General features: G+C 39.2%; 3 protein-coding genes across 3 annotated transcripts; 1 reads left to right on the top strand and 2 right to left on the bottom strand.

Moving 5' to 3' along the window:
- Window positions 1-26,815: 26,815 nt before the first annotated feature.
- Window positions 26,816-27,520, bottom strand: LOC104416456 (UPF0496 protein 1-like). Its single transcript, XM_039299738.1, has 2 exons — window positions 27,172-27,520; window positions 26,816-27,123 (listed from the first exon to the last, which is right to left on the bottom strand). The coding sequence occupies exons 1-2, from the start codon at window positions 27,518-27,520 to the stop codon at window positions 26,816-26,818; spliced, it is 657 nt and encodes a 218-aa protein (XP_039155672.1).
- A 12,212-nt stretch (window positions 27,521-39,732) lies between these two features.
- Window positions 39,733-41,596, bottom strand: LOC104416457 (UPF0496 protein 1). The gene is made up of 2 exons (XM_018860029.2): window positions 41,299-41,596; window positions 39,733-40,762 (listed from the first exon to the last, which is right to left on the bottom strand). The coding sequence occupies exon 2, from the start codon at window positions 40,682-40,684 to the stop codon at window positions 39,995-39,997; it is 690 nt and encodes a 229-aa protein (XP_018715574.2). The 5' UTR covers window positions 40,685-40,762; window positions 41,299-41,596; the 3' UTR covers window positions 39,733-39,994.
- A 27,160-nt stretch (window positions 41,597-68,756) lies between these two features.
- Window positions 68,757-69,220, top strand: LOC120287067 (protein FAM50A-like). The gene is made up of 2 exons (XM_039299737.1): window positions 68,757-68,850; window positions 68,932-69,220. Exons 1-2 carry the CDS (start codon window positions 68,804-68,806, stop codon window positions 69,218-69,220), a joined length of 336 nt encoding a protein of 111 aa, XP_039155671.1. The 5' UTR covers window positions 68,757-68,803.
- The last annotated feature ends 2,869 nt before the right edge of the window (window positions 69,221-72,089 follow it).

The following is a 72,089-nucleotide window of genomic DNA, read 5'->3' as shown; positions in this document are numbered from 1 at the left end:
CCTGGAGCTGGCCGCTCGCTGCGGCACGCGGAAGCCGCCGTGAGGGTGACCCAAGATCTTTGCTGGCGCTACAGGGACCATGCCTTCTCCTCCCCTCTCATGTCCGGCGGTCGCGAGGTGCTGGTTTTCTTCTTGGACAGCAAGCTGGAAAATGCAGCCAAAGCGGCAGCACTGCTGAAGGGTCTGCGAGTAGAAAGGTCACCAACTGTGGTTTAGGGCTAATAGGAAGCGGGTCACTTTCTCTCTTTCCTTAATCTCTTTGTACTGCTTGATTGTTGACTCTAGGCCTTCAAGCTGGCTCCTCCGCGGCTTCGAGTTCGTTCCAAAGAACCGATAGGCAAGTGAAGCGAGAGGTTCCCTTGCTCCAATTCCGCAAGGTCAAGCTTCCCATACATTTCCTCAATAGTTTCCCACATCAGTTTCCCACATCGCTTTTGCATCCTCCGTCGGAGGAAGTCCGGCGGCGACCTCGACTGTCATGCAATTCCAAATCCACGTCCATACCGAATGGTTGCATCTCCGCCAATGACATTGCATGCCGTCATCGGCCAGGAATCCCCTCGCCCAAGTCGAAGCTGAAGCGCGATCAACCTCAATTTCGGTCCGTTGGCGGTGAAGTATAAAGCAGATCGCTAGGTTCTGAACGGCTGGGTTCTGCATGTTGGATGTAGCGTTGAATTCCTTTTCGACGTGCTGATTCTGTTTCGTAGGTAATGATTTGCAGTAACGAACCAGAAAACGATCAAACGCAATTCAAAAAAAAAAAATAATTGCAGAAGGTGGATCAAGAGCAAGGCTCTGATACCATGACAAGAGATGTAAAAGGGATGAAGGGGAATTTGTATTATGTATTTCTCATTACTTCAATGTACAAGTATGTGGATGTTTTTGTAATACAATAAATGAATTAAATAGAATTTACAAAATATTATCTTTTTTTAGAGTGAATCATATCTACTGTTTGCTGAATCAATCACAAGATTGGAATCTAGATTGAGAATCAATCTTCAGACTAAATCAGATCCTTTCTCCAACATTATCCGGCCATTGTAGAATATGCTCGTTTTGCTACATAGATGGTTTCCCACAATGAATTAACTGCCAAGATATGCATCTCAGCAACTCCAATACTTCGGCATCCTCAGATTACTTGACACTTCATGAGCAGAATGTGGTACGAGACTCTGAACTTTATGGCCTCCCTCCATATATTATTACTGGCGGATGACAGAATTTTGTTTAATATGTCATATTTAGAAGGAATTGAAAACCACAATAACGCTTGAATCATTTTTTTCTCTTTCAGTGAATCAAGCAAACAAATCAGCAATCGCATTTGCTAGATTAACAGGACAAAGCCAAACAGGTAAAAGTTCTGCCGGAGACAGGCATCTGCATTTTAAAGGACACCAATGTAGAACTGCTTCATAATCTCTATAATCCCTATATTTACATGAATTGGTTGAAGCCACATTGGCCAGATCAACTTCAGCCAAAAGAAGAAAAGCGAGATAATCTTTGCAGCATAAAGTTCATCTAAGACAGTGAACTGCATTGACCGTCAACTTTCTAAGCATAAGAAAAGAACTAACGACTGGATTGTCCCATTATCCTCTTCGATATCACTCTCCTCGCTGTCTGTATCTCGCGGCTACTCTTAGTAGCTCGTATACTGAGATCTTTAATGGTTTCCACCATTTTCTTGATCTCCAATATTCCAAGCTCCACCGCTTCTTCCTGTTCTTCTCCAAGAGCAACGTCGGCATATTGCAAGATCGACGCAATCTCAGTTTTCACCCTCTTCACAAGAGACTGAATCGTCTTCGAGTCCTCGATCGAGATCCTAGTTCCCACATTCATTAGGTCTATCAAATTCTTTTTCCCTTCTCGTTCCCTTTGGTGGGTTTTCCACCAAGAATCGCACCACTTGCCAACTGTTACTATTGGACCTGACAGAGCAGCAGCTAGAGTATGAGAAAGATGAAGAACTTCAAACAAGACTTGTGAAAGATGAAGAACTTCAAACAAGATCAAGTGCACGAATCTGAAGACAATTTGTATTTCCAAATGATGATCATATCATTGTATTTCAGTACAATTGAAACAATAGAATGTGAAGAAACTTCTGTTGTTCTATTCTTCTTAGATCAAATGTACTTAACTTGCTTCGAGTTTCGGATTTGAGCTGTTCTTCATTCTCCGAAAGTTTCTTCTCTTCTGTATCAAGATTCCTTCTGCACTTATTGATGATCTCGATACATTGTTCTCTCAAATCTTGCAACCTCTCTCTCTCTCTATCTTTCTATCTGTTCTTCCCTTACTTCTTATGTAAAGCAAAGCGAGTACTTATACCAGAATATGTAACAGCACTTAGTTACAAAGGAAAACAGAATACAGTAACTACTTTAACAGAAAGAATCTATTTGACTAAGCCTTAAGACTTTGGCAATCCGAGTCATTAAGCCCTCGAGCATCTTCGTTCATTGATCATCGGCTATCCGAGTTATTAAGCCCTCGAGCATTCTCGTTCATTGATCATTGATCCAGTCATCTTCGTTTCTGGATTCAGGTCCTCTGTTTTGGTCCTCTGTTGAGCATCTTCGTTACTTTTATACTTAACATCCCCCCGCAAATTGGGAAGGGGATTGAATCCCATTCCTAATTTGGTGCGAAGAGACAGATGAGCTGAGTGAGAAAGAGACTTAGTAAATATGTCAGCTATTTGAAGATGACTTGGAACATGTTGAACAGAAATGGAACCAGATGATACTTTTTCTCGAACAAAGTGAAAATCAACTTCTATGTGCTTTGTTCGAGCATGTAAGACAGGATTGGCTGTGAGAGAAATAGCTGATTTATTGTCACAGAATAGTGATGTAGCTTTTGTGAGAGGAATTCCAATATCGCGTAGAACAAAACCAATCCAAGTTAACTCAGCTGTTGTAGATGCTAATGCTCGATATTCAGCTTACGTCATGGAGGACTTTGAAACAGTAGCTTGTTTCTTGGCTGACCATGAGATCAAGTTTGAACCTAAGAAGGTGCAAAATCCTGTAGTAGATCGGCGAGTAATAGGACACCCTGCCCAATCAGCATCTGAAAAACCATAGAGGTTTGCTAAACTATTAGAGTGAAGATAATAGCCAAGATGAATAGTTCCTTTGACATATCTTAACACTCGTTTTAATTGATGAAGATCAGCCATTGTGGGGTGTTGCATCTTCTGACAAAGGAGATTTGTTGCAAATGCTAGATCTGGTCGAGTGATAGTTAAGTATTGAAGACCTCCTACTAAGCTTCTATATTCAGTAGGATCCAGCAAAGGAACTTCAGCATTTGTCATAATATTTGGCCGTAATGGTAGAGGTGTCGAAATTGGTTTGCAGTCTATCATTCGTGCTCTTCTGAGTAGATCAACTGCATATTTTGTTTGACATAAGAACAAGGTCTGTATTGTATGTTTCACTTCAATACCTAGGAAGTAATGAATATCGCCAAGATCTTTCATCTGGAAGTGAAGACTGAGATTCTGTATTAATGCATTTAAGAATTGAGTGGAGCTTCCTGTAAGAATGATATCATCAACATAGAGAAGTAATAAGATTGTATCTGATTCGGTATGAAGCACAAACAGAGATGGGTGTTGTCTCTTTGCAGACAAAGCCAATTTCAAGAAGAAAGTTGCTGAATTTTTCAAACCATGCTCTTGGTGCTTGTCGAAGTCCATATAATGACTTGTGAAGAAGCAGACATGGCTTGATTTTGAGAATCAATGAAGCCGGTGGCTGTTCCATGTAAAATGATTTCATGTAAATCTCCATGAAGAAATGCATTCTTTACATCTAGTTGGTGTATTGTCCATTTTCTTGTGAGAGCTATAGAAAGTACTATACGTATTGTAGCATGTTTCACAACTGGACTGAATGTTTCAGTAAAATCCAGTCCTGCTTCTTGATGGAATCCTTTGGCTACCAGACGAGCCTTGAGTCTTTCTAGACTACCATCTGGTGTGAGTTTAGTCTTGAACACCCACTTACAGCCTACAACATTCATCAGTGCATTCTTGGAACTAATGTCCAAGTATGATTATTATGGAGGGCACTCATCTCTTCTTGCATAGCATTGTACCATCTGTATTAGCTAATGCGAGACTTAATGGATCTTGGTTCCATAGGAACATGATACTCACCAAGCAAGCATACCTTGGATTTGGCTTGATAATACTGATACGAGTCGGGTGCATGGGATGACTATTAACATTTCTTTGAGAAGAAGATAGATCACAAGTGTGTTGTTACGTGTCGAACTAATATTGCTATGCAGAATATCTCGAGAAAGATGAAGAGTTCGACCAGATTGAGTTTACGTGATAACATCATTTTGCCTTGATGTTAGAGGAATATCTTGGAGCTGTATTGATCTTTTGAGGAAGTCTGTTGGTGCATCTGCTGATTTTCATAATAATCCATAGTAGGATGATATTGACTTCTCCCTTCTGGCTGATGGGAAATACTTTGCTTTGCTATATCCTTGTTTGAGGATTCGAGCAATTTGACTCCTTCAATCCCTTTGTCTATACAAAGAAGTATATTGACCATATTCATTGATCACTATCTTTGTGAAAGGAAATGATGTTTCATCGAAAGCAACATGTCTACTGATATATATACGATTATCAGTAGGTACAAGGCATCTATAGCCTTTATGCGAGATCAACGTATCCTAGAAAAATACAAGGAAGTGATCTAGGATCGAACTTGTGTCTTGAATAAGACCTTAAGCATGGATAACATGCACAACCAAATACCCGTAAATGATCATCGTGGCTGAGTATTATGAATCTTTCTATATGGTGTATCCATGTTTAGCTTTGGTGTTGGAAGCCTGTTTATAAGGTAGTTTGCTGTAACAAAGGCATCAACCCAAAACTTGATGGGATCTTGGAATGATATAGCATAGCCAATCCCAATTCAACAATATGTCTATGTTTTCTTTCGAAACTCCATTCTGTTCGGGGAGTGTGAGGACAAGATAGCTGTTGTTTTATTCCACAACTTTGCAGATGGTCTTGAAACCTTCTACTTACAAACTCTCCCCCTCCATCACTTTGAAAGATTTTAATCTTGTGATTGTATTGTGTTTCGACTAATGTCTGGAATCGACTAAAGATATCAAAGAATTCAGATTTCAATTTCATTGGATATAACCAAGCTGTATCGTGAGAAATCGTCAACAAAAATCACATAGTATCTAAACTTTTGTAAGGAGTCTGCGGTGATGGTCCCAGATGTCACAAAGTGGACCTTTTCTAATGATGAAGTTGATATGGAATTCGACAGAGGAAATGATAGAGCTGTACTTTTAGCTATCGACATTTGCTGCAAATTTTTGAAGAAACTGAAGTGAAAATGCGAAGTGACATGAATTAGTTTCTGATGATGTAGATAATCCACTACTTGAGTATTCGCATGGGCCAATCTTTGGTGCCATACTTCTGCATTGACTGCTTTCTGTCTTTGAGTGAAAAAGGCTGTTGCAGTCTGTGTATTGACTTGATAAAGGCCCTTAGTCTTCTTTCCGAGCTGAATTGTTGCCTTGGTATTGTTGTCCTTTACATAAACACCAAGTTTATCAAAGATGAAAGTGCAAGGGTAGTCATCGAAGCTTAGATACGAAAGAAGATTCTTCTTTATTTCGGGTACTATAAGAACATCATTAAGAGGTAATGTGTTTATCTGTTTTCAGGTAAGTGTTACCAATGTGTGTAACAGGGTAAACAAGATCCATTTCCAACCATTCTTTGTATCGAGACCTTGATATTTAGAAGAAGTATGAAGAATACCGAATTCGAATCGATATGAGAGTGGCTCTGTGTCGGTACCATTCACTTCCTTTAGGATCTTCAATATGAATTGCTGTCGAGCTGCTGGAATCTCTTCTACTTGATAGGAATTGTCAAACCGGTACCAACGGCGGAGAGCATCATGCCGTGTCGCTTACATATTTGACATTCTAGTCTAGCGACCTCTGTGTTTTTCCCATCCTGCAAACTTTCTTTTGAGTTTAACAGAGGAGGATAAGATTTGTTGTTTTGATACCTTTGAGGTTGTGTGGCATAAGGTCGAAATCCCTGTGTTGTTGAAGGAAAGACATTCTTTGGTCGCAGATATTGATCTCCTGGTCTTTGAACTGCTGCATTTTCTCTGTAATTCTGATTTCTTTCAGTGTAACCAATCATTCTTCCTCTATTACCAGCCATTACGCCTCGGCCAAAACTACGACCACCCCTATAACTTCCTCTCGAGCTAGAAAACCAAGTAGATTGTGAAAGATATTCTTCATCGGTACTTTCTTTAGGATACATTTGAATCTTCCTTTGGCCAAAATAAGCCAGATTAGGATTGAACTGACTTCTGGAGTAAGTCTTCATTCTAGATTCAAATCTCTCTAGTTGAGCTATAACTTCATCATAGTCAGGTTGAGGCTTCAAACAATATATGGTGGTTCGAAGTTGTTCATATTCTGGACCTAGTCCTTCTAGTATACCAAAGATCTTGGTTATTTCATCTTGGTTTACCAATAGCATTCAAGCGATCACATATATTTTTGTATTCTCGAGATAAGTCGAGAGGTTTTGATCAAGTTTACGGCAAGGCGTAATTTTCCTCTAAGCTCGAACTCCTTTGCTATTGATTTTTGTGTAAATCGTTTTAGAAGAGATTGCCATACATCAAAGGATGTTTCTAAACCGATGATTAGACTTAGAATATTCTCGTGACGGCCCCACTAATCCATGATGAGATCAACTGATCTGTTCTTGTCCAATCAATGTAATCAGGATTAACAAGTTCTGAATCACATCCTTCATCATTGTTGTGCAACATTCGTGAAGGAGCTACAACATCACCATTAACAAAACCGAAGAGGTCTTGACTCTTCAGGAACCTTTGAATTTGAGCTTGCCACAACAGAAAATTGTCTTCGGCGAGCTTGATTGTAACAAAGTTCGAGATGTTTACATGTATTGGAAATGGATATTTTGGTGATCTTACTGCCATTTCTTCAAACTTTTCAGATCAAACCAAGTTATACAAACAACCTACAGCTCTGATACCATGAGAAAGATGAAGAACTTCAAACAAGACTTGTGAAAGATGAAGAACTTCAAACAAGATCAAGTGCACGAATCTGAAGACAATTTGTATTTCCAAATGATGATCATATCATTGTATTTCAGTACAATTGAAACAATAGAATGTGAAGAAACTTCTGTTGTTCTATTCTTCTTAGATCAAATGTACTTAACTTGCTTCCAGAGTTTCGGATTTGAGCTGTTCTTCATTCTCCGAAAGTTTCTTCTCTTCGTATCAAGATTCCTTCTGCACTTATTGATGATCTCGATACATTGTTCTCTCAAATCTTGCAACCTCTCTCTCTCTCTATCTTTCTATCTGTTCTTCCCTTACTTCTTATGTAAAGCAAAGCAGAGTACTTATACCAGAATATGTAACAGCACTTAGTTACAAAGGAAAACAGAATACAGTAACTACTTTAACAGAAAGAATCTATTTGACTAAGCCTTAAGACTTTGGCAATCCGAGTCATTAAGCCCTCGAGCATCTTCGTTCATTGATCATCTGGCTATCCGAGTTATTAAGCCCTCGAGCATTCTCGTTCATTGATCATTGATCCAGTCATCTTCGTTTCTGGATTCAGGTCCTCTGTTTTGGTCCTCTGTTTTTGCTTCTGCATTTGAGCATCTTCGTTACTTTTATACTTAACAGAGTAACCACAACGTGTCGCCAAGCTTTATCAACCTTAACGACTGACAGGATGAAAGTGGACACGAAGACGATCACAAATATGGCAATGGTCCCCCATCTCCAAGTTTGTGCAGATTTAACTTTCTTGTCAAGCTTTTTCTTGCAAGCCTCCAACTTCTGCAACATCTCTTCCTGCTGCTTACACATGGAGCGGAAGAGCTTCGAGAACTCTTCCGTGAATGGGTCACCTGCTTCTCTGAATCTCTGGAGCTCCTGCAATGTCCTGACATACCTCTTCCCTCCCACTTTCTCTTCTCTCTCTTCCTCATAGTGCACAAGTGCAAGGTGAACACTCGACTGGCTATCACGGGCCCGGCTCAGGCAATTCTTCAGGGAAGTGTAGATATCTAATATCTGTGGGCAATGATTGAAGTAACAATCCACTAAATGGATCAGCTCTCTGTCATTCCATATGTATTTAAGAATGATCTTAGCTGCTTCATGGTCCATCTCAAGATGGGCAGTGGCCATCTCTCCGAGAGAGTTGAATGTTAGGGACCGAGCTTCAGCACCAAGTGCTAGTGTCCTAATTACTCTATCAGCTCGGTCACGTAAAGTCTTGTTCAAATCTTGCAAGCTCGGTTCAACTTTACAGGCAGCATCATAAGAGGTCAGGTCAGACCGTTATCAAGGATTGCTGTCTTCCATTGATGAAGAGTCTACTTCCTTATTCTCACTAAATTTCCCACCCACTGTTTGGATTCAAAAATGTGAGAAATAGGGATTGCCATAAAAACTCCAAAACCAAACCCTTTTTCAAATTTTGCTAATCAAGCACAGTGCTTGAATTATAACTATAAATGGATTTGCCAGAAAAAAAATATAGCAGGACTCACAGACTACTCATAGATCAGCTAAACCGCCTCCTCTCTTTTGCACTTCTTTTTGTGAGCTTACCTCAGTTTCAGCTGGTACCGCATAGGAAAGACGATCTTGTTTCCACTTGAACTCCTCCAGAAGGACCAAACCAAGCTCAATCACTGTGCGGACACCAAGAGTGAACTGCAGAAACTGAGATCTGCTCCAAGAAAAACAAGAAAAAAGGGGACTTGGAATTATGAAAGGAACCGAGAAGTTGGGGGTGCTACAAAGGGCTGCTCTCGAGGCGGCCTGATCGGAGGATTGAAGGTTGCGTAGGGGAGTTAGGAAGAAGGAAAAGTCCAGGAGATGAGGGGCTGAGCAATGCGGTCGGCATTGAACTCAGGATCAGTCTTCCAAGCGAGGAGGTTGACTCATTCTCCCATTTTTATTTATCCTCAGTCCTTAGAGCTTAAGTATTTGTTTTCCGTGGTTTCACCGATATTCTGAGGTGCTTTTCGGATACCAGATCTTCTTTTTTCTTTTCTTTCTCGGAGTGGGATTTTATGAAAGATGAAGTGATATATTACATCTTTATTACGTATTTAAATGCGATTTTTTTTCGTTGTCATCATTTAGGGGTACTGATGATTATGTTATAATTAAAATGGAGATGGTTACCAATTTTAATGGCCTCGATGATAGTCGATCTGTTAGTGAAAAAAAAAAATGATTACATGACAGTTTTTAATGTACTGTAATAATAACAGTATATTTTGAATCACAAAAAATCAAATTGTAAATAATTATAAATTATTATGAAACCAACTTCTTCAAGAATTGTGGCTCATAATAGATATTTTCCAGTATCCTAAAAACTATTATGTTAATAAAATCCAGAGGAAAATTGGCAATGGGAATAGGTGATGCTAGCTTGGCAATACTAAAGGTACATTTGCTTCGATTGTATCAAAGAAAGTTAAAACATTAATAAATATTTTTGAAAAAGTTAAATTCTAAGGAAAGGCTTTCATTTTTTTATATATTTTGCCGTATCATACAAACAATATATGAAAGTCATTCATCGTTTGTTACATTAAAAATATGAAACACACATTTGAAAAAAAAAAAAAAAATTCTCAACAACGATCCCAAGGGTCTAGGCTTGAGCTTTGGGGTCTCAAATGTGGCCTCGAGGGACTCGAGCCCACCTACCGAGGTCCAAGCCCAACTGTCGGGATCATCGGTACATGTGCTTGAGTCCCAATCCTAGCTTAGGGGGACTTTGCCCTAGTCATTGAGGACCTAGGCTAGGCCTTGTAAGAGCAAAAGTTGAGTGTACTCAAGCATGAGGGCCACCAAGGGATCCCGGCCTAGACCGGGCTAATGGGGCTATGAAGGCCTAGGGCAAGGGCCTAGTGACCCTTGCCGGCACAATGAAAAAAAAAAAAAAGGAAAAAAGGAAAGAAATTTAAAAATAAAAAAGAATCAATTTTTTAAAAATTATAAAATTATCAACGTCGGTGTTGGCCTTGGAATGTTAGACAATTTGCATCTACGTCAGCAATTTTCGCCAAGATTGATGAAATGACTCAATTGACAAATTGTGAAAAGGTTTCGGATTAAATTAGTCAAACCAAAAGGTTTATAATTGGATTATCATAAATGTAATAGATTTATGACTTTTTCGATCATTTCTCTAGTAAACTCGATAGAAAGAAGTGATTGTATATTTGAACAATGTTGAGGAGAAAATTAGATGGTATGTTTTATTACTTTGTATAAATCAACACAAAAAATGAAAAAATGATAATGTAAACTATATGTAAGTTTCTTGTCATTCAGATCTATAGAATCATTTAATCTTGTCTGACGCTCGACTTGCCCATATAACAATTAATGTTAGGGACGTAATCCCACATTATTTGGATGTGTACAATTATCTTATAAACATGATTTTGCGGAAGGTGAATCCGTCTGCACCTCCTCTTTGAATGTGACTCCAGCATCTATATAGAAATCACATTTGTCCCCGAAGCATGTGATCGTAGTCTCACCGATTCTCTCTGTTTTGCTCCTAGTTTGCCGCATTATAATAAAAAAACGAACTAATGCTCATCCAATCAAAACGCGCCAAGTCTAAATATTAATGCAAACTGCAAAAAAGAAAATAAACCATAATTGCTCCAATGCTAACCCTAGTTCTAAACTAAGGACTCAAACCCCTTCCCGAGAGAAGTTCTCCTCGTCGTCATCCTCTTCCCTCCTTCAAAATGGAACCGTTAAGGGACTTCAAACCCCTTCCATTAAATTAAACATAAGAAAAGGCAAGAAATTTCTTGTCAAATAGATCATTATTCTTTTTAATCTAATGTCTCTACAAGCGACGAGGTGGTTGTAAACTTGTAAACTCGTAGTATAGTGGTGAGTATCCCCTTTGTCACCCGACAGATCTTGAAACGGCGCTCTTATTTTTGGCCTTTTCTTGGTTTTTTTTTTTTTTTTTTTTTTGACTTTGTTCCATTACCTTTTTGAACCTCCTAGACCTTGATATATGAGATAATTGACATTTGCATATCTTTTTGCTCTATTCTCATCTCAGCCATTATTCATATTCTAATCTGATACGGATTGTTTTCTATTGGTCATTGAAACCAAATCCCTTTTTTTCCCCGAAGGCGCAATAATACTAAGCTATTTTTTGACCTTTTTTTTTTCTAGAAAGGGGCATGTTTTGTTTAAACATATGTAGTAGAATCGGGTTGACCTAATTCGTTACACACCCTTGACTCGGCTGATGGTGCAATTAGTTGAATATGATTGTTAACTTCTTGAGTTGGACACTCTTAAGCTTCAAACTCAATTGATTTAAGTATCACACCCTGATTCACAAGAATAAGGGTATGACATGGTCGTCCTTCCATCAAAGGACGCAATCTCGATATAATCAAAATTCAACTCGAAATCAACCTATATACATCCATACACAAACACACACACACAAAACAAAGTGGGTATTTGGTTACAATATCAAAGTTTTCTATAAACCACCAAACCTACCTCTATCAAAAACTAACTCACAAACTTATTAACTATATACAACTTATACCAAAAAGTCTCCACCATAAAATGTCCTACTTGATCATGGATACCATTGAAAAATCTGAAAAACAAGTAAATGAAAGGAATAGGTTACCACGACTCATTGAGCAATACACTTCTTCTAAGCGGATTGAGAAATCACAATGCACATTTAAAATACAACCATGACTCACTTTAACATAATATATATTCATAAACACAAATATCGAAAGCACCAATAGTCCAATTCATTGATCAATTTCATAAAATAGGTATCAATAGTCTGTTCCATTGATTAATCTCATCAAATCACATGTCGATGGTCCATTCGATTGACTAAACTCAAATCATATGTCAATGTTTCACTTCGTTGACCAACTCAAGCTCAAATGTCTATCCATGATCATGCATAATGCTCGTAACAAGACGATCAAGATTCCCCCTTGGTTAGATCTCCACATATTATTAATCGGTCACTCAGCTCACAAGGATATCTTAGACTAGTATGCACATATCCACACACCTCTTATGGTTTACAGAAATATCGAGCATCAACAATCAATCATAAATATCCAGTAATCCACCATCGGAATGAGAATTTTCTCACAAATATCAAAGCGTTCTTAAAAAACCAAAAAAGTTTCAAGATTTTTTTATAAAAGGTTTCCACAAACCATTTCCAGGTAATCATTCAAACCAAAGTCAAAGGATACTTCTCTCTTACAAATAATAAAATAGCAGTAAAAACTCGATATTGTTTTACGTAACAAAAGATGTTATTATTAACTCATAGCATATATAATTCATAATTTTTCAAAACATGAATTTAAAATACAAAGAAGATATAATGTCACTCGCCTAGGAAAAACCAAAAATCAACTACCGTACTTGCTCGAGTCCACACACCTGAATTCTTAACAAGTAATCGAAAAACAATATCAAAAGATTGCTTAAAAAGATATTCTAATGAATGACTCGATTATACTACACCTATTTGTCGATAAAACGACACTTACACATTAATGAAAAGCTTGCCTCTAACGGCAACCTATTATTATCCGCTAGACACGACCCACGGGTTAAACTTCATTGCGCCATGACTTCCCCCACAAAATCTCGTTTTGAGCCATCTTGAAGTCCTTAGAAAGCTCTCTTGATGCACTACAACAACCTAACTCAGCCGCCCCAAAATCTCACTGAAAATAGCTAAAATTCAGGCTCAAATTTATTGAAGGTATTGTTCAAGAACGCGCGTCAAATTTTAAAATTCCATTTTGGGTAAACTGTAAGCTCAAATCAAGATCTATAAAATATTATAGCTTCACAACATCCTAAATTAACATTTCTACAAAAATACGTAACTCAACGACTCAAAAATAGAACTTCGCCATACAAATCTCCAAGAATTCCAAATTTCAAGCCCTAATTGCAACAATTCATTCCAATAGGTGATTAAAGGCTTCAATCACTTACCAGCATTGCGAAACAAAGTTGAGTCGCCTTGATAAGTCGTTCGAGTTGTGAGCGCGCAAAATTTTCCCATTTTTCCATTGAGCGCGCCAAAATTTTCCCCTTTTCCCCTTTCTTCTTTCTCCTTTCTCTTCTTTCTCTTCTTTCTCTCTTCTCTCTTTTTCTTTCTTTTCCCTGAGTGGGCTCTCAGTCTCCTCTCTTCCTCTCTCCCCCTTAAAAGTGGCCGAAGCTCCACTGTTATCTCTTTCTTTCTCTTGACTTTTCAACTTCTCTCCTTTCTTCTTCTTTTTGGGCCCACCAGCAACAAATCTTACATTGAATGCTCAAGTTACTTGGACTCGAAGGTTATTGAGTAGAGTTTGAACAAGGCTTGAAAAGCTTTTTGATAAGTTCGATGTTGTTCATCAATCGGACACCTATGGTCATTATTCTTGCCGGAGAAATGCTTGCATATATAGGGATCATGTTGTCACGAAAGTTGCATGTTGTGCATGGCACAAATTAAGCAGAAAATAACTATCTACTCCAATAAAACATAAATCATAAGAAAAGATCAGGAAATAAACCTAATGTCGCGACTTAAATTTCGGGTGCACCACCTAAAATTTAGGCTAATTGTTAAGTCTAGGCTTAACTCGAGCTCTCCCAAGCTCATACCAATTCGCGACTTATGTTCAAATTCTTAACATGTAGATAGATTTTATCTAGGAGTCGCCACTAATCTATTTTTTGGTGGATCGATTAAAAACCCAAGTAAAGTAACGGGAGTTTACTTTACTCCTACGAAATAGAGACTATGGATATGGGGACTTGGTTACACTAGATTTCTCTAATGTCCTTTCGGTACCATTCTTTTATTTTCAAAAATGTTTTTTTTTGCAGGTAGCTTAAATTGATTTCAAATCTATTTCCTTAACGAGTGAGGCGATCATGCGGGAGCGCAAAATACCAATTTAACACACAAATAAACAATGAATAAATTGCAAAAACTTACCTCAAAGCAACGAAAGCATCTGCAATGTTAAATTAGAGTTCACATCAACAACCCTATATATGATTTCTAATTAACACATAATTTCTTTTTCTTTTTTCACTCGATTAATGAAAATCATGCAATATGCAATGCAGTATTAACTAAATGACCTAATTTTAATGACATGCAATTTCTAATTAAATGGACCTAGTAACAATCACTAAATGGCATGCATTTCATGAATCTAATTCTAAATGACATGCAATGACATTTTTATTTTATTTTTTTAAAATGCAATCTATACTAGAGATTGAAACTAATTCATTCAAAGACATTTTTTTTGTATTTTTTAATGAAATTTCGAAATTAGAAACATGTGAAGTGATTTAACTAAATTAAGATCCTATTCAATTTATATTAGGAATTAGGTTAAGCCAAATCCTAATTTAAACTAAAATATTATCTTATCCTAAAATGCAATCTATCTAAGAAAATACCTAAACTTATAATAAATTAAGAAAGAAATATTATCTAAAATTAAACTAAGTGCAATTTAGCCATGATATGCAATGACGTACAAAATATGCCATAATTCTACATGACATATGCATGATGATTTTTTTTTTTTTTTTTTTTCGAAATTAATAATTGCCAAATAATTAAACAAGTATTCCAAATTAAAACCTAGCAACCTAAATTGATTGATTTGAATTTTTATTTTTTTTATTTTTGTTTTTTTATTTATTTTTTATTTCGAAATTTCATGCTAAATAGAATGTTTACCCTAAATATGCAAATAACCTAAAACATGCAATATTCTAACTCAAATATATTTCAAGATATATAAAGCAATCAAGACCATTCAAAATTATCAAAAAATATCACACATCATTCAGATCAAGGGATAATATTTCACTAATAAAATCGATAAAGTGATATTAAGCCTTAAAGATCAAAATATAAATTTTATTCCCGTTTGATTAATTATTTCATCTAAAACCCAGGCGCGGTTGCGAATTAGGTAATATGTTGGAATTTCCAATCATATACTAAGGATTAATCATACTAAAAAAAAGTAAAATAAAATAAAATAAATAAAATAAACTAAACTAAAAAAAACTACCTAATGTGTTTTCTTTTTTTTCATTTTTTCAAAATTGGGCTTGGCAGCCGTGGGGCCCGGCCAATGGTGGCTAATCGAAGGTCCAGCAGAGGTGTCGCGGTCGGAGCTCCGGCGAAGGGGACGACGGACAAGGGCAGAGCAGTAACGGCGAGTCGCAGGCCGGTGCGGGTCGCAGATGAGGCGGGGCGCGGCAGTGCTTGGTCTGAGGACACGGTCGTCTGAGTTCGAGGGCGTTCGGCTTCGCTGGTGCAGCCGCGGCAGAGGTGGCGCGGCGGCTGAGTGGGGCTCGGACGAAGGTACAGGCGGAGGCGAGCGACGTCTGCAGATCGGAGGCGGGGCAGAGGCGCTGTGACCGGCGCGCGGGTTGCTACGAGTGCTCGAGCAGAGGGCAGAGGTGCAGTGGCTGCGGAGGTGGCGCGGGCAGTGGTGCTCGGAGACCGGCTGAGGGTGGCTCGGAGCGGCGGTGACCGGCGATTCGGCCACCGGCGTTGGGTTGCAGTGGGGCCGCCATTGGTGCTTGCGGGTTGCAGCGGTGACGAGCTCAATGGCGTCGCGGGAGGCAATAGAGGCGCGGTGGCGGGTGGTTTGCTGACGGAGCAGCGGTGGTGGCAGGCAAGCGGAGGAGCGGCGGCTTCTGGCGTCGGGCGGAGCGGAGCGGCGATGGTGGAGCAGCGGTGAGCAGTGGAGGTCGAGCACTCCACGGAGAAGACGAAGCAACCCCTTTTTTTCTTTTTCTTTTTTTTTCTCTCTCTCTCTCTCTCTCTCTCTCTGCCGCCACGTCCCTCTCTGTCTCTGTACTCTCTCTCTCTCTGCTGTTTCCCTTCTGCAGACGTGACTTTTCCTTTTTTTTTTTTTTTTTTTTTGACTTTTTACTCTTCAAGAGAAAGCGAAGGAAAATGGGCCCTACGGAAGAAAGGAAAACAATTTTTTTCTCTTGATTTCTTCTGAATTCGCTCCTCTTGGTCATGAAAATTATGGCTCCTTTTTATAATGATGTCTAGACAGCCATTTTTATAGCAACTTTCAAGTTTCCATATTCTGTTGCATTATATCAAGGCTGTAAATCGGAGCGTAATTTTGTAATCAACTCAATTTTCCTCAGACTTCTTCTATTTTGTAAAAAGTCTTGCATTTTATTCACTTGATTTTTAAATTGCTTTTGCATTTAACAAAATGTTTTCTAGGACTCGTATCATTCTACGGTCGCCTTAACAACAAAAAATGATTTTCCAGGACCCATACCATTCTACGGTCGCCTGAATGTTGTCTAGGACCCGTACCATTCTATGGTCGCTCGCAGGCGAGGTTTTGCTTAGCTAGGACCCGAACATTTCTTTGGTTCGTCCAGTCTTGCAACAAAGATCATTTGACCAGAACCTGAACCTTTCTTCGGTTGCCTTAATCAAACTGAATCTGAAGAAAAATCTTTGGGGGATAACTCAATTGAGTGTCGGTTAAGAAGAACTTCAGGCTATGGAAGCATGCCGATTTAATAAAGGGGACTCTGGGCTACAAAAGCACACTAGGTAAGAAATTTCGGGCTATGAAAGCACACCGGTTCAATAAAAAGGACTCTAGGCTACGAAAGCACGCTAAGTCAATATAAAGGACACTAGGCTATGAAAGCACGCCTGGTCGATGAAAGGGACTCTGGTTACGAAAGCAAGCCAGGTCAATATAAAGGACACCGGGCTACGGAAGCACGCTAGGTCAATTTAAAGGACATCGGGTTACGAAAGCACGCCGAATCGATGAAAGGGACTCTGGGCTACAAAAGCACACCAGGTCAATTTAAAGGACACCGGGTTATGGAAGCACGCCAGGTCAATGAAAGGGACTCTAGGCTACGAAAGCAAGCCTAGTCAATTTAAAAGACATTTGGGTTACGGAAACACGCCGGGTCGGTGAAAGAGACTCAGGCTATGAAAGCATGCCAAGTCAATATAAAGGACACCGGGCTACGGAAGCACACCGGGTTGATGAAAGAGACTCTGGGCTACAAAAACACGCCATGTCAATTTAAAGGACACTAGGCTACGGAAGTACGTCGGGTCGATGAAAGGAACTCTGGGCTACGAAAGCACACCGGGTCAATATAAAGGACAGCTTGACCGAGTCAAGTGTCGATACACTTGAGAGAGAATACCTGCACAATGACAAGTATTTAGAGTATGGGTAGAGATATACTTACCTGGTGATATCTCTAATCCTTGGGAATATGTTTTCTGGAACTTAGATATCCTGTGAAGGCCCCTCACCTCCTGGTAGAAATAAATTTTGGAACATCAATGACGCACCTTGAATGTTCGTGATGGTTTCTCATCTCCTAATATCATGAGGCATTCTAAAAGGGAATTTGAATGTTAGGAGCTCTTGGGTCTTTGAGAAAATATTATCTGTCAGACATGATTAGAGCGAAAATTCATTCACCAAAGAAATAAACAATTAAGGCTATTATGGAATGCACACTTCAAAATCCACTGAAATTTTTATTAATTCAATCGGGGTTCATGCATAATGACCTTTACGTCACCCAAATTTCCACTAGAGGGAATTATCGTTCAAGACAATTTTCACTCATGACATGAATTTCCTAAGAATACTAAATGAGCGACTTTCAGTTAAAAATGACTTTCACTCACTCTCATTCAAAATGGTTATTTTAGGACAATCATTCTATCTCATCATATTGACAGGGGTCCGAGTATTCTCGCAAGCAGTATGATCTTACCAATCCGAGAGGTCTTTAACAGGGACTGTAATGTGGACTTGGTCAACGGCTTAACAAAAGGAACTCTTTGAGTCAAGGCTATTGAAAGAACAATTCCACAATTATCTCCGGGTTTACAAGTCAAGAATCCTGCAAAATGATAAAGAAATAATCTTGCTCGCTACTTCTTCGAGCGATACTTAAAACATGTAAACCCTACGTTAATTCAAGTGCCTTAATCAGAAAAGACTTTGCAAGGGACGTAATGTAGGCTGGGTTCTTGGGTTGAGAAATGAAAGGATTATTAGGCTCAAAGATGTGTAAAGGGTAAGAGCTGATGATCATCTTGGCATTGCCACCGGTTTTCTTTTTCATCATCGGGGATTGTCTTCATAAGGTGCCCCATTGATTGTAAAAACTCAGCATTTGAGTTCTTTGAGTATTGCTCCATTAGAAATACGACCTTTTTACAACCGATAATCCTTATCTTGACTCTTTTTTTTCATTTATGGGCACCGGCCTTGCTTTTACCAAGCACACTGCTTTTTCATGCCCTTAATTCTAATTTTTTCTTCACTTCTTTTCTCATGGGCGTTGGCATTGCTTTTACTAAGCACACTGCTTTTTCATGCCCTTTGATTTTATTTTGATTTCAATTCTTTCGCATAATGCATGCGGCAAGGAATTATACTTTAAATGACACTCGAACTTTTAAGGGTCTTCATCTGTCTCTTGCCTTGCCCCAGTGTGGGGGATGATCACCAAATGGGTTTAAAAGAAATGAAATTGCAGGCTCAAGTGGGCTATGCAAATAATATAAGTATGTAGGATAGAGAAAGAAATGCTCTTCGTCATCGTAAGGCACTTAAATTACCACATGAATTCCATGTAATAGCACGACTTGAAGATTGATGTAAATGAGAGCAAGAAAAAAATTTCTTTTCATTTTCCTCACCTCATGATGTTATTTTACCTCCAATTTGCCCTGATGTGTGGTGGTTCTTGATGAGGATAATTTGAAAAAAATCTCCACAATTATATAAGGCTCAAAGTGGTTAAGCAATGGATCACATGTTTTGTTTGGGATAGATAAATGAATTGCCTCTCATCATTTCGGTCATCGTATCTTTTGCGAGAGAACTCTTTACCTTGCAGATATATAACTTTTTACACACATCTCACAAGTGTATAAGTAGGAAACTGTGTATATGATAAGGTTTGCCTTTCATCATCCTAACTTGTCTCATTTAGTATGCTCAATCCATCCCACATCATTCATTAAATTAGTCCATCCTAATGTTCCTTAGTGGAATTGGTGAACAAAACATATAAGAGTCACCATGCAAAATCCTTTTTAAAAGAGTTCAACGGCTTTAGGCATGAAAAATTGTCAACTTCAAAACAAACAGTTTTCCACACTAAAAAAATGGTTTTAAGCATTCATTCAATGATTTCTCCACAATGGGATTGCTTTAGCTATTGATGTCTTTGGATTATCCCTACCATTCAAGACTGAAAATCCACTTTTGCCCCGAAATCTGTCATGCCCCCAATCTGTCATATTAACTCTTTAGAAATGTGTTCTTAACAGTTGGGCCAATTGCAACTTGGTGTGCCTTTTTCAGATGCTTTCTCATCAAAACGAGAAAGTAATACTCTGAAACATGAAGTAAATGAGTCAGAAGATTAAACATGACTAACCTAATGCATGCTTTTGGAAATGTCTTCAAAAATGATTTTTTTATTCTCTTTTTTTGGAAATTTTTTTTATGAGGAAGCATGAAGAAACCCAGTCCTCAAGATTTCTCCGTGAATGATATTTTTTTTTCATTGTTGGATATCGTCACCAGCCTGATTTGGTGTGTCTCATTATGCTTTCAAAATTGGAAATAAAATTGTAATTTCATTGAATATAATCAAATGAATTACATTATTGGAATGGAAATGCAAACAAGCAAACCCTATAAACAAAAGCAACAATTGAAATCTCAGAAAGCAGGAAATCCTAAAAAACTTGAAGTTCTAGAAGATAAGAACTTCTTCACTCAGCGACAGCGTTTGCGCCTCCGTCATGGTTGGGCAGAGGATTTTTTAGATTACTGCTGAAAGAGAACGCCTTTGTATTCAAGAGGTCTTGGACCTTATGCTTCAAAACATAGCAATCATCAGTGGAGTGACCAACCTCTCCTATGTGACAGTCACACTTTTCGGAGGGATTATATGTAGGATAATGCTCGGGATTTGGTCGCTTCGGCTCAGTAGAGAGTAATCCTTTCTTTTGGAGGACAGGCAAAACTTTGGATAGGGGTCTAGGAAGAGGTGTAAACTGTCTCCTACCATTACATCATCGACCCGAGAACTGATATCCTCCACCTTGTTACTCAGTAGAAATCTTAATTACCGGAGCGTGATTGGATGTATCACGATTCAATTGAGCATATGCCATATTAATCTCAGCTTCAAGGTCTTTCTCCTTCTTGGTAGAAAATCTCTTGTTAGATGGCTCAGTAAACCACCATTTTCTTATCCCCATCTCAATTTGTTCTCCCACGGGAATAAGTTGGTTGAAGTTTTCGACATATGTGCTAGCCATCCGGTTACGGAACTTAGACAGAAGAGTCTTCACGAACAACTTCATCAACTCATTGTCAGTAGGCTCAGGAGTGATTTGAGCTGCCAGATTTCGCCATCTCACAGTGTACTCCTTAAATGATTCACTCCTCTTCTTCTCCATTCTCTCAAGATTTTCTCGGGAAGGTGCAATGTCCATGTTGAACTTATACTGCTTGAGAAATGCGTCAACCACTTCATTCCAAGTGTCAAGAAGATTGACATTCTTCATCACGTACCAGTTCAGTGCGGGTCCAATCAAACTCGCATGAAATGATTGGATCATGAGGGGCTCATTTTTTACATGCTGGGCCATATGTACGTGGTACATCTGCAAATGAGATTTTGGGCAAGATGTACCATCGTACTTCTCGAACTCTGGCATTTTGAACTTATTCGACATTTTGACCTTCTCATAAACCGAGAGGTCGAACGAAAGTGAGCTTTGTGACTCCTGCAGTTGTTTCACTCTCTCTTCCAGTTTTGCAAAGCGCTCATCCTGCTCTATCTTGGGAACGCTGCCAGGCTTGGCCTTTCCAATAGAGATCGGGTCATCTTCCAACTGGGGCATGTCATCACCACTCATTTGAGCCATGTTTGCTTGCTTCGAGACTACTATCTCGGGGAGAGCGGGTGCAGGATTCGGATTCACTTGGAGGGATTGAAGTTGAGCTATTATAAGCTGTATAGAGGCGGCTAACTGTTAGAGTTGGTCTTTCATAGCGGAGATACGATCACGCATTTCAGCTTGATCAGCAATTCTAGCTCTTAATCGTGTAATAATAGATGAACGTGAAGGATCCGTTATCACCTAATTCAAATGAACGAAAATATGTAAGCACGAGATGTAAATAGAGAGCCAATCCATGACAATGATCTAATAGATTTTTTTCATTTTCTTTTCACTTATTCATGAAAAGTTCATACAAGAAGAGAATTCCCTAAAGGAGAGCTAGAAAAATGGACACCCTAGCAAGACCAAATTTCTTAGACATAAATTGAAAATAAAATTTTCAAAGTTTTTTTTTTTTTAAATGATTCATTACATGGCAATTTCCTCATTTCATTTCTAATTGACAAATGAATTAGATCAAATGACTAACCTAGATTGTCATAGACGAACCAAAAGTATGACAAAGTAAATTGCATGGTATAAGGATAGAAGACTTACTTCACCAAGACGAATCGACGGCAATCACATAGACATGCACATGAGATGCGATGCTCGATTTCTACTCTAGACAGGCTTAACAAAGTAGAGTTTAAAGGGTGGGATGACTAGTCGCAGCCTCGCGTACTAAGTCAAGTCATCTTAACTCCGGCTCAGTCAAGAATGATACCCCAATGCGACGTAGTCTCGTGGGCAGAGGTAAACATTGTTGACACTAATAAAGAAACTTTCAGGATTGAGTTGGGCAACCTTTACTACGCGGTCTCGTGGTCGAAGTCGTATCCAACTCAATACCATCCTAAGTATCCTAGTGTGGCCCAAGTCCGGCGGCAGATTGTGTGTGCAAGAGTGTAGTGCTAAATGCAAGGCACGCACGACTATTTAAATCAAGCAACACTTCAACAACTTGAATTTAAAACATTTATCCCCAACTCCAACCTACAAGACAATGGTTAGCAAAGACTACTCCTCTTATACCTCTCAATCTGTAAGAACATTTAACACCTAAATGTTAGGGACGAACCTGAAATCTTCGCTGCCAAACAAAAACATTTTTCAAAAAGAAGAAAATTGGCCTAAGCCCACTAAATGTTTTAACACAAGTCCCTAGTCGAGTCACCAAGCTGTCATGACCTAAATTTCAGGTGCACCACCTAAAGTTTAGGCTAATTGTTAAGCCTAGGCTTGATTCGGGCTCTCCCAAGCCCATACCAATTCACGACTTATGTTCAAATTCTTAACATGTAGATAGATTTTATCTATGAGTCACCACTAGTCTATTTTTTGGTGGATCGATTAGACACTAAGTAAAGTAACGAGAGTTTACTTTACTCCTACGAACCAAAGACTATGGGTTTGGGGACTTGGTTACACTAGATTTCTCTAATGCTCTTTCGATACAATTTTTTTATTTTCAAAAATGTTTTTTTTTTCAGCGCTTAAATTGATTTCAAATCTATTTTGAGGCGATCATACGGGAGCGTAAAACACCAATTTAACACACAAATAAACAATGAATAAATTGCAAAAACTTACCTCAAAGCAACGAAAGCTCTGCAATGTTAAATTAGAATTCACATCAACAAGCCTATATATGATTTCTAATTAACACGTAATTTCTCTTTTTTTTTCACTCGATTAATGAAAATCATGCAATATGCAATGCAGTATTAACTAAATAACCTAATTCTAATGACATGCAATTTCTAATTAAATGGACCTAGTAACAATCACTAAATGGCATGCATTTCATAAATCTAATTCTAAATGACATGCAATGACATTTTTATTTTATTTAAAAAAATGCAATCTATCCTAGAGATTGAAACTAATTCATTCAAAGACATTTTTTTTTTGTATTTTTTTATGAAAATTCGAAATTAGAAAAATGTGAAAATGATCTAACTAAATTAAGATCCTATTCAATTTATATTAGGAATTAGGTTAAGCCAAATCCTAATTTAAACTAAAATATTATCTTATCCTAAAATGCAATCTATCTAAGAAAATACCTAAACTTATAATAAATTAAGAAAGAAATATTATCTAAAATTAAACTAAGTGCAATTTAACCCCGATATGCAATGAGGTACAAAATATGCCATAATTCTACATGACATATGCATGATGATTTTTTTATTTTTTTCAATATTAATAATTGCCAAATAATTAAACATGTATTCCAAATTAAAACCTAGCAACCTAAATTGATTGATTTGAATTTTTATTTTTATTTATTTTTTATTTCGAAAATTCACGTTAAATAGAATGTTTATCCTAAATATGCAAATAACCCTAAAACATGTAATATTCTAACTCAAACATATTTCAAGATATATAAAGCAATAAAGACCATTCAAAATTATCAAAAAATATCACACATCATTCAGATCAAGGGATAATATTTCACTAATAAAATCAATAAAGTGATATTAAGCCTTAAAGATCAAAATATAAATTTTATTCCCGTTTGATTAATTATTTCATCTAAAACCTTATAGATGAAATAAAAAAATCCAAGCGCGGTAATATGTTGGAATTTCCAATCATATATTAAGGACTAATTATACTAAAAAACAAAATAAAGTAAAATAAAATAAAATAAAACTACGTAATGGGTTTTCTTTTTTTTCCTTTTTTTCAAAATTGGGCTTGGCAGCCGTGGGGCCCGGCCAAAGGTGGCTAATCGGAGGTCCAGCAAGGGCGTCACGGTCGAAGCTCTGGCGAAGGGGACGGCGGACAAGGGCGGAGCAGCAACGGCGAGTCGCAGGCCGGTGAGGGTCGCAGATGAGGAGGGGCGCGGCGGTGCTTGGTCTGAGGACACGGTCGTCGGAGTTCGAGGGCGTTCGGCTTCGCTGGTGCAGGCGCGGCAGAGGTGGCGCGGCGGCTGAGTGGGGCTCGGACGGAGGTACAGGCGGAGGCGAGCGACGTCTGCAGATCGGAGGCGCGGGTAGAGGCGCTGTGATCGGCGGGCGGGTTGCTACGGGTGCTCGAGCAGAGGGCAGAGGTGCAGTGGCTGCGGAGGTGGCACGGGCAGTGGTGCTCGGAGATCGGCTGAGGGTGGCTCGGAGCGGCGGTGACCGACGATTCGGCTGCCGGCATTGGGTTGCAGGGGGCCGCTGCTGGTGCTTGGGGTTGCAGCGGTGACGAGCTCAATAGCGTCGCGGGAGGCGGACGGCGACAGAAGCGCGGTGGCCGGCGGTTTGCTGACGGAGCAGCAGTGGTGGCAGGCAAGCGGAGGAGTGGCGGCTTCTGGCGTCGGGCGAAGCGGAGCGGCGATGGTGGAGATGCGGTGAGCAGCGGAGGTCGAGCACTCCGCGGAGAAGACGATGCAGCCCCTTTTTTTTTCTTCTCTCTCTCTCTCTGTCTGTACTCTCTCTCTCTCTCTGCTGTTTCCCTTCTGCAGACGTGACTTTTCCTTCTTCTTTTTTTTTTTTTTTTTTTTTGACTTTTTACTCTTCAAGAGAAAACGAAGGAAATAAACAATTTTTTTCTCTCGATTTCTTCTGAATTCGCTCCCCGCAAATGTGGCTCTTTTTATAGTGATTCCCAGACAGCCGTTTCTATAGCAACTTTCGGATTTCCATCTTCTGTTGCATTAAATCAAGGCGGTAAATCGGAGTGTGATTTCGTAATCAACTCGATTTTACTCAGATTTATTCCATTTTATAAAAATTCTTACCTCTTATTCACTTGATTTTTAAATTGCTTCTGCATTTAACAAAATTCGAATACTCATCAGAATTTCAAATTTCCACGCATAATCAATCAAATCAATTTTTTCATTTTTTTTTTTTTCATTTTTTTCATTTGTTTGATGCATTTTTTTGTTGTTTTTCAGGAGTTAAAATTAATCCCTAATTTTTGTGCAAAAAATCAATGACTGGATCACCAAAATTTAGGTGTCAACACCTAAAGCATTGAGATAATGTTATGTGTGCTGAGATGGATTTACAAAATTGAAATGCCAAGTGAAGTCCCGCACACCTCTAAGAACATCCAAACCCATTAATAGATCTCGTTCAAAGGATCATCGTCAAGCTCAATTACATAAGATTTTCCCTGTTCACTACACATGGAGGATCCACATACACGTTTACTTGCAACTGAACCAAAGACAAATCAGTCATTTGGAGGCCTATTTCAATTTAGTTGATTAACATTATTAAATCTCCCTACAAACCACGATGACACTACAGATATTATATTATTTATTCGTCTTGCGAAGTTACGGAGACAATTTCGTGAAGAACTATTGTCCTAATACAATCGAACAGTACTTTTGTTGCAATAGTTTACAAGTTCCAAATCATGTTTAAGAGTTATCCTAAGAGTTTATCATGAACATTAATCGCATTAAAAAAAGTACATAGGGTATAAATCCATAGCTTGCACGTCGACACCCGGACCCCTAAAGTGCCAAAAGTTGGCACAAAATGACACTTAAGTACCAAAAGTTATGACAGTGATACTTAAGTGTTAAAATCAAAGTAAAATTGATCACTTAAGTGTCAATCCATCCAAAATGCTGACGTGTCAATTTTCCGGCGAAGTAAGTGCAAAACGACGTCGTTTTGGTGCTGACATAGTAAAAAATTATATAAAAATTAATTAATTAATATTTAAATTTATTTAAAACATTTATAAAAAAATAAAAATATTAAAAAATTAAAACCCCCACTTTTTTTTTAATTTTTTAATATTTGTATTTGTAATTTTAAATGTTTTAAATAAATTTAGTTTAAAATTAAATTATATTAATTTTTATATTAATTTTTTACCATGTCAATACCAAAACGACGTCGTTTTTGCATTGTTTGGCCACGTTAGTGTGCAAAACGACGCTATTTTGCACTTACTTTCTCGGGAATTGCGCATGTCAGTATTTAGCCGGATTTTGGCTAAATTGACACTTAAGTGATCCATTTCTCTCCGATTTTGGCACTTAAGTGTTACTTTCATAACTTTTGGCACTTAAGTATTCTTTTGTGCCAACTTTTGGTACTTGAAACGTACTTTTGCCGAAAACTAGACCAAGAGATAACGTATTTTGTGCGGCGATTATGCGACTTCAAGATGTGCATCTCAGCAACCCCAATATGTCTCTTCAGATTACTTGACACTTCATGAGCAGAATGTGGAATGAGACTCCCAAGTTTATGGTTTCCCTCCATATTTTATTACCGGCGAACGACAGAATTTTGTTAATATGTCATATTTAGAAGGAATTGGGAAACCACATTAGTGTAACGCTTGAATCAATTTTTTTCTCTTTCGGTGAATCAAGCAAACAAATCAGAAATCACATTAGCTAGATTAACAGGACGAAGCCAAACCGGTAAAAGTTCTCCCGGAGACAGGCATCTGCATTTTGAAGCACACCAAAGTAGAAGTGCTTCATAATCTCTAATCCCTATATTTGCATGAATTGGCTAAAGCCACATTAGGTAGATCAACTTCTACCGAAAGGAGAAAAGCGAGATGATCTTTGCAACATGAAGTTCATCTAAGACAGTGAACTGCATTAACCGTTAACTTTCTAAGCATAAGAAAAGAACTAACGACCGGATTGTCCCATTATCCTCAGTAATATCAGTGTCCTCGCCATCTGTATCTCACGGTTACTCTTATCAGCTTGTGTGCTGAGATCCTCCATAGTTTTCATGAAAACATCCGCCCTTTTCTTGATCTCCAACATTCCAAGCTTAACGGCTTCTTCCTGTTCTTCTCCAAGAGCGAAGTCGGCATTTTGCAAGATCGACTCAATCTCAGTTTCCAGCTTACTCACAAGCAACCGAATCGTCACCAAGTCATTGATCAAGATCCAAGTTCCCGCATTCATATAGTCTATCAACTCCTTTTTCCCTTTTAGTTTTTTTCAGTATTTTTCACACCAAGAATTGCACCACTTGCCGACTGTCCCTATTGGAGTTGCCAGACCAGCAGCTAGAGTACGCACAACAGGTCGTAAGGCTTTTGCAACCGCAACGACTGAGAAGATCAAAGCAGACATGAAGGCGGTCACAAATATGGCATTAATCACCCTTTTCCAAGCTTGTGCAGATTTAACTTTCTTGTCAAGCTTCTCACGAGCCTGCAACTTCTGCAACATCTCTGCCTGCTGCTCATACACTGAGTTAAAGAGCATGGAGAACTCGTCCGTGAATGGGCTGCCTGCTTCTCTGAATTTCTGGAGCTCCTGCAATGTCTTGACATACTTCTCCCCTCCCACATTCTCTCTTCTCTCTTCCTCAAAGTGCATAATTGCGAGCTAAATCCATGACTGGTTATCACAGGCCCGCCTCAGGCAATGATTGAGGGAAGTGTAGAAATCATCTAATATCTGTAGGTAATGATTGAAGTAATAATCCACTAAATCGGATAGCTCTTTTTCATCATATATAGATTCAAGAATGACCTTAGCTACTTCAAGGTTCATCTCAAGACGGCCAGTGGCCATCTCTCCTAGAGAGTTGAATGTCGGGGACTGAGCTTCAGCACCAAGTGCTAGTGTCCTAATTACTCTATCAGCTCGTAAGGTCTCGTCCAAATCTTGCAAGCTGGGGTCGACTCTACAGGCAGCTTCACAAGAGGTCAGGTCAGAGTCTAATTCCTTATTCTTACTAAATTTCCCACCCACAGTTTGGATCCAAAAATGTGAGAAATGGGGATTGCCATTAAAAATCCAAAACCAAACCCCTTTTCAAATTTTGCTCATCAAGCACAGTGCTTGAATTATAACTATAAATGGATTTGCCAGAAAAAAATGTAGCAGGACTCACGGACTACTCACAGATCAGCCCCCTTCTCTTTTTTGCTCTTCTTTTCGTGAGCTTACCTCAGTTTCAGCTGATACCGCATAGGAAAGACGATCTTATTTTCACTTCAACTCCTCCAGAAGGACCAAACCAAGCTCAATCACCGTGTAGACACCAAGAGTGAAATGCAGAAACTGACGTCTACTCTGAGAAGATGAGCAAGATGAATGAATATGGAAGAAAGATCATCTTCTTGTATTATATCAGTATACGCAACTCAATACAGAGCACATTTCAATGGCGTGCTCTTCCTCTGTTTTTTCTATCAATTCTGTTACATTGACTCTAATGAAGAAGAAGAAGGCTAAGCTTTGTTATATACAGCAGATGCTAAACAAAAAAAAGAACCAGCTGTCATCGTAAAACAGAATGAAAGACTTAAAGAAGAAAAAGAACTAATTTCGCCTAATCTGTTATATATTGAAAAACTGAACTAACAGCTTCTCTTTTCCTTCTGAGAATATGGCACGTGTTATTTACACCGACTTATCTCCATCACATTGTATAGATACACGGCTGACAGTATTACTGGCACTGACTTGTGCACTCTGCTTCTTCCGAGCTTCTTCAATGACAGCCACAGTCTCTGTTTTGGCAATGCTTTTATTCTCTGCCTTTGTTAACTCTATAGCAGTATAACAACTTCTCTGGTTTTGTGTTCTCATGTTCTTAACATCCCCCCTCAAATTGGGAGGGGATAAAAATCCCATGCCCAATTTGGTGCGAAGACTAGAATGAACAAAGTGTGACAAGGATTTTGTAAAAATATCTTCAAGTTGAAGATGGCTAGGAACATAGCAAACACTGAGTGATCCTGAGGAGACTTTCTCCCGAACAAAGTGGAAATCAACCTCGATATGTTTGGTACGGGCATGTAGAATTGGGTTGGCTGTAAGGGAGATAGCAGACTTATTGTCACAAAATAAGAGAGTTGGAGACAGAAGAGATATACCAATATCACACAAGACAAAACCAATCCAAGTAAGATCAGTTGTAGTAGAGGCAAGAGCTCGGTATTCGGCTTCTGTGGAAGAGCGAGAGACAGTCGGTTGTTTCTTAGCTGACCATGAAAGAAGATTGGAGCCAAGATATGCACAATAGCCAGTTGTGGATCGCCTGGTGTCAGTACACCCAGCCCAGTCAGCATCTGAGAAGCCATAGAGAGCTGTTGAGCTATTAGAATGAAGAAAGAGACCAAGATGAGTGGTGCCTTTAACATATCGAAGTACTCGTTTTAACCGATGAAGATCTACAACTGTAGCATGTTGCAGTTTCTGACACAGAGGATTTGTTGCATAAGCAAGATCAGGACGGGTAATTGTTAAGTATTGAAGACCTCCCACAAGACTTCTATACTCAAGTGGATTAGAGAGCAAAGCAGTATCATCTGTCATAGTAACCGATCGAAGTGGAAGAGGAGTTGATACAGGTTTACAATTGGTCATATGAGCTCTTGTCAAAAGATCAATGGCATACTTAGTTTGACAGAGAAACAAATCATGAGGAGAGCGTTTGACTTCAATGCCGAGAAAGTAATGAAGATGACCCAAATCTTTCATGTGAAAATGAAGACTCAGCAATTCGATCAAAGTGGTTAGTAGCTGAGCTGAGCTACCTGTCAGTACTATATCATCAACATACAGCGGTAATAGTACTGTGTCTGAACCAGTGTGAAGCACAAAGAGAAAAGGGTCAGCAGTACTACAGAAGAATCCATTCTCCAAGAGAAAGTTGCTAAACTTGTCAAACCATGCTCGTGGCGCTTGACGAAGTCCATATAGGGATTTCTTAAGCAAACACACACAATGAGATTGTTGAGGATCAATAAAACCAAGGGGCTGCTCCATGTATATTGTTTCATTTAGTGTGCCATGGAGAAATGCATTTTTAACATCAAGCTGATGTATGGTCCAATTCTTCATCATTGCAACAGAAAGAACTATCTGAATAGTAGCATGCTTGATGACAGGACTGAACGTTTCAGTAAAATCGACTCCTGCTTCTTGATGAAATCCCTTTGCAACTAAGCGAGCTTTTAATCTATCTAGACTGCCATTAGGTGTTAGTTTAGTTTTAAACACCCATTTACAGCCTATAACATTCATCTGTTTAGTCCTAGGAACTAAGAGCCACATCTGATTTTCATACAAAGCATCCATTTCATCCTGCATGGCTTTGTACCATCCTTTATCAGCTAAGGCTGCTTTAACTGATTTTGGTTCCAAAGGTACTTTATAGTCAGCCAAATATGCATACTTGGGGTTAGGTTTGATGATGCCAGATTTCAATCGAGTTTGCATATGATGAACAGAGGAAATGCCTGAAGAAGTTGCTATTAAGTTTGGTTGTTCTTGATCAATGTCAAGCTCATCTGATTCGACAATTGTAGATAGAGGATCTGGTTGCTCTACAGCAACAGAGTCAGACTGTTGCTGAAGAGAAGATGATATATGTGTTACACCTTCAGACTGTGATGTATGAGTGTGATAACTTTCTACAGAAGGAGGCAATTGAAATTTTGTTGTATGGTTATTGGAGTGACTGTCCACTGAGGTTGTGTTTGTGGAATCAAGAAGATTAACCTCATCTGCCCATTGGTTATACAGAGTTGTTTACTTATCATAGTTGGATATTACCTTCTTTGTAAAGGGAAAAAAGGTTTCATCAAAGACCACATGGCGACTGATATAGATACGACCATCAGTAGGTACAAGACAACGATACCCCTTATGTCGTTCACTATAGCCCAGAAAAACACAAGTAAGAGATCTGGGGTCGAACTTGTGTTGTGCATAGGATCGTAGATAGGGATAGCAAGCACACCCAAAAACCCTGAGATGGTCATAGCTGGGCTGCTTATTATGAAGTCTGGAATAAGGAGAAGCCATTTGTAACTTTGGTGTAGGAAGAATGTTGACAATATAGTTAGCTGTTATGAAGGCATCTACCCAGAATTTCAATGGAACTCTAGAATGATACAGCATGGCTAAGCCCAATTCAACTATATGGCGATGTTTCCTTTCTGAAATTCCATTTTGTTCTGGTGTATGAGGGCAAGACATACTTTGCTTTATACCACAACTCCACAAATGATTCTGAAATCTGTTACTGGTAAACTCTCCTCCACCATCACAATGAAACATTTTGATTTGATGATCAAATTGCTTCTCAACTAGTTTCTGAAACATGATAAAGATGTCATAAAAATCTGACTTCAGCTTCATTGGATAGATCCAGCTGTAGCGAGAGAAATTGTCTACAAAGATGACATAGTATTGAAAGTTTTGTAAGGATCTCACTGGTGAAGGACCCCAGATGTCACAGTGTATCTTTTCTAAGGGTATAATAGATGTAGAGTCTGATAATGGGAAAGGTAAAGCTGCACTTTTTGCTATTTGACAGCTGCTGCAAATGGATTCAGACTTTGCATTATAGGAAATCAAGTTTTGACTTTGCAAATGTTTCACTATGTTCAAGTTTGTGTGAGCCAGTCTTTGATGCCACACGTCTGCTGCTATTGCTCTGTGTCTTCGAGTAAAGTATGCTGCTGTAGTTTGAGGATCCACACAGTAAAGTCCTTTAATTTTCCTTCCGAGCATCTCTGTTTTGTTGGTTTGGTTGTCCTTTATATAGACACCAAGTTTATCAAAAACAAACGAACAGGGATAGTCATCTGTCAATTTTGAAACAGAGAGAAGGTTCTTTTTGATTTCAGGAACAATCAAGACATCGTTTAAAGGTAATGTGTTGTTTTCTGTATTCAACTGAGTATCACCAATATAAGCAATAGGTAAACATGAGCCATTACCTATCATGACTGTATCAGTTCCAGTATATTGAGTAGAGTTGAGAAGAATACCAGGATCAGCACTAATATGTGATGTTGCTCCGATGTCGTGGTACCACTCACTTCCTCTTGGATCCTCTAGATGAACTGCTGCTAAAGCAGTTGGAATCTCTTCAGCCTGATATGAATTATCGAATCGATACCAGCAACGAAGAGCATCATGCCCTGGTCGTTTACAAATCTGACATTCTAACCGAGTGTTTTCTGTTGTTTTCTCATTGTGCAAGTGTTTCTGAGGCATCAAGACTTGAGTTGGATAAGATTTGGTGTCTTGATACCTTTGTGAGTAACTTGCATATGGTCGAAACCCCTATCCAGGACTAGAGTAATCAATCCTCTGCCTGAATTGTTGATCTGTTCGTTCGTGATTCAAGTTGTTTGGTCTATAGTATTGGTTCCTTCCTGAATATCCAAAACTACGGCCTGCATTGTTCATTGCACGACCTCGACCAAACATACGTCCTCCTCTGTTACTGCCTCTTTGACCTCCAAAACCAGAAGTCTGAAAGTTATATTCTCTTTCGAGTTCCCTTTCGTTGTGTTTCAGAATTTCTTTGTCCAAAGTAGGCTAGATTAGGTTAAATTGATTCATCGAATATGTATTTAGCCTTGTTTCAAATCGTTCAAGCCGTGCTATCACTTCATCATAATCCGGTGGGGTTTTAGACAAGTAGATAGTAGTTCGAAAATTCTCATACTCATAACCTAGTCCTTCAAGAACACCAAACATTTTAGTTATCTCATCTATAGGTTTTCCAATCGCATTCAGGCTGATCACATATGGACTTATACTCTCTCGGATAAACGAAAGAGCTCGATCTCGTTTTTGACATGCTTGTAACTTTCCTCTCGGTTCAAACTCTCGAGCTACCGATTTCGAGTAAAGCGATTGAGAAGTGTTTGCCATACCTCATAGGAAGTTTCTAAACCAATGATCAAGCTCAGAATATTTTCGGATACAGCTCCACTAATCCAAGATGAAACAAGCTGATCAGTTCTTGTCCAATCTGTGTAGTCTGGATTTATGACTTCAGTTTCACAGTCTTCAGTTTCAGCTTTTAGAGTTCGAGGAGGTGAAGGAATTTCACCACTGATGAAACCGAAAAATTCTTGACTTCGAAGAAATCTGTGAAAACCGTGCTTGCCACAACAGAAAATTATCTTCAGCAAGTTTAATTGTGACAAAATTGGAGATGTTAACATGTATTGGAAAGGGATACTTCGTGTCCTCGCTGCCATTACTGTATTCACAGAGGTTTGATGATGACAAAAGTCGATTCTGTGACTGAAATCAGGATTACCTATTGATCTTGCAGGATGATGTTCTATTCGTGATACCAGCATTGTTCAGATCTTAACAAAGAACAATAGAATCGTATACATACACTTTGAAATCTTTCAGCAAACCAGCACACGAGGATGATCAATAGCTACTTTGATCTGCTGCGATCATTGAAGTTCAGAGGCCACTTCGATCTTTTGAATCTTCAGCACCTTCGATTCGATTTCACGAACGATTGAGTATTCAAAAAAAAAAATTCAACACAAATGATCGATCATGGCTCTGATACCATGAGAAGATGAGCAAGATGAATGAATATGGAAGAAAGATCATCTTCTTGTATTATATCAGTATACACAACTCAATACAGAGCACATTTCAATGGCGTGCTCTTCCTCTGTTTTTTCTATCAATTCTGTTACATTGACTCTAATGAAGAAGAAGAAGGCTAAGCTTTGTTATATACAGCAGATGCTAAACAAAAAAAAGAACCAGCTGTCATCGTAAAACAGAATGAAAGACTTAAAGAAGAAAAATAACTAATTTCGCCTAATCTATTATACATTGAAAAACTGAACTAACAGCTTCTCTTTTCCTTCTGAGAATATGGCACGTGTTATTTACACCGACTTATCTCCATCACATTGTATAGATACACGGCTGACAGTATTACTGGCACTGACTTGTGCACTCTGCTTCTTCCGAGCTTCTTCAATGACAGCCACAGTCTCTGTTTTGGCAATGCTTTTATTCTCTGCCTTTGTTAACTCTATAGCAGTATAACAACTTCTCTGGTTTTGTGTTCTCATGTTCTTAACATACTCCAGAAGGGGGACTTGGAATTATAAAAAGAACCGAGAAGTTGGGAGTGCTAAAAAAGGCTGATCTCGAGGCGGCCTGATCGGAGGATTGAAGGCTGCGTAGGGGAGTTGGGAAGAAGGAAAAGTCCAGGAGAGGACCTCAGGATCAGTCTTCCAAGCGGGGACGTTGAATCATTCTCCCATTTTTATTTATCCTCTGTTTTGACCGTAAGACCTTTTTTTTTTTCCGTAGTTTCATTAATATTCTGAGGTCCTTTTCGGATACCAGATCTTCCTCTTTTTTTTTTCTTTTCTTTCTCGGAGTTAGATTTTATGAAATATAAAGTGATATATTACATATTTATTACATATTTAAATGCGATTTTTTTTTCATCATCATCATTTAGGGGGTGCTGATGTTTATGTTATAATTAAAATGGAGGTGGTCATCATTTTTAATGGCCTTGAAAGCGATGAAAGCCAATCTATTAGTGGGAAAAAGGAAAAATAATTAATTGGCAATCTGTAATGTATTGTGATAATAGTAATCTATTCTGAATCATAAAAATCAAATTGTAAATAATTATAAATTGTTGTGGGATCAACTTATTCAAAAATTTGTAGTTCACAATAGATATTTTCACAATACCCCAAAAACCGTTATATGCTAGCAAAATCCAGGAGAAATTTGGCAATGGCAATAGGTGATCTTTGGCCTCGGCATTGCTAAAGGTTTTTTTTTTTTGGTAACCCGGGAACCCCTATACAGCCGAAAACCGGCGAGGTAAATTTGCTAAAGGTACATTTGCTTTCATTATATCAAAGAAAATTAACCCATTAATAAATATTTTTGAAAAAGTCAAATTCTAAGGAAAAGGATTTCATTTTTTTATATTTTGCTGTATCTTACAAACAATATATGAAAGTCATTCATCTTTGTTACATTAAAAATATGAAACACACATTTGGAAAAAAAAACAAGAATCTCAACAACAATCCCAACGGCCTAGGCTTGAGCTCTGGGGTCTCAAATGTGGCCTTGAGGGACTCAGGTCCATCTATCGGGGTCTAAGCCCAACTGTTAGGAACGTCGGTACATGTGTTTGGGTCCCGATCCTTGCTTAGGGGCACTTTGCCTTGGTTGTTGAGGACCTACACTAGGCCTCGTAAGAGCGAGAGGCGAGCGTACTCAAGCATGAGAGCCACCAAGTGACCCCGGCCTAGACCGGGCTAGTGGGGCTACGAAGGCCTTGGGCAAGGGCCTTTGCGGCTGGCAACGGTCACTAGTGACCCTTGCTAGCACAATTAAAAGAAAAAACATAAAGAGGAAAAAGAAAAGAAATTTAAAAAATAAAAAGATCATTTTTTTTAAAATTATAAAATTATCCACGTCAGTGCTAGCCATGCAATGTTAGACAATCAGCATCCACGTCAACGATTTTTGCTAAGATTAGTCGAAATGATTCAATTGACAAATTGTCAAAAGGTTTTTGATTAAATTAGTAAAACCAAAAGGTTTAACAAATATGATAATTTTATGACTTTTTCGATAATTTCTCCATGAACTCGATAGGAGAAGTGATTGTATATTTGAACAATGTCTAGGAGAAAATTAGATAGTATGTTTTATTACTTTGCATAAATCGACACAAAAAATGATAGTGTAAATTATAGGTAAGTTTCTTGTCATTCCAATCTATAAAATCATTTAATGTTGTCTGACGCTTGACTTGCCATATAATAATTTATGTTAGGGACATAATCTCACATTATTTGGATGTGCACAATTATCTTATAAACACGATTTTGCGGTAGGTGAAGCCGTCTGCACCTCCTCTTTGAATGTGACTCCAGTATCTATAAGAAATCATATTTGTCCCCCAAGCATGTGATCGTAGTCTCACCGATGCTCTCTGTTTTGCTCCTAGTTTGCCGCATTATAAGAAAAAACGAACTAATGCTCATCCAATCGAAACGCGCCAAGTCTAAATATGAATGCAAACTGCAAAAAGAAAATAAACCATAATTGCTCCAATGCTAACCCTAGTTCTAAACCAAGGACTCAAAATCCTTCCCGAGAGAAGTTCTCCTCGTCGTCATCCTCTTCCCTCCTTCAAAATGGAACCGTTAAGGGACTTCAAACCCCTTCCATTAAATTAAACATAAGAAAAGGCAAGAACTTTGTCGTCAAATAGATCATTACTCTTTTCAATCAAATGTCTCTACAAGCGGCAAGGTCGTTGTAAACTTGTAAACCCATAGTATAGTGATGAGTATCCCGCTTTGTCACCGACAGATCTACGGAAATGGCGCTCCTATTTTTGGCCTTTTCTTGGTTTTTTTTTTTTTTTTTTTTGACTTTGTTCCCTTACCTTTTTGAACCTCCCAGACCTTGGTATCTGAGATAATTGATATTTTGCATATCTTTTTTGCTCTATTCTCATCTCAGCCACTATTCATATTCTAATCTGATACGAATTGTTTTCTACTGGTCATTGAAACCAAATCCCTTTTCTTTCCCTAAAGGCGCAATAATACTAAGCTATTTTTTAACCTTTTCTTTTCTTCCAGAAAGAGGCATGTTTTGTTTAAACATATGTAGTAGAATCAGGTTGACCTAATTTGTTACACGCGCTTGACTTGGCTGATGGTGCAATTAGTTGAATATGATTATTAACTACTTGAGTTGGACACGCTTAAGCTTCAAGCTCAACTGATTTAAGTATCACACCCCCCCCACACACACACACACAATCAGAGTTTTCTATAAACCACCAAACCTACCTCTATCAAAAACTAACTCACAAACTTATTAATTGTATACAACTTACCAAAAAGTCTCCACCACAAAATCTCCTACTTGATAATGGATGCCGCTAAAAAACCTAAAAAACAAGTAAATGGAAGGAATAGGCTACCACGACTCATTGAGCAATACACTTCTTCTAAGCTGATCGAGAAATCACAATGCACATTTAAAACACAATCATGACTCACTTTAACATAATATATATTCATAACACAAATATTGAAAACACCAATAGTCTAATTCATTGGTCAATTTCATAAAATATGTATCAATAGTCTATTCCATTGTTTAATCTCATCAAACCATACATCGATTGTCCATTCGATCGACTAAACTCAAATCAAATGTCAATGTTTCACTCTGTTGACCAACTCATGCTCAAATGTCTATCCATGATCACACATAACACCCGTAACAAGACGACCAAAATTCCCCCTTTGTTGGATCTCCACATATTGATAATCGGTGGCTCAACTCACAAGAATATTCTAAACTAGTATGCATAGACCCATACACCTCTCGGGTTTACAGAAACACTAAGAATCAACCATCAATCATAAATATCCACTAATCCACCATCAGAATGAGAATTATCTCACAAATATCAAAGCGTTCTTAAAAAACCAAAAACGTTTCAAGATTTTTTCATAAAAGGTTTCCACAAACCATTTCCAGGCAATCATTCAAACCAAAGTCAAAGAATACTTCTCTCTTTCAAATAACCAAATAGCAGTAAAAACCCGATATTGTTTTACGTAACAAAAGATGCTATTTATTAACTCATAGCATATATAATCCATAATTTTTCAAAACATGAATTTAAAATACAAAGAAGATATAATTTCACTCACCTAGGAAAAACCAAAAACCAACTACGATACTTGCTCGAGTCCATGCACCTGAATTCTTAACAAGTAATTGAAAAAAAAAATATCAAAAGATCGCTTAAAAAGATATTCTAATGAATGACCTGATTATACTACACTTATTTGTCGATAAAACGACACCTACACATTAATGAAAAGCTTGCCTCTAACGGCAACTTATTATTATTATCCGCTAGGCACGACTCGCAGGTTAAATTTCATCACGCCATAACTTCCTCCACAAAATTCCGTTTTGAGCCATCTTGCAGTCCTTAGAAAGCTCTCTTGATGCACTACAACAATCCAACTCAGCCGCTCCAAAATCTCACCGAAAATAGCTAAAATTCAGGCTCAAATTTATTGTAAGGTATTGTTCAAGAACGCACATCAAACTTTAAAATTTCATTTCGGGTAAACTGTAAGCTCAAATTAAGATCTATAAAATATTATAGCTTCACAACATCCTAAATTAACATTTATACAAAAATACGTAACTCAACGACTCAAAAATTGAACTTCGCCATACAAATCTCCAAGAATTTCAAATTTCAAGCCCTAATTGCAATAATTTGTTCCAATGGGTGATTAGAGGCTTCTATCACTTTCTAGCATTGCGAAACAAAGTTGAGTCGGCTTGATGAGTCGTTCGAGTCGTGAGCGCGCAAAATTTTCCCATTTTGCCTTGAGCGTGCCAAAATTTTCCCCTTTTTATCTTTCTTCTTTCTCCTTTCTCTTCTTTCTCTCTTCTCTCTTCTCTCTTTTTTCTTTCTTTTCCCTGAGTGGGCTCTCAGCCTCCTCTCTCTCCCTCTCTCTCCCCTTAAAAGTGGCCGAAGCTCCACTGTTCTCTCTTTATTTCTCTTGACTTTTCAACTTCTCTCCTTTTTTCTTCTTTTTGGGCCCACCAGCAACAAATCTTACATTGAGTGCTCAAGTTACTTGGACTCGAAGGTTATTGAAAAAAGTTTGAACAAGGCTTCAAAAGCTTTGTGATAAATTTGATGTTGTTCATCGACCGGACACCTATGATCATTATTCTTGCTGGAGAAATGCTTGCATATATAGGGATCATGCTGTCACGAAAGTTGCTTGTTATGCATGGCACAAATTAAGCAGAAAATAACTACCTACTCCAATATAACATAAATCATAAGAAAAGATCAGGAAATAAACCTAAAGCATTGAGATAATGTTATGTGTGCTAAGATGGATTTTCAAAATTGAAACGCCAAGTGAAGTCCCGCACACCTCCAAGAACATCCAAACCCATTCATAGATCTCGTTCAAAGGATCATCGTCAAGCTCAATTACATAAGATTTTCCCTGTTCAGTACACATGGAGGATCCACATACATGTTTACTTGCAACCAAACCAAAGACAAATCAGTCATTTGGAGGCCCATTTCAATTTAGTCGATTAACATTATAAAATCTCCCCGCAAACCATGATGACACTACAGATATTATATTATTGGTTCGTCTTGCGAAGTTACGGAGACAATTTCGTGAAGAACTATTGTCTTAATACAACCGAACGGTACTTTTGTTGCAACAGTTCACAAGTTCCCGATCCTGTTTAAGAGTTAGCCTGAGAGTTTATCACGAACATTAATCGCATTAACAAAGTACATAGGGTATAAACCATAGCCTGCACGTCACTAGCCCAAGAGAAAACGTATTTTGTGCAGCGGTTGTGTGACTTCATAGTTAAACTTGAAGAACTAACCGGAAAGAGCCAAGAGATTTTAGAACAGCCGTATGACTTATCCAGCCATTGTAGAATATGCTAGTTTTGCTGCATAGATGGTTTTCCACAATGAATTAACTGCCAAGATGTGCATCCCAGCAACCCCAATATTTCGGCATCCTCAGATTACTTGACACTTCATGAGCAGAATGTGGAATGAGACTCCCAAGTTTATGGTTTCCCTCCATATTTTATTACCGGCGAATGACAGAATTTTGTTAATATGTCATATTTAGAAGGAATTGGAAAACCACATTAGTGTAACGCTTGAATCAATTTTTTCTCTTTCGGTGAATCAAGCAAACAAATCAGAAATCACATTAGCTAGATTAACAGGACGAAGCCAAACCGGTAAAAGTTCTCCCGGAGACAGGCATCTGCATTTTGAAGCACACCAAAGTAGAAGTGCTTCATAATCTCTAATCCCTATATTTGCATGAATTGGCTGAAGCCACATTAGCTAGATCAACTTCTACCAAAAGGAGGAAAGCGAGATGATCTTTGCAACATGAAGTTCATCTAAGACAGTGAACTGCATTAACCGTTAACTTTCTAAGCATAAGAAAAGAACTAACGACCGGATTGTCCCATTATCCTCAGTAATATCAGTGTCCTCGCCATCTGTATCTCACGGCTACTCTTATCAGCTTGTGTACTGAGATCCTCCATAGTTTTCATGAAAACATCCGCCCTTTTCTTGATCTGCAACATTCCACGCCTAACGGCTTCTTCTTGTTCTTCTCCAAGAGCGAAGTCGGCGATTTGCATGATCGACTCAATCTCAGTTTCAAGCTTACTCACAAGCAACCGAATCGTCACCAAGTCATTGATCAAGATCCTAGTTCCCGCATTCATTAAGTCTATCAACTCCTTTTTCCCTTGTAGTTTTTTTCGGTATTTTTCACACCAAGAATTGCGCCACTTGCCAGCTGTCACTATTGGAGCTGGCAGAGCAGCAGCTATAGCAATCACAACAGGTTTCCAAGCTTTTGCAACCGCAACAACTGAGAAGATCAAAGCGGACACGAAGGCGGTCACAAATATGGCAATGGTCACCCTTCTCCAAGTTTGTGCAGATTTAAGTTCTTTGTCCAGCTTCTCACGAGCCTGCAACTTCTGCAACATCTCTGCCTGCTGCTCACACACTGAGTTAAAGAGCATGGAGAACTCGTCCGTGAATGGGTCGCCTGCTTCTCTGAATCTCTGGAGCTCCTGCAATGTCCCTCCCACATTCTCTGCTCTCTCTTCCTCAAAGTGCATAATTGCAAGCTGAATCTGCGACTGGTTATCACGGGCCCGCCCAAGGCATGTCCCGAGGGAAGTGTAGAAACCTAATATCTGCAGGCAATGATTGAAGTAATAATCCACTAAATGGATCAGCTCTTCGTCATTCCATATGGATTCAAGAATGATCTTAGCTACTTCATGGTCCATCTCAAGACGGTCAGTGGCCATCTCTCCTAGAGAGTTAAATGTTAGGGACTGAGCTTCAGCACGAAGTGCTAGTGTCCTAATTACTCTTATCATCTCGTAAGGTCTCGTCCAAATCTTGCAAGCTCAGGTCGACTCTACAGGCAGCTTCATAAGAGGTCAGGTCAGACTGTTATCTAGGATCGCTGTCTTCCATTGATGAAGGGTCTAATTCCTTATTCTTACTAAATTTCCCACCCACAGTTCGGATCCAAAAATGTGAGAAATGGGGATTGCCATTAAAAATCCAAAACCAAACCCTTTTTCAAATTTTGCTCATCAAGCACAGTGCTTGAATTATAACTATAAATGGATTTGCCAGAAAAAAAAATATAGGACTCCCAGACTACTCACAGATCAGCTAAATCCGCTTCTCTTTTTTGCTCTTCTTTTTGTGAACTTACCTCAGTTTCGTTTGATACCGCATAGGATAGACGATCTTGTTTTCACTTCAACTCCTCCAGAAGGACCAAACTAAGCTCAATCACCGTGCAGACACCAAGAATGAACTGCAGAAACTGAGATCTACTTCAAGAAAAGCAAGAAGAAGGGGGACTTGGAATTATGAAAGGAACCGAGAAGTTGGGAGTGCTACAAAAGGCTGATCTCGAGGCGGCCTGATCGGAGGATTGAAGGCTGCGTAGGGTAGACGGGAAGAAGGAAAAGTCCAGGACATGAGAGGCTGGGCAATGCGATAGTGACCTCAGGATCAGTCTTCCAAGCGTGGACGTTGACTCATTCTCCCACGTTTATTTATCCTCTCTCCTTATAGCTTAAGGACGCGTTTAGTAACCATTCTGTTCCTGAAAACAATCTTTTTTTTTATTCTATTCCCAAAAATAATTTTTAAGCATTTTAAATCGTTTGATAATTGTCCAAAATTTTTATTCTCAAAATAGAATTACGTTTGGTACCCTTTCCTAGAAAATTTTTAATCCAGATTATTTTCTTTTAATTTTAAATAATTTTATTACTTTTTTCTTATCTTTCTCTTTTTCTTCTTCAAGGTTTGCCGGTCGCCGGCCTTGGGATGAGTGGCAACCGGCCAAACGAGGGCTGACGACCTCACCAGCCCTTGGCGAGGCCACGCCTCGTCAACCAAGCCTTGGTGGGCGAGCGGTCTCATCTAGATTTGGCGAGGCCGAGCTCACCTAGCTGCCAGCGGGGCTCAACCTTGCCAAGCTACCACGAAGGCGAGTGAGGCTCGACCTCACCTAGATCTCGGCGAGGCCGAGCTCGCCCATCGTTGGCGGGGCTCAACCTCATCGGACCACCACGAGGTCGGCCTCACCTTGGCCGGGTGATGTTGACCTCGCGATAGCCTAGCAAGGTCGAGCCCCACCGACAGTTGGGTGAGCTTGGCCTTGCCAGATCTGGGTAGGTTGAGCCTCGCCCAGCCATGGCTGGCTGAGTCTTGCCGGTGGCTGGGCAAGGCTCACTTGGCCACCTGCGAGGCCGGTGGCTGAGCGAGCTCGCCGAACCTCGCTCAACCGATCACCGACAACCGACGGTGGCAGCGGTAGCTATTGAAGAAGAAGAGAAAGGGAAAAAGAACCCGAAGAAATAAGAGAAAAGAGAAAAAAAAATAGGTTGGCCTGATTTTGTAATTATTCTCAGAACAAAAAATCAACTTTTTTTTACTTCTTAATTCTATTCCAAATTTACTTCTGAGAACAAAAAAATAGAAATTTGTTCCCGGAAACAAAAATTTTACCAAACGGATTTCTGTTCTAAATCTACTCACGGGAACAAAATAATATAAATTTTCACTGTGCCAAACGCACCCTAAGTCTTTGTTTTTCTTAGTATCACCGATACTCGAGGTCCTTTTCGGATACCAAATCTTTTTTTTTTTCCTTTCTCCGAGTTGGATTTTATGAAATATGAAGTGGTATATTATATCTTTATTACATATTTAAATGCGATTTTTTCTCGTCATTATCATTTATAGGGTGTTGATGATTATGTTATAATTAAAATGGAGGTGGTTATCATTTTTAATGGCCTCGAAAGCGATGATAGCCAATTTATTAGTGAGGAAAAATAGAAATGATTACGTGATAATTTTTAATATATTATGATAATAACAGTTTATTTTGGACCGCAAAACATTAAATTGCCAATAATTATAAATGATTATAAAACTCACTTCTTTAAACATTTATGACTCACAATAGACTATTATTTCCATAATACCCCAAAAAATGTTATGCTAGCTGAGAAGAAATTGGCAATAGAAATAGTTGATGTTGGCTTGGCAACCTTAAAGGTACATCTGCTTCGTTTGTATCAAAGAAAATTAACCCATTAATAAATATTTTTGAAAAAGTTAAATTCTAAGGAAAAGGATTTCATTTTCTTATATTTTCCGAATCTTACGAACAACATATGAAAGTCATTCATCGTTTGTTACATTAAAAATATGAAACACACGTTTGAAAAAAAAAAAAAATCTTAACAACAATCCCAAGGGCCCAGGCTTGAGCTCTAGGGTCTCGGATGTGGCCTTGAGGGACTTGGGCCCACCTACCGGGGTCCCAAGCCCACCTGTCAGTAACCTCGATACATGCGCTTGGGTGCCGATCCTGGCTTAGGGGGACTTTGCCCTAGTTGTCGAGGACCGAGGCTAGGGCCTTGTAAGAGTGAGGGGCAAGCGTACTCAAGCATGCAAGCCACCAAGGGTCCCCGGCCTAGACCGGGCTAGTAGGGCTACAAAGGCCCTAGGCAAGGGCCTTTGCGGCTAGCAAAGGTCACTAGTGACCGTTCTGGCACAATGAAAAAAAAAAAAAAAAGCAAAGAGGAAAAGGAAAAGAAAAAGAAAATTTTAAAAATAAAAACATTAAATATTTTTTAAAAAAATTATAAAAATTATCCATGTCAATGTCGGCCGTGCAACGTTAAACAACCGGCATCTACGTTAGCGATTTCCACCAAGATTGGTTGGAATGACTCAATTGACAAATTATCAAAATATTTCGGATTAAATTGGCTAACCCAAAAGGTGCATAATGCAATAAATTCATAATTTTTTGGATATTTCTCCATGATCTCGATAGAAGAAGTGATTATATATTTGAGCAATGTCGAGGAGAAAATTAGATAATATGTTCTATTACTTTGTATAAATCAACACAAAAATGAAAAAATGATAGTGTAAACTATATCTAAGTTTCTTGTCGTTCAGATCCATAGGATCATTTAATTTTGTTTGACGCTCGACTTGCCCATATAATAATTAATGTTAGGACGGAATCCCACATTATTTGGATGTGCACAACTATCTTATAAACACGATTTTGCGGAAGGTGAAGCCGTCTGCACCTCCTCTTTGAATGTGACTCCAGCATCTATATAGAAATCACATTTGTCCCCGAAGCATGTGATCGTAGTCTCACCGATGCTCTCTGTTTTGCTCCTAGTTTGCCGCATTATAATATATAAAAAAACGAACTAATGCTCATCCAATCAAAACGCGCCAAGTCTAAATATTAATGCAAACTGCAAAAAGAAAATAAACCATAATTGCTCCAATGCTAACCCTAGTTCTAAACCAAGGACTCAAAATCCTTCCCGAGAGAAGTTCTCCTCGTCGTCATCCTCTTCCCTCCTTCAAAATGGAACCGTTAAGGGACTTCAAAACCCCTTCCATTAAATTAAACATAAGAAAAGGCAAGAACTTTGTTGTTGAATACATCATTATTCTTTTAATCTAAGGTCTCTACAAGCGAAAAGATCGCTGTAACTTGTAAACTCGTAGTATAGTGGTGAGTATCCCCACCTGTCACCCGACAGATCTTTGGCAATGGCGCTCCTACTTTTGGCCTTTTCTTATTTTTTTTTTTTTTTTGACTTTGTTCCATTGCCTTTTTTTGAACCTCCCAAACCTTGATATCTGAGATAATTGATATTTGCATATCTTTTTTGTTCTATTCTCATCTCAGCCACTATTCATATTCTAATCTGATACGGATTGTTTTCTATTGGTCATTGAACCAAATCCATTATTTTCCCTAAAGGTGCATTAATATTAAGCTATTTTTTGACTTGTTTTTTTTTTTTTTTCCAGAAAGGGGCATGTTTTGTTTAAACATATGTAGTAGAATCAGGTCAACCTAATTTGTTACTCGAGCTTGACTCGGCTCATGGTGCAATTAGTTGAATATGCTTGTTAGCTACTTCAGTGGGACACTCTTAAGGTTCAAGCTCAACTGATTTAAGTATCACACCCTAATTCACAAGAATAAGAGTATGACATGAATGTCCTTCCATCAAAGGACGTAGCCTCGATATAATCAAAATTCAACTTGAAATCAACCTATATACATCCACACACACACACACACGAGACAAAGAGGGCATTTGGTTACAATATCAGAGTTTTCTATAAACCACAAAACCTACCTCTATCAAAAACTTACTCACAAACTTATCAACTGTATACAACTCATACCAAAATGTCTCCACCACAAAATGTCCTCCTTGATGATGGATGCCATTGAAAAACTTCAAAAACAAGTAAATGAGAGGAGTAGGCTACCACGACTCATTGAGCACTACACTTATTCTAAGCGGACCGAGAAATCACAACGTACATTTAAAACACAACCATAACTCACTTTAACATAATATATATTCAAAACACAAATATCGAAAGCACCAATAGTCCAGTTTATTGATCAATTCCATAAAATATGTATCAATAGTCTATTCCATCGATTAATCTCATTAAACCACACATTGATAGTCCATTTGATCGACTAAACTCAAATCATATGTCAATGTTTCACTTCGTTGACCAACTCATGCTCAAATGTCTATCCATGATCACGCATATCGCTCGTAACAAGACGACTAGGATTCCCCCTTGGTTAGATCTCCACCTATTATTAATCGGTCACTCAAGTCACAAGGATATTCTAGACTAGTATACACATACCTATACACCTCTTAGGGTTTACAGAAACATTGAGCATCAACATCAATCATAAATATCCAGTAATCCACCATCAAAATGAGAATTATCTCATAACTTAGACATTTGATATATAAATATCAAAGCTTCTTAAAAAACCACAAACATTTCAAGATTTTTTCATAAAAGGTTTCCACAAACCATTTCGAGGCAATCATTCAAATCAAAGTCAAAGGATACTTCTCTCTTTCATATAAATGGCAATAAAAACTCGATCTTGTTTAACCTAACAAAAGATGCTATTTATTAACTCATAGCATATATAATCTATAATATTTTTCAAAAGATGAGTTTAAAATACAAAGAAGATATAATGTCACTCACCTAGAAAAAGCCAAAAACCAACTACGGTACCTGCTTGAGTCCACGCATCCAAATTCTTAACAACTAATCGAAAAACAACATCAAAAGATCACTTAAAAAGATATTCTAATGAATGACTTGATTATACTATACCTATATGTCGATAAAACGATATCTACATGCTAACGAAAAGCTTGCCTCTAATGGCAACCTATTGTTGTCCGCTAGACACAACCCGCAAGCTAAACTTCGTCGCGCCATAACTTCTTTCACAAAATTCAATTTTGAGTTATCTTGCAATCCTTAGAAAGCTCTCTTGATGCACCACAACAACCCAACTTGGCCACCCCAAACCTCACCGAAATAGGCTAAAATTCGGCTCAAATTTATTGTAAGGTATTGTTTCAAGAACGCGTGTCAAACTTTTTTAAAATTCCATTTCGGGCAAACCGTAAGCTCAAATCAAGATCTATAAAATATTATAACTTTACAACATCCTAAGACATTTTTACAAAAATACGCAACTCAACGACTCAAAAATCGAACTTCACCTACGAATCTCCAAGAATTCCAAATTTCAGGCCCTAATTGCAACAATTCGTTCTAATAGACAATTAGAGGCTTCAATCACTTACCAATTTTACAAAACAAAGTTGAGTCGGCTTGATGAGTCGTCCAAATTGTGAGCGTGCCAAAATTTTCCCCTTTTTCCCTTGAGCGCTGCTGAAATTTTCCAATTTTTCCCTTTCTTCTTTCTCCTTTCTCTTCTTTCTCTCTTCTCTCTTTTTTCTTTCTTTTCCCCGAGTGGCCTCTCAGTCTTCTCTCTCTCTCTCTCTCTCTCTCTCTCTCTCTCTCTCTCTCTCTCTCTCTCTCTCTCCCCTTAAAAAGAATAAAAGTGGCCGAAGCTCCACTGTTCTCTCTTTCTTTCTCTCGACTCTTCAACTTTCTCTCATTTTGTCTTCTTTTTGGGCCCTCCAGCAACAAGGCTTTAAAAGCTTTGTCATAAATTCGATGTTGTTCATCGGACACCTCTGGTCATTATTCTTGTCGGAGAAATGTTTGCATATAGAGGGAACATGCTGTCACGAAAGTTGCATGTTGTGTATAGCATAGATTAAGCGGAAAATAACTATCTACTCCAATAAAACATAAATTATAAGAAAAGATCAGGAAATAAACCTAAAGCATTGAGATAATGTTATGTGTGCTAAGATAGATTTACAAAATTGAAATGCCAAGTGGAGTCCCCCACACCTCCAAGAACATCCGTATCAATTAATAGATCTCGTTAAGAGGATCATCGTCAAGCTCAATTACATAAGATTCTCCTTGTTCACTACACATGGAGGATCCACATACACATTTACTTGCAACCGAACCAAAGACAAATCAGTCATTTGTAGGCCCATTTCAATTTAGTCGATTAACATTATAAATCTCCTTGCAAACCATGATGACACTATAGATATTTTATTATTGGTTCATCTTGCGAAGTTACGGAGACAATTTCGTGAAGAACTATTGTCCTAATACAACCGAACAGTACTTTTGTTACAATAGTTCACAAGTTCCCGATCCTGTTTAAGAGTTAGCTTGAGAGTTTATCACGAACATTTATCACATTAACAAAGTACATAGGGTATAAATCCATAGCCTGCATGTCACTAGACCCAAGAGATAAAGTATTTTGCGCCGCGGTTGTGCAACTTGATAGTTAAACATAAAGAACTTACCTTTGTGCTAAAACCCACAATGTTCAATTGTTTTTTTTTCAAAAATTTAGTGTGTTCACTTGTCTATTTATCTTATTGGTTTTGAGCAAATCCTAAATAATAAAGAGTTGATCGTGCAATGACTACCTTGCTTACATGGTGCCAAGAAGAAACACGTTGATCGTGCTTACGAAGAGTATTTGACAAAGGTAATCAATACTATAAAATAGCCGTTGACATCACGCATAAGGTAGGAAATGAGCTAATCAAAGTATGAAAAATACTCCTAGTCATACACTGTCTAGTTAAAGTAAGTTAAAGTATAATTTTCTAATGAATTTATCGCATCTTGATTTTTATTGTTGCATGTGGAAGGTTTTAAAGGAGGAGAAAATTTCTTATGTTATTGCCCCTTACAAGGAATTTCTCCCCAAATTTCCCGCATTTCTTGTCTGTCACATTTCCCCCAATTGTTTGATTCTTCTTCCTCCAAGTGAATCGCATTTCCCCTAGCTTTTCGCATTTATTGTTCGTAATAACCCAATTTCCCCAAATTTTCCGCATTTATTGTTCATTGCATTTCCCCAAATTCCTTGATTCTTGTTCCTCCAAAGAAATCTGGGCGAATCCAGCATTGGACCAGCAAATATGGGTGAATCTAGCACATGGATCAAAGAAATTTGATCGAATCCGGCGCTGAACCAGCAAATTTCAAGCTAGGAATTTTCGTGAATTGAGGAATGGATCAATGATATATTAAAGCACAAAAGCAATTTACCAAATCTAGCCATGGTTGCATTAATGCTTTGGGGATATTTGGAAAGCAAGAAACTAGCCATCTTCAAGCTAAAGCCACCAAACCCCGAGATGTTGTGGAAAGAGCTCTCATCACTTTGAACAACTTAAAAATGAAATTTTTCGACAAACAAAGCTAAAGTCGGAAAGAGTAAAACATCAAACTGTTGGAATTACAATCCCCATCCTGTCTAAAATTTTAGGAATTCATTGATAATTTGAATAGATTCATAAGGGTAAGTGGTCGTGACTAGAAAAGAATATGCTTTGTTATTGGGCTGTTCACCGAGTTTGCCTTTCGTCTTCAAGTAGCATTGTTGAAGTGAAAGCTTATGTTTAATTTATTACAATACAAACAAAAACCACACAAAGTGGAAGTGGAGGGGCCACCATAAAAGCTAAAAGTAGCCTATAGTAGCAGGCCTAACCGAAGAATCATCACATGTTGATATCGATTGAGTTGAAAGGACGAGAGTTTGCTTCATCCATCCATATAGAATTCTAATCATTCTCAGAAGGGGGGAATACTTATAAATTTAAAGGGGAGGTCCTGTATTAATATTTGTGAATATGGCATCATTAGCCACCAAAGATTGCAACTTTAAGGTGAATATTAATGGGCTTTCCTATCTGATGCGACGTAGTGGTTGATGGCATGGGTACGTCGCAATTCCGCAAGTCGATTGTTCAATGGAGGCACGAAATCGATGGCTGCGTCGTCAACTCTTGTGGTCAAAGCCCTCGATTGCATCCTCTCTCCTCCGAATGAAGAAGACAGAGCCTTAAATTACCTTCTCTCTTATGGGCACGACATTATAGAAATAGAGACTGACTGCTCGGTCTTGACCAACGCAATTGCAAGCCCCCACTAGCTCACAGGGGAAACTTGTGCGATTATTAAGGAGCCCAAAATCACTAACCATTCTAATTCATTGTTGGTAAAAATGGTTGTCAAGTCATTCCTTGTCTAGACTAGCTTGAGGATAGATAACTTATATAGTTTCTTTTTTAAATTGAAATTCCTGCACCTGCACCTTTCAACCATGAAAAGATTATCATCTATCTTAGGCCTGAAGAAGAATTTATATAATTTTTACTGCAATTACAAACTTAAAGAGGAGATGAAGCACAGATTACACGTGTAGCAGAGGATGATAATTTGTATAACAAGTTGGCATGCTCATCAACACCTAAAATATTTGGACATGGGGACATTAAAAAGGCTTTGCTTCTCCTTCTTGTTGGAGCCCTTCACCAAAAGCTGGAGGATGGATGAAGGTAAAAATAGTAGTATTGTTGTATGATGGACTTTCAACTTCTTGACCGACCAGTTTCTCCTTTTATATACTAGGACAGTAGAGGTGATGTAGTTAACCAGTAGATGTGCTGATGTGTAGTAACATGAGTTTTGCTTATACAAAATTTGTAATGAGGAGAGAATTGTCATTTCTGACTATGCCTTTTCTTCCTTTTTGTGCATATTTCTCTAGACCTATATGATTTGCTTATAGCTGCTTTGACTAGTATTCACATCATATTCCTTTTATCATTCCTTATGTTTGTACCGAACATTCGAGGCCAGTTTGTACTTTCAGAAGTATTCTTGTACTTTTCATCTATGTTTTTCTAAAACTTCAGCGTATACTCATGCATTTAAAATACTGGGAGATCTACATATTTGTCAGATGGTGATCTTGGGGCTGCAAAAAAATCAACTTATGAACCATATAATAATTGTTGCACCCAGAGGGGTATACACCACAAGCAAAGGAAGTAATGGAGGAGGTCTCACTGCTCCAGTCTAGAGGGATCCGCTGACAAATGAGACTGTTTTGGAAGGAGGACCCTCTCTCATGCAAAATGACGCATAATTATACGGCACCCATTTTGTTCCTAGGTGAATTTGGTGAATGGAGATGTTGCTTACGGTCTTACAGAGGAGCTCTATTAATAGTTTTGTGCTGAAGCAGCCTAGTAGAAGGATCTCGCTCAAATTTTGAGCTCAAATGCACATATAATTATAACAATTGGGAAATTTTAAACTTGCTGATAAATAAATAACTCATCTAGATACCAGCAAACATAGGTTTATGTGCCATAAATGAGTTTGACAAGATAGACGAGTTATATCGTGCAACAATATATGTATTAATTAATAATAAAATTATTATTATTATTATTGTTATTGCTATTATTATTATTTTTGGTAAAGATGTTATTGCTATTATTATTATTATTTTAAAAAATTGCGGGGCGGGTCGATCCGGCCCCTTCTTGCCTTTCTTTATTCCCCTCCTTTCTTTTCGCTTGGGCGCGGCCTGGCCCTTTTCCTTTCTCTTCGCCTTCCTCCCTCTCCTCCACGCTCGCTGCAAGAGCAGCGACGCTTGTTCGAGACAGAGGGCAGGATGCAGAGCAGAGCATCCACCGGGGTTTGGTGGTCGGGATCAGGCCGACCACGGCAGGCTGGCAGTGGCATAGGCCATGCGCGGCTGCCGGAGGCCACTGAAAGGAGGCCGAGAGAGTGAGAGAGGAACGGAGAGTGAAATCAGAGAGCCAGCCAGCCAGCCAGCCAGCCTCCCCGGCATCTCGGCCGCGCCTAAGCCCCCGCCGACGGCCCCCCGCTGACACCCTCAAGCCCGCTTCACCCTTTGCCCCCCTCGCCCGTCACACGGGAGACCGGGTTCAATCCCCTGCAGCGGGGCGCTTCTCTGTTTGCCTTTTCTCTTGGATTTTTCCGTCTTGCTTGTCGTTCTTGCTGCAATGATTAGGTTCTCAGTGGGATGATTAAGCCACCGTCGTTTGTCTGAGCTGAGATGTCGTGAACATGGTTTTATCTTGTATGCTTGGTCTCTGTTCTCTCCTCTCGCTCGCGCGGCAACCCAGCTTCGACCTCTCTTGGTACCTGCTCTCTAGCGTGTCTGATTACTTACTTCATTTTTTTCCCGTTCTAGTATTGATAGTTATAGATTGTTAACAGCTAGTGTGGATCTTGTTCAATATGACGCCCAGAGGAAGAAATTCTAGGTCTTTCGAGTGTTACTAATGTATGGCACTCCAGCAGTGTTTCGTGAGTGATGCTACTGAGCTTAGAATGACATCGGTATTTTGTTACCGAACTTTATGGTGCATCTGGAATTCTTTCCATTTTAATCCATGAAATTGTAGGAAATTCTGAATGAATATAGCAGATGCAACTGATTTTATTAAGTCCCCGCAACTTTGTAGTTCATGGAATGCATGGTTTAGCAGATGACGAGAGGAACAATTAGTCCATGCATTTCTGACATCTTTTTGTGGTTAATACTTTCACTGAAGAATCTAAACGATTACAGTAGCGTTTCTTCATTGAGAGATGACACTCAAGTACTTTTCAGGCTATGCACAGACTCTCAGATCACTTTATTTTCCTCCATCAAAATACACTGGCAAATGGCATGACCAATGAGAGCAAAATAAGGATAACGTATTTTGTGCAGCGGTTGTGCGACTTCATAGTTAAACTTGAAGAACTCAACCGAAAAGAGCCAAGAGATTTTACAATGGATGTACAACTTATCCTGCCATTGTAGAATATGCTAGTTTTGCTACCTAGATGGTTTTCCACAATGAATTAACTGCCAAGATATGCATCTCAGCAACCCCAATTACTTGACACGTCATGAGCAGAATGTGGTATGAGACCCCGAAGTTTATGGTTTCCCTCCATATATCATTACTGGCGAATGACATAATTTTGTTAATATGTCATATTTAGAAGGAATCGGAAAACCTCATTAGTGTAATGCTTGAATCAATTCTTTCTCTTTCAGCGAATCAAGCAAACAAATCAGCAATCGCATTAGCTAGATTAACAGGACAAAGCCAAACAGGTAAAAGTTCTCCCGGAGACAGGCATCTGCATTTTGAAGCACACCAATGTAGAACTCCTTCATTGTCTCTATAATCTCTATAATTGCATGAGTTGGTTGAAGCCACGTTAGCCAGATCAACTTCAACCAAAAGGAAAAAAGCGAGATGATCTTTGCAACATAAAGTTTATCTAAGACAGTGAATTGCATTAACCTTTAACTTTCTAAGCATAAGAAAAGAACTAACGAGTGGGTTGTCCAATTATCCTCTTCAATATCACTGTCCTCGCCCTCAGTATCTCGTGGCTACTCTTATCAGCTTGAGTACTGAGATCCTCGACAGTTTTCATGAAAACTTCCGCCCTTTTCCTGATCTCCAACATTCCAAGCTTCACTGTTTCATCCTGTTCTTCTCCAAGAGTGAAGTCGGCCTTTTGCATGATCGACTCAATCTCAATTTCGAGCATACCCACAAGCGACCAAATCGTCTTCAAGTCCTCAATCGACATCTTAGTTCCCTCATTCATTAGGTCTATCAACAACTTTTTACCTTTTAGTTCCCTTCGGTAGTTTTTCCACCGAGATCGCACCACTTGCCAACTGTCCCTATTGAAGTTCGCAGAGCAGCAACGACTGACAAGATCAAAGTGGACACGAAGGCGGTCACAAATATGGCATTGGTCACCCTTCTCCAAGTTTGTGCAGATTTAACTTTCTTGTCAAGCTTCTTCTTACAAGCCTCCAACTTCTGCGACGTCTCTCCCTGCTGCTTATACACCGAGTGAAAGAGCTTCGAGCACTCTTCCGTGAATGGGTCGCCTGCTTCTCTGAATCTCTGGAGCTCCTGCAATGTCCTGACATACCTCTTCCCTCCCACATTCTCTCCTCTCTCTTCCTCAAAGTGCACAAGTGCAAGTCGAATACTCGACTGGCTATCGTGGGCCCGCCTCAGGCAATTCTTCAGGGAAGTGTAGAGATCTAATATCTGTAGGCAATGATTGAAGTAATAATCCACTAAGTGGATCAGCTCTTCGTCATTCCATGTGGATTCAAGAATGATCTTAGCTACTTCATGGTCCATCTCAAGACGGCCAGTGGTCATCTCTCCTAGAGAGTTGACTGTTAGGGACTGAGCCTCGGCACCAAGTGCTAGTGTCCTAATTGCTCTATCAGCTCGGTCGGGTAAGGTCTTGTCCAAATCTTGCAAGCTCAGGTCGACTCTACAGGCAGCATCATAAGAGGTCAGGTCAGACTGTTATCTAGGATCGCTGTCTTCAACTGATGAAGAGTCTACTTCCGTATTCTTGCTAAATTTCCCAACCACTGTATGGATTCAAAAAGGTGAGAAATGGGGAATGCCGACGAAAACTCCAAAACCAAACGCTTTTTCAAATCTAATCAAGGACAGTGCTTGAATTATAACTGTAAATGGATTTGCCAGAAAAAGATATAGCACGACTCACAGACTACTCACAGATTAGCTAAACCCCCTTCTCTTTTTTGCTCTGCTTTTTGCGAGCTTACCTCAGTTTCAGCTGATACGCATAGGAAAGATGATATTGTCTTCACGTCAACTCCTCCAGAAGGACCAAACCAAGCTCAGTCACCGTGCAGACATCAAGAGTCAACTGCAGAAACTGAGATATCCTCCAAGAAAAACAAGAAAAAAGGGGGACTGGGAATTATGAAAGGAACCGAGAAACTGGGAGTGCTACAAAAGGCTGATCACGAGGCGGCCTGATTGGAGGATTGAAGGCTGCGTAGGGGAGTTGGGAAGAAGGAAAAGTCCAGGAGATGAGGGGCTGAGCAATGCGGTCGGCAGTGAACTCAGGATCAGTCTTCTAAGCGAGAAGTTGACTCATTCTCCCATTTTTGTATATCCTCTGTCCTTAGAGCTTAAGTCTTGTTTTCCGTAGTTTCACCAATATTCTGAGGTGCTTTTCGGATACCAAAATCTTCTTTTTCTCTCGTTCTCGGAGTTAGATTTTATGAAATATGAAGTGATATATTACATCTTTATTACGTACTTAAATGTGATTCTTTCTTTCATCGTCATCATTTAGGGGTGCTGATGATTATTGAGGAAAAGACCACCAAAAATCCCAAACTTTATTCAAAATGACAAATTTACCCCAAACTTTTTTTGTGATATGAAAAACCCAAACTTTACAAACCACAACACATTTACCCCACCAAGGGCATTTTCATTTTATTTTTCTATTTTTCTTTTTTTCTTTTTCTTTTTTTCTTCTTTTCTCTTCCCTCCGTCGCCCATGGTGGAGCAAGTGGAGGGAAGCCGAAGTCCAACGAGGGAAGCCGAAGTCCGGCGAGGGCTACCTCGCCAGCGTCGGACGAGTCGCCCTCGACGCCGGGGCGAGGATGGCCTCGCCCGACCCAGCCCAAGGGCTGCTGATGCCTAACATCGATGAGGGTGGCTTTAGCTAGCCCAGGCGAGGGCAACCCTCGCCCAACCCAATCAAGGGCCACCCTCACCCGACGTCGGCAAGGACGGCCCTAGTTAGCTCAGGCGAGGGCAACCCTCACTAACGCTGGTGAGGGCAACCTCACCTGAGCTCGCTTCCCTACGCCATGGTCGGCGGAGGGAAGAGAGAAGAAGAAAAAAAAAGGAAAAGACCAAGTATGCCCTATAGTTTAGAGTAAACGTATCACACGGAAAGAAATTCAAGGTTTTTAATGTCTCGAAAAAAAGTTTGGGGCAAATATGTCACGGTTGACAAAGTTTGGAATTTTTCATGTCACAAAAAAAGTTTGAAGTAAATTTATCGCTTTGAGCAAAGTTTGGGGTCTTTTGTGATTTTTTCCCTAATTAAAATGGAGGTAATTATCACTTTCAATGGCCTCAAAAGCAATGATGGCCAATCTATTAGCCGGAAAAAAAAAATGATTATGTGACAATATTTAATACACCGTTATAATAACAGTCAATTGGTCACACCTAGATTCAAAAGAATAAGGGTATGACATAGCCGTCCTTTCACCAAAGGACGCAGTCTCAATATAACTAAAATCAACATATATATATATATATATATATATATATATATATATATATATATATATATCCATATATCCATGAAAAACTAACTCACAAACTTATGAATCATATACAACTTATACCAAAGAGTTTCCACCACAAAATGTCATCTCCAATAATGGCTACTCAGCCTACTTACGGCTTGCTGAAAAACCTGAAAACAAGTAAATGAGAAGAGTAGGCTACCACGACTCATTAAGTAATACATTTCTTCTAAGCAGATCGAGAAATCACAATGCACATTTAAAACACAACCATGACTCACTTTAACATAATATATATTCATAAGAGAAATACCAAAAACACCAATAGTCCAATCCATTGGTCAATCTCATAAAATGCGTGTCAATGGTCTATTCCATTGATTAATTTCATCAAACCAAACGTCGATAGTCCATTCCATCGACCAAACTCGAATAACATGTCAATAATTCACTTCGTTGACCAACTCTTGCTCAAATGTCTATACATGACCACGCATAACACCCATAACAAGACGACCAAAATTCCCCCCTTGATTAGATTTCCACGGATTATCAATCGGTGGCTCAGCTCACAAGAATATTCTAAACTAAGTATATGCATATACACACACCCATCAAGGTTCATAGAAACATTGAGCATTAACCATCAATCACCAATATTCAATAATCCACCATCAGAATTAGAATTATCTCACAACTCAGGCATTTGATATATGAATATCAATGTGTTCTTCAAAAACCACAAATGTTTCAAGATTCTCTCATAAAAGGTTTCCACAAACCATTTCCAAGCAATCATTCAAACCAAAATCAAAGGATACTTCTCTCTTTCCAAATAACAAAATGGCAGTAAAAACTCGATCATATTTTACATTAAAAAAATGCTATTTATCAACTCATAGCACATATAATCCATAATATTTTTCAAAACATGAGTTTAAAATATAAAGAAAATATAGTGTCACTCATCGGTGCTTACTCAAGCCGACGCCCTCGAATTATTAACAATTAATCAAAAAACAATATCAAAAGATCGCGTAAAAAGATATTCTAATGAACGGCTCGATTATACTACACCTATTTGTTGATAAAACGATACTTACAAGCCAACGAAAAGCTTGCCTCTAGCGGCAACCTATTGTTGTCCGTTAGGCACAACCCACACGCTAAACTTCACCGTGCCATAACTTCCTCCACAAAATTTCGTTTTAAACTATGTTATAGTCCTTAGACAGTTCTCTTGATGCACTATAACAACCCCCACTTAGTCGCCCCAAAACCTCACCAAAATTGGCTAAAATTCAGGCTCAATTTAATTGTAAGGTACTGTTTCTAGAACATGCGTCAAAATTTAAAATTCCGTTTCGGTAAAATCGTAAGTTCAAATCAAGATCTACAAGATATTATAGATTCATAACATCCTAAATTAACATTTCTACAAACATACGGAACTCAATGACTCAAAAATATAATTTTGCCGCACAATCTCCATGAATTTCAACTTTCAAACCCTAATTGTGACAATTCATTCCAATGGACGATTAGCGGCTTCAATCACTTATCGACATTGTAAAACAAAGTTGAGTTGGCTTGATGAGTCATCTAGATCGTGAGTGCACCAAAATTTTCCCCTTTTACTTTGAGCGCACCAAAATTTTCCCCTTTTTCATTTTCTTCTTTATGATTTCTCTTTTTTCTCTCTTCTCTCTTTCTTCTTTCTTTTCCTTGAGTGGGCTCTCTCTCTCTCTCTCTCTCTCTCTCTCTCTCTCTTCCCCCTTAAAAGTGACCGAAGCTCCACTATTCTCCCTTTGTTTCTTTTGACTTTTCTCTTTTTTTCTTCCTTTTGGGCTCACCAGCAGTAGATCTTACATTGAGTGCTCAAGTTACTTGAACTCAAAGGTTGTTAAGCAAAGTTGAACGAGGCTTCCAAAAATTTGCAATAAATTCGATGTTGTTCATGGGCCGAACACCTATTGTCACGCACCGATCCTCGAGTGCGTGCCCATCCCTCGGTAATCAATTAACTTGCAACGTCCTAGGATGCGTTGCCGACCCATTCATTTTAATGCGCATGCGGAAGCGAATAAATAAATCCCCAAACAATAGAAAGATGGGATAGAAAAGCAATGCCACAAATTTCAAAAGCCACAACACACTTTTATATTTATAGAAAACTAAGTTATTCACAAGTCTATAAAAGGTGGAAGAGCTACAAGTCCTCTAAGCATTCGAACCCTCAACCGAAGACTCCGAGGTCTTTGGCTTTAGTGAACTCGGGTCTACCACTACACCACCGGGAGGGTCAGCCGTACCATTGCCAAAAGCAATCTCCAACACTAACATAGGGATCTCAAATTCCAGTAGGGGACCTTCTCTAGGCCCTTCTCGCCTGTGACGATACCACGATCTCTATTGATCGGGTACCATTCGTGATAGTCTCGCATCGGCCCAGACAATGGATCTCACGACTTTGTACACCCAGTCTCCTTGGACCCTAGAAAGAGGAATCAGAAATAACTGTTCAGTAATCTTCTTCAGCTGACCAAAATGCTCAGGGTGGACTGCCATATAAGGACCTAAAAATGTTATCCCACGATAGGGTGAGACGATATCTCAGCAAGTTCACCCCCAAAACTCTGGCTAGGAAGAAAATACGCCTAAAGGCTACCTAAGCACACACGAGATAGATGACTTACATTTACCTCAGCTCCTTCCCGCAAGTCGGTACAATTTATGATCTCAACCAATCCACCCAATTCAGATTGAACCATCGATCAATCAGACAATCAGCTCAATTTGATATCACGATACTATCTATCAAATCAATACCATATATCGATCCTCTGACACCACCACTATTCATAACAGTTGCAATATGTGGTCATAACTCGCTAAAGCTGATATAAATAGATAGATAGCTCACTCATGCTAATAAATATATAGATCGTGTTCACTCAAGCTAATAAAACGATCTTAGCTCACTCAAACTGATATATATATATATATATCGATTGTGCTCACTCAAGCTGATAAAACGATCTTAACTCGCATAAGCCGACGTGTAAAGGGGCTCCCACAAGCTAACAAGCAATATATGGTCTCCCACACTGATAAAACCCCAAGTTAAAAGTACCTAATAATAATAATCGTGTGTAGATACATGGGGCTTGAGCCAAAAACAACATATCTTTCTTTCATAAGATCCTACTAAATATAATAGTCCACAAACACATTTTTGGCGTTGTAAACCGATGCCCGGTATTTTCTAATTAAATACTGAAATTACTCAATTTTGGAATAAATACCCAAAATTCTAATCATCACTCAATTTGCACAAATTAACACTCAATTAAATAAACCAAGCATACCATTACAATCAGCATAAAATTCCAGAACCGGCTATCTTAGTACAATTTCCGAAAATAATAAATAATTAAATAAATACAATTAAATACCATAAATGCAAACTTAGGCCGGAAAAACTAATTAAATACTGAAACGGGCCTAGAAAAATTCCAAACCTATCCAGATAAATAATACAACCTATCTAGTTGCTAATTAAGCCGATCTAACCACCGAACATGTAATAACGAGTAATTAAATTACTAATACGTTCTAACTAACCACATAAACCATACTTAGCCTAAACTAATCAACCTTTAAGCATAATTAACTCTCTAAGCAGAGTTTAATGAGTAAACTCACCGGTTTTGAAATCTGATTAGTCTAAGACGACGGCAAGGCGGAGATGAGTGACAAACTCTAAAGTGACGGCACACTACGAGGTCTGAAAGTGGTCCTAAATGGGCCTCGAAGCCCACGGTGGCTTGCTGGCTTCGGCTTATGTTGATGGGCCATGAGGGCTGCTTGGACGGCTGGCTTGGGCCGAAACGGCAAGGACGGGTGGGCGAGGCTACTGTGGGGTCAAGCGGTGCTCAACGACAAGAGAGCCGATCGGATAGCAACAAAAAGCAAGGTGCAAGTTCGGTTCTATGACCTGGGCACGAACGACGGCTCTGGACCAAGGGATGGTTACGAATGGCGTACAAGCTGGCATGGGCTCGCGGCTGGCGTGCAACTGGCCTAGCTGCTTTAAGTGGTGGTCGACGGCGAGGGAGGGACTGCTGGCTGGTTTCCTCTGCAATTTTGACCTCACAAAACACTCTCTAATGGAGAAAGCAGCTGAGGGAAGAAGATATGGGACAACACAAGCTTGGAGGGGGCCACTTCTCTTCCATTCTATCTCTTTGCCTCCTAGACAAGGCCCCGCATGAATTGGCTGTCTTCCTCAGCCATTTGCAGCTATCAAAGCTTCCCTTAGAAGCCAAGGAAGTGGTCCAAAAGTTGAGGACCAAGGGGGCTACGAATTTGGACTTAATTTCCCACAAATTGGATTCAAATCCTCTCCAATTGTATCCAATTTTGCCCCCATAAATTCAACCAAGGTGTCCTCGACCAAATTGACATTTTTTCTCACCAATAAAACCAACTTGCATCCCAAAAAAGCGATAAAAAAAACGGTCCCCTAAATTTTCCAAGAAAAACGGCCATATTTTAAATTTCTGCCAAAAATCTCGGTTTGCAGAAAAATCTTTGAAGAATGAGTCGACGTTCCTAAAATGAATCGTGACATGACAGAACTTTCAATTTTTGAAATCGGATTCAAATTCGCGGTTAATTTCAATTTGGCGCAATTTTAGCGTGACCTAACCTACTGGGTAGCTTTTAGAATTTGTTGGTGCGATTGACCTATGGTCAATTTATTTCGAGCTATAATGTACATCTTCGATACATTGACGACTCTCCATGGTCGAGAAAATTTTCAAATACGAGCACAGGGTACCAAAACGACAGAAAAATCGCTCTAATACTGATCAATGAGAATTTTACAATCTAGTGGAATCACCCACACTTTAATCACCTATCTCAGTCGAATCGACCTATCTCTGATCTCTAATCAGTTTTTAACTGTGCCGTAATGATCTTTACATATAAGCACGATCAAGTAGTCGATTCTTGATCGAATTATCAGGTCTATTGCATTAAAAGCCCCTAATGGCTACCCCGATAATCTAGTTATCTTGCGAATGATCAACTTAGAAAATAGCATTATAGGCACAGCGATGAAATGCCTCATTTATTTAACTGAAAAACAAAGCCTAGAATTCAAGATGTCACACCTATAGTCATTATTCTTGCCGAAGAAATGTATGTATATATAAGGATCGTGTTATTAGGAAAGTCGCATGTTGTGCATGGCACAGATCAAGTAGAAAATAACTATCTACTCCAATAAAACATAAATCATAAGAAAGATCAGGAGCTAAACCTAAGGCATTGAGATAATGTTATACATGCTAAGATGAATTTACAAAATTGAATTGCCAAGTGAAGTCCTGCACACCTCCAAGAACATCCAAACCCATTAATAGATCTCGTTCAGAGGATCATCATCAAGCTCAATTACATAAGATTCTCATTGTTCAGTACACATGGAGGATCACATACACATTCACTTGCAACCAAACCAAAGAGAAATCAATCATCCATAGGCCCATACCCATTAGAATTAAAGAGGGGGCCATGTACGAGAAGTCAAATCATATATAAATAAATGATCGAATCCTCAAACGCCCTGAAAATGCCTCAATTTAGTCAATTAACATTATTAAATCTCCCTACAAACCACATTGACACTATAAATATTCTATCATTGGTTCGTCTTGCAAAGTTATGGAGACAATTTCGTGAAGAACTATTGTCCAGATACAACCGAACAGTACTTTTGTTGTAACAGTTCACAAGTTCCTGATCTTGTTTAAGAGTTAGCCTAATATTTTATCACGAACATTAATCGCATTAACAAGGTACATAGGGCATAAATCCATAGCCTGCATGTCACTAGACCTAAGAGCCCAAGAGATAAGGTACTTTGTGCTGCAATTGTGCAACTTGATAGTTAAACATGAAGAACTTACCTTTGACCTAAAATCCACATTGTTCAATTGTTTTTTCAAATATTTTGTGTGTTTCACTTGTCTATTTATCTTATTGGTTTTGAGCAAATCCTAAATAATAAAGAGTTGATCGTGCAATGACTACCTTGCTTACATAGTGCCAAGAAGAAACGCATTGATCGTGCTAAAGAGTATGAGTTACAAGGAGTATTTCACAAAGCTAATCAACACTATAAAACAGCAGTTTATATCATGCCTAAGATGGCATATGAGCTAATCAAAGTATGAAAAATACTCCTTGTCATACATTGTGTGGTTAAACTAAGTTAAAGTATAATTTTCTAATGAATTTATCGCATCTTGATTTTTATGGTTGCATGTTGAAGGTCTTAAAGGAGGAGAAGATTTCTTATGTTATTCCCTCTTACAAGGAATTTCTCCCCAAATTTCCCGCATTTGTTGTTTGCCGCATTTCCCCAAATTGCTCGATTCTTGTTCCTCCAAATCAATCGCATTTCCCCTGGCTATTCACATTTATTGTTCATAATAACCCAATTTCCCCAAATTTAATGCATTTATTGCTCATTGCATTTCCCCAAATTCCTTAATTATTGTTCCTCCAAAGAAATGTGGGCAAATCCAGCACTAGACCAGCAAATATGGGCGAATCTAGCGCATGGACCAAAGAAATTTGATCGAATCCAGCATTGAACCAGCAAATTTCAAGCTAGGAATTTTCATGAATTGAGGAATAGATCAGTAATATATTAAAGCACAAAAACAACTTACCAAGTCTAGCCATGGTTGCTTTAGTGCTTTGGAGATATTTGGAAAATGAGGAACGTAGGCATCTTCAAGCAAAAGGCATCAAACCCCAATGTTGTTGTGGAAATATCTCTCATCACTTTGAATAGCTTTAAAAAAATGGAGTTTTTCAACAAACGAAGCTAAAGTCGGAAAGGGTAAAACATCAAACTGTTGGAATTATAAACCTCATTTGCCTAGAATTCTAGGAATTCGCTAATAATTTGAATAGATCCATAGGCTAGGCCTATTAGATAAAATCATTGCGCACGGTCCAATTGGGTCATGGGATCAAGAAGCTTGATGGGAGATTATAACAAGTGATTCTTTCTTTTGAAATTCGAGCCCCTTATCTTGCTCGTTCTCTCTCTTGCTCTCTCTCCATCGACAAATAATGTAATAGAATATGACAGAAGATGACGCAGAAATGCTGAATCTATTAGGTTTCATGACCGGAATGCTTAATGCGACCGTATATTTGGCTGGCTCTTTGCCTTATGTCCGAAGTAGCAAGCCGCCGGAGAAATTGATTATGTTGGCACATATGTCGAGCAAAATTATCCTAGCTTATTAGAAAATCTCATCATGTGGTATTGTCTTCGACTGGCTATTTGCCTTATATTAGAAGTGGAAGCCATGGGAGATGGTAATTATACAGGCAGATATGTTGGAACAAATATTAACTGGCTTATGAGGAAATCTCATACTGGATTTGAGTTTTATGTTCGGTTTTGCACTGATGTTGTTACCATCCTAGTTTATTGCTGTTGATACTTACAATAGTCTCTTTTGATCTAAGTTAATCAAAGATTACTATAGCGACTGATGGAAGATTAAATTTTCAGATGTTGGCCTGACAGGAAATCACACCAGAGTTAACTCTCCTGTTTGCTAACTTTCAAACTGGCTATTCATTTTTCAACTTTTCATTCATTTTGGTTCTGCTTTCAATCAAGTAACTCTGGTGAATGACTGGCGATAGACTCGATGGAAACCTGATTTGACAGCTGGTTTGTATAATTTTAATCTGATTTTATTATCGATTTTATGGCAATATAAGTTCAATTATATTTTATAAAACTGAAGGAAAGTCGAGTGACCACAAAGAAATTTATTTAAAGTTGGGTGAGTTGCAATGCAAAAATATCTACAATGAAAGTCTAATAAGGACACATGTCTTCCGTGTCAATATTACAGTGGTACTAGGTCAAATGTCTGTTGAGATTTTGAACGGCTGGTCAACAGAGTGACCTTGTGGAGAGCAAAACCAAAGTTGTGATCTATGTGCTGAATTTGAAAGTTGAGTGAGATCTATTTGAAAGTCAAAGTTAAATGATGTCTAGTGTAATTTACCCTTGTTCTGCTCTAATGTGTACTGTTTAGTTGGGCTCTGTGTCTGCTACTCTTCCTGATGAAGCAGTGAGATGATATTTGGTTGGTTGCACTTCTACCTTGTGAAGGAAATAGGACTGTAGGTTTCTTGCTATTTCTCTCGTGTTGGTTTCTTTGACCTAGACATGTCTATAGCTTTTATGTTTCCCTTGCACTTCATGCATAGTCAGATGATGCAGTTGACCATGATGGCTACACCAATGATGAACAAAGAGCTGCATTACTTGAATAGAAAAAATAGATTATTGCGCTGGCTTCTTGTGAAGCATCAAGACACAAAACATGGGCTGGAATATCTTACTGAAGAAGATGTGAAGTGTGAACAAAGCAAAATTTCCTCGTAGCTCTATATTTGATGATGATGATGCAGATAAAGAAGTAGATGATGACGAGGATGATGACGACAATGACGAATATGAGGTGGACTGAGAGGAAAGGAAAGAACAAAAAAGGGCAAATCGTCATGTCTGGGGTCATGAATTTTGTTGATTTGATGGGTATTCGGGTCTTGCTTCAGTGTTAGTAAATGCTCATGCTCGTGTTTAGTATTTCTCAAATGCAAAATTTGATTCATTTAATGTGCTTCTGCCATCTACCTGTCGAAAGTAGCCGTAAGGATGAAGGTTTTAGTTCATTTTTGCAGGTTTCTTTTGTCAGTGAGTGGTTTGAAGTACCATATTTAACTAATAACATATACTGAAATGAGAGAGACTATTGCATGACTGCATGTTGGATTTGTGTCTCATGAGCGGGTCAATCTCAAAATCTTCATCTGATTATCAGAACTTCTGAAGTTTGGCATTTCTTCTTTCGATGCCACTTTTGTCTTCGCTTCAGTTCTCATTTAGTATTTAAAGCCAATCCAACCAGAGAGAAGTTTCAACGGCATGACCTATGGTAGATGATAGTTAACAGCTGGTGTGGATCTTGTTCAATGTGACACCCGGAGGAAGAAATTCTAGATCTTTCAAGTGTTACTAACGCATCGCACTCCAGCAATGTTTCGTGAGTGATGCTGCTGAGCTTAGAATGCCATGGTTTTTTGTTAACGAACTTTATGGTGCCTCTGGAATTCTTTCCATTTTAATCCATGAAATTGTAGGAAATTCTGAATGAATACCGTGGATGCAACCGAATTTATTCAATCCCCGCAATTTTGTACTCAACGGAATGCATGGTTTAGCAAATGACAAGAGGAGCAATCAGTTCATGCATTTCTGCCATCTTTTTGTAGTTAATACTTTCACCGAAAGATCTAGACGATTACACTAGGGTTTCTTCATCGAGAGATGACACTCTACTACCTGCACAGACTCTCGGATCACTTCATTTTCCTTCATCAAAATACAATGGTAAATAACATGACCAATGAGAGTAAAATAAGGATAACGTAATTAGTGCAGCAGTCGTGCGACTTCATAGTTAAACTTGAAGAACTAAACTAAAAAGAGCCAAGAGAATTTACAGCAGCCGTACAACTTATCCTGCCATTATAGATTATACTACTTTTGCTACATAGATGGTTTTCCACAATGAATTAACTGCTAAGATGTGCATCTCAGCAACCCCAATATTTCGGCATCCTCAGATTACTTGACACTTCATGAGCAGAATGTGGCATGAGACTCCGAAGTTTTTGGTTTCCCTCCATTTTTTATTACTGGCGATGACAGAATTTTGTTAATATCATATTTAGAAGGAATTGGAAAGCCACATTAGTGTAACGCTTGAATCAATTTTTTCTCTTTCGGTGAATCCAGCAAACAAATCAGCAATCGCATTAGCTAGATTAACAGGACGAAGCCAAATAGGTAGAAGTTCTCTCGAAGACAGGCATCCGCATTTTGAAGCACACCAATGTAGAACTGCTTCATAATCTCTATAATTCCTATATTTGCATGAATTGGTTGAAGCCACATTAGCCAGATCAACTTCAACCAAAAGGAGAAAGGCGATATGATATTTGCAACATAAAGTTCATCTAAGACAGTGAACTGCATTAACCGTTAACTCTCTAAGCATAAGAAAAGAACTAACGACTGGGTTGTCCCATTATCTTCTGCAATATCACTGTCCTCGCCATCCGTATCTCGCGGCTACTCTTATCAGCTTGTGTACTGAGATCCTCGATAGTTTTCATGAAAACTTCCGCCCTTTTCTTGATCTCCAACATTCCAAGCTTCACCGCTTCTTCCTGTTCTTCTCCCAGAGGCAAGTCAGCATTTTGCACGATCGACTCAATCTCAATTTCCAGCTTTTGCACGAGCAACTGAATCGTCTTCAAGTCCTCGATTGAGATATTAGTTCCCCCATACATTATGTCTATCAACACCTTTTTCCCTTTTAGTTCCGTGCGGTAGTTTTTCCACCAAGAATCGCACCACTTGCCGAATGACCCTATTAGAGCTGCCAGAGCATCAGCTAGAGGAGTCACAACAGGTGACGCATGGATCGCGACCGCGACGACCTTGAGGATCGAAGTGGACACGAAGGCGGTCACAAATATGGCATTGGTCACCCTTCTCCAAGTTTCTGCAGATTTAACTTTCTTGTCAAGCTTCTTCATACAAGCCTCCAACTTCGGCAACATCTCTTTCTGCTGCTTAAGCACAGAGTGAAAGACCATCCAGAACTCTTCGGTGAACGGGTCGCCAGCTTCTCTGGATCTCTGGAGCGCCAGCAATGTCCCCACATACCTCTCCCTTTCCACATTCTCTCCTCCCTCTTCCTCAAAGTGCACAAGTGCGTGTCGAATATTCAACTGGCTATCACGGGCCTGCCTCAGGCAATTCTCGAGGGAATTGTAGAAATCTAATAGTTGTAGGCCATTGTTGAAGTAATACTCCACTAAATCGGACAGCTCTTTGTCTTTCCATATGTCTTCTTTGGATGCAAGAAGGATGTTAGCTAGTACACGGTTCATCTCAAGAACGCCAGTGGTCGCCTCTCCTGTAGAGTTCAATGCTAGGGATTGAGCCTCGGCACTAGCAGCTAGTGTCCTAATAACTCTATTAGCTTGATCATGCAAGGTCTTGTCAAAATCTTGCAAGCTCCGGTCGGCTCTACAGGCGTCTTCATAAGAGGTCAGGTGAGATTGGTATCCAGGATTTCTGTTTTCCAATGATGAAGAGTCTTTACTAAACATCCCACCCATTGTTTGCGTCCAAAAATGTGAAAAATGGGGATTGCCCAAAAGCTCCAAAACCAAACCCTTCTTGAAGTTTTGCTAAGCAAGCACGGTGCTTGAATTATATCTATGAATGGTAGGCTACGGTGGAAAATTGCCCCAAAATATCAGCGCTCAGATTTACCAGAAAAAAATGTAGGACTAACAGACTCAGCACAGATCAGCTAAAGCCCCTTCTCATTTTTGCTCTTCTTTTCGTGATCTTACCTCAGTTTCAGCTGATGCCGCAAAGAAAGGACCAAACCAAAGCTCGATCACCGTGCAGACACCGAGAGTCAACTGCAGCAGAAACTGAGATCTACTTCAAGAAAAACAAGAAAAGGGGGACGTGGAATTATGGAAGGAACAGAGAAGTTGGCCGTGCTTCAAAAGGCTGATCTTGAGGCGGCTTGATCGGAGAATTGAAGGCTGCGAGGGGGGCTTGGGAAGAGGAAAGGTCCAGGAAATGGGAGGCGGAGCAATGCGGTCGGCAGTGACCTCAAGATCAGTCTTCCAAGCGAGGAGGTTGACTTTTTTTCTTTTTTCTTTTTTGAGCAAACGAGGAGGTTGACTTGACTCTCCCATTTTTTATATCTCCTCTGTTCCTGGTCTTTGTTTTCAGTAGTTTCACACGCCAATCCAACCAAAGAATGGCCACAACAATTGCGGTGTCCTTTTCGTACACCAGATTTTTCTTTTTCTTGCGCGTGGGCCCGGCCCGGCCCTTTTTACCGCCTTCCTTCCTCTCCTCCACGTTCGCTGCAAGAGCAGCGGCGCTCGTCCAAGACAGTGGGCATGATGCAGAGCAGAACAGAGCAGAGCAGAGCGGCCAGCGGGGTTCGGTGCTCGGGATCCGGCCGACCGCGGCAGGCTGGCGGTGGTGGAGGCCATGCGCGGCTGCCTGCCGGAGGCCATTGAAAGGGGGCCGAGAGAGTGAGAGAGGGACGGAGAGTGAAACCAGAGAGCAAGCGAGCGAGCCTCGCCGGCAGCTCGACCATGCCCTAGTCCCTGCCGACGACCCCTGGCCGACGCCCTCAAGCCCGCTTCACCCAGGTCCGACCTCTCTCGGTACCTGCTTTCTGGCGTTTCCGATGACTTACTCCATTCTTTTTTCCCGTTCTAGTATTTATAGCTATAGATTTAGTAGTACTTGCAGCTCACGGGCAGCATGCGGGTCATCCACTAGTTAGATTCGATGGAATAACTTTTCTTGACGGTCTAGAAGATAAGTTCAGCTGAAGAGGGGTTTTGGGGGGGAGGAGAGAGAGAGAAAAGGATGTCTCTATATGACCGTGCGCTTTTGCTGAAGCCTCGTGTGGAGAAGGAAGCAACTGATGGAAGATTTAATTTTGCAATGTTGGTCCGGCAGGAAAATCACACCAGAGTTCGCTCTACTGTTTACTTACTTTCGAACTGGCTATTCATTTTCAACTTTTCATTCACTCTGGTTTTGCTTTCAATCGAATAACTTTGGTGATTGACCGGCGAAGAACTCATTGGAAACCTGATTCGACGGCTGGTTTTTATAATTTTAATCCGATTTTAATATTGATTTTTCTTGGCAGTATAAGTTCAATAATATTTTACAATACCAAAGGAAAGTCGAGTGACCAAAATGAAATTTATTTAAAATTGTGTGAGTTGCAATGCAAAATTATCTACAATGAAAGTCTAATAAAGACACGTTCCTTCTGTGTCAATATTACAATAATACTAAGTCAAATTTCTAATGAGATTTTGAACGGCTGGTCAGCAGAGTGACCTTATGGAGAACAAAACCAAAGTTGAGTGATCTATATGCTGAACTTGAAAGTTGAGTGATCTATTTGAAAGTAAAAAGTTGAGTGATGTATAGTTTAATTTACCCTTGTACTGTTTGGATGGGCTCTCTATCTGCTAATCTTCCTGATGAAGCAGTGAGATGATATTTGGTTGGTGGCACTTCTACCTTGTGAAGGAAACAGGATTGTAGGTTTCTTGCTATTTCTCTCGTGTTGCTTTCTTTGATCTAGACATATATAGAGCTTTTATGTTTCCCTTGCACTTCAGGCAGGGTCAGATGATGCAGTTGACCATGATGGCTATGCCAATGATGAACAAAGAGCTGCATTACTTGAATAGGGAAGATGGATTATTGCGCTGGCTTCTTGTGAAGCATCGAGACACAAACTATGGGCTGGAATTTCTTACTGAAGAAGATGAGAAGCGTGAACGGAGCAGATTTCCTCGTAGTTCTCTATTTGATGATGAGGATGCAGATAAAGATGTAGATGATGATGAGGATGATGACGACGACGACGAATATGAGGTGGACCGAGAGAAAAGGAAAGAAGAATAAAGAGCAAATTGTCATGCCTAAGGTTGTGAATTTTGTTGATTTGATGGGTATTCAGCTCTTGCTTCAGTGTTAGCAAGAGCTCATACTCGTGTTTAGTATCTATCAAATGCAAAATGTGATTCATTTTTTGTGATTCTGCCATCTACCTGTTGAAATTGGCTGTGAGAATGAAGGTTTTAGTTCATTTTTGCAGGTTTCTTTTGTCAGTGAGTGGTTTGAAGTACCATACTTTAACTAATAACATATACAGAAATGAGAGAGACTATTACATGACTGCATCTTGAATTTGTGTCTCGTGAGCGGGTCAATCTTGAGATCTTCATCTCATTATCAGAACTTCTGAAGTTTGGCATTTCTTGTTTCGATGCCACTTTTGTCTTCTCTTCAGTTCTCGTTTAATATGTAAAGCCAATCCAATCACAGAGCAGTTTCAACAGCATGACCTGTGGCAGATAATAATTAACAGCTGGTGCGGATATTGTTCAATGTGACACCCGGAGGAAGAAATTCTAGATCTTTCAAGTGTTACTAACGCATCGCACTCCAGCAATGTTTCGTGAGTGATGCTGCTGAGCTTAGAATGCCATGGTTTTTTGTTAACGAACTTTATGGTGCCTCTGGAATTCTTTCCATTTTAATCCATGAAATTGTAGGAAATTCTGAATGAATACCACAGATGCAACTGAATTTATTCAGTCCCCACAATTTTTGTACTCAACGGAATGCATGGTTTAGCAAATGACAAGAGGAGCAATCAGTTCATGCATTTCTGCCATCTTTTTGTAGTTAATACTTTCACCGAAAGATCTAGACGATTACGCTAGGGTTTCTTCATCGAGAGATGACACTCTACTACCTGCACAGACTCTCGGATCACTTCATTTTCCTTCATCAAAATACAATGGTAAATAACATGACCAATGAGAGTAAAATAAGGATAACGTAATTAGTGCAGCAGTCTTGCGACTTCATAGTTAAACTTGAAGAACTAAACTAAAAAGAGCCAAGAGAATTTACAGCAGCCGTACAACTTATCCTGCCATTATAGATTATACTACTTTTGCTACATAGATGGTTTTCCACAATGAATTAACTGCTAAGATGTGCATCTCAGCAACCCCAATATTTTGGCATCCTCAGATTACTTGACACTTCATGAGCAGAATGTGGCATGAGACTCCGAAGTTTTTGGTTTCCCTCCATTTTTTATTACTGGTGATGACAGAATTTTGTTAATATGTCATATTTAGAAGGAATTGGAAAGCCACATTACTGTAATGCTTGAATCAATTTTTTCTCTTTCAATGAATCGAGCAAACAAATCAGCACTCGCATAGCTAGATTAACAGGACGAAGCCAAATAGGTAAAAGTTCTCTCGAAGACAGGCATCCGCATTTTGAAGCACACCAATGTAGAACTGCTTCATAATCTCTATATATTTGCATGAATTGGTTGAAGCCACATTAGCCAGATCAACTTCAACCAAAAGGAGAAAGGCGAGATGATATCTGCAACATAAAGTTCATCTAAGACAGTGAACTGCATTAACCGTTAACTTTCTAAGCATTAGAAAAGAACTAACGACTGGACTGTCCCATTATCTTCTGCAATATCACTGTCCTCGCCATCCGTATCTCGCGGCTACTCTTATCAGCTTGTGTACCAAGATCGTCGATAGTTTTCATGAAAACTTCCGCCCTTTTCTTGATCTCCAACATCCCAAGCTTCACCGCTTCTTCCTGTTCTTCTCCAAGAGCGAAGTCAGCCTTTTGTACGATCGACTCAATCTCAATTTCCAGCTTACCCACAAGCGACCGAATCGTCTTCAAGTCCTCAATCGAGATCTTAGTTCCCTCATTCATTAGGTCTACCAACAACTTTTTCCCTTTTAGTTCCCTTCGGTAGTTTTTCCACCAAGAATCGCACCACTTGCCGACTGTCCCTATTGGAGCTGCAAGAGCAGCAGCTAGAGCTATCACAACAGGTGGTGCAGCGATCGCGACCGCGACGACCGAGAGGATCAAAGTGGACACGAAGGCGGTCATAAATATGGCATTGGTCACCCTTCTCCAAGTTTGTGCCGATTTAACTTTCTTGTCAAGCTTCTTCTTACAAGCCTCCAACTTCACCAACATCTCTTCCTGCTGCTTAAGCACAGAGTAAAGGAGCTTCGAGAACTCTTCCGTGAATGGGTCGCCCGCTTCTCTGAATCTCTGGAGCTCCAGCAATGTCCTGACATACCTCTCCCCTCCCACATTCTCTCTCTCTCTTCCTCAAAGTGCACAAGTGCGAGTCGAATACTGGACTGGCTATCACGGGCCCGCCTCAGGCAATTCTCAAGGGAATTGAAGAAATCTAATATTCGTAGGCCATGGTTGAAGTAATACTCCACTAAATTGGACAGCTCTTTGTCTTTCCATATGTCTTCTTTGGATGCAAGAATGATGTTGGCTAGCGCACGGTTCATCTCAAGAACGCCAGTGGTCGTCTCTCCGATAGAGTTCAATGCTAGGGATTGAGCCTCAGCACTACCTGCTAGTGTCCTAATTACTCTATCAGCTTGGTCATGCAAGGTCCTGTCAAAATCTTGCAAGCTCCGGTCGGCTCTACAGGCGGCTTCATAAGAGTTCAGTTGAGACTGGTATCTAGGATTGCTGTCTTCCATTGATGAAGAGTCTACTTCCTTCTTCTTACTCCACACCCCACCCATTTTTGGGTCCAAAAATGGGAAATATAGGGATTGCCCAAAAACTCCAAAACCAAACCCTTCTTCAAGTTTTGCTAAGCAAGCACAGTCCTTGAATTATATCTATGAATGGTGGGCTACAGTGGGAAATTGCCCAAAATATCTGTGCTCAGATCTACCAG

This window comes from Eucalyptus grandis, chromosome 8 (genome assembly GCF_016545825.1).
Source record: "Eucalyptus grandis isolate ANBG69807.140 chromosome 8, ASM1654582v1, whole genome shotgun sequence".
NCBI lineage: Eukaryota > Viridiplantae > Streptophyta > Magnoliopsida > Myrtales > Myrtaceae > Eucalyptus > Eucalyptus grandis.
This window is presented reverse-complemented; position numbering and strand designations above follow the sequence as displayed.

Coding starts and splice junctions, on each gene's coding strand:
- LOC104416456 (XM_039299738.1), bottom strand. CDS start 27,520: ATGCACTTTGAGGAAGAGAGAAGAGAGAATGTGGGAGGGGAGAAGTAT. Junction 27,124..27,171: donor AACTCCAATAGGGACAGTCG/GCAAGTGGTGCA, acceptor AAAAACTAAAAG/GGAAAAAGGAGTTGATAGAC.
- LOC104416457 (XM_018860029.2), bottom strand. CDS start 40,684: ATGCACTTTGAGGAAGAGAGAGCAGAGAATGTGGGAGGGACATTGCAG.
- LOC120287067 (XM_039299737.1), top strand. CDS start 68,804: ATGATATTTGGTTGGTGGCACTTCTACCTTGTGAAGGAAACAGGATT. Junction 68,851..68,931: donor CTTGTGAAGGAAACAGGATT/GTAGGTTTCTTG, acceptor CTTGCACTTCAG/GCAGGGTCAGATGATGCAGT.